General features: G+C 53.6%; 1 protein-coding gene across 1 annotated transcript; it reads left to right on the forward strand.

Annotated features, from left to right (window-relative positions):
• Nucleotides 1-422: 422 nt before the first annotated feature.
• Nucleotides 423-44504, forward strand: MN1 (MN1 proto-oncogene, transcriptional regulator; the record flags this gene model as incomplete). The annotated part of the gene is made up of 2 exons (XM_080821964.1): nt 423-4200; nt 43784-44504. The coding sequence occupies 2 exons, from the start codon at nt 423-425 to the stop codon at nt 43963-43965; spliced, it is 3960 nt and encodes a 1319-aa protein (XP_080678090.1). The 3' UTR covers nt 43966-44504.
• Nucleotides 44505-70455: the final 25951 nt, after the last annotated feature.

The following is a 70455-nucleotide window of genomic DNA, read 5'->3' on the forward strand; positions in this document are numbered from 1 at the left end:
CTGGGGCTTCCCACCCGACCCGATCGGACTTAAGAAGGTGATCGCTCTGCTCTCCCTTCCTCCTTCCCGCCTCCTTCCCCCCACTTAACTTTTTGTCTCCACTCGCCCGCAGCTCCGTCCCCTCCGCGCAAACCCACCCGCGGCTGTGCCAACCGCCGGGGCATGGGCCCCCCAACACGGCTCCCCGAGGCCCCGCGGCACCGCAAGATGTGAGAGGCCCGGGTCCGGCAGAGCCAGAGCTTCGGGAGAGGAGCTGATAGCCCCCAGCCCACACGCCAGGCGAGGTGGCGGTGCGCACTGCGCCCCCGCGGTGCTGAGCGTCCCGGAGCGCCCAACCCAGGGCCGGAACGTTTAGTTGGCCGGAGGCGCGCAGCGGAGAGCAGGCTGTCATGCCCTATTGATCCCCCCGCCCCCTGCCAAGTATGTTTGGGCTGGACCAATTCGAGCCCCAGATCAACAGCAGGAACGCTGGCCAGGGCGAAAGGAACTTTAACGAGGCCGGACTAAGCATGAATGCCCACTTTAAGGCCCCGGCTTTCCACGCGGGGGGACCCCCTGGCCCCGTGGACCCTGCCATGAGCGCGCTGGGCGAGCCCCCGATCTTGAGCATGAACATGGAGCCTTACGGCTTCCACGCGCGTGGCCACTCGGAGTTGCACGCGGGGGGGCTGCAGGCGCAGCCGGTGCACGGATTCTTTGGAGGCCAGCAGCCGCACCACGGCCACCCGGGAGGCCACCACCCCCACCAACATCACCCCCACTTTGGGGGCAACTTCGCTGGCCCGGACCCAGGGGCCTCATGCCTGCACGGGGGTCGTCTACTTGGCTACGGCGGCGCCGCCGGCGGCCTGGGCAGCCAGCCGCCCTTCGCGGAGGGTTATGACCACATGGCGGAGAGCCAGGGGCCCGAGAGCTTCGGCCCGCAGCGACCCGGGAACCTCCCGGACTTCCACAGTTCGGGCGCCTCGGGTCATGCGGTGCCTGCCCCATGCTTGCCGCTGGACCAGAGCCCTAACCGAGCTGCCTCCTTTCACGGCCTGCCCGCCTCCAGCGGCTCCGATTCCCACAGTCTGGAGCCTCGAAGGGTGGCGAACCAAGGTGCCGTCGACTCGCTGGAATACAATTACCCTGGCGAGGCGCCCTCGGGACATTTCGACTTGTTTTCGCCCTCCGATTCCGAGGGGCAGCTGCCTCATTATGCGGCGGGGCGCCAGGTTCCCGGGAGCTCTTTCCCGGGTGCCTCGGCCATGCCCAGAGCTGCAGGCATGGTGGGCTTATCCAAAATGCACGCCCAGCAGCAGCAGCAGCAGCAGCAGCAGCAGCAGCAGCAGCAGCAACAGCAGCAACAGCAGCAGCAGCAGCAGCAGCACGGCGTGTTTTTCGAGAGGTTCGGCGGAGCCCGCAAGATGCCTGTGGGGCTGGAGCCGGGAGTAGGCTCCAGGCACCCGTTGATGCAGCCTCCCCAGCAGGCCCCGCCGCCCCCTCCGCAGCAGCCCCCGCAGCCGCCTCAGCAACCCCAGCCGCAGCCGCCGCCGCCACCGCCACCCGGGCTTCTGGTCCGACAAAATTCGTGCCCGCCTGCGCTCCCGCGGCCCCAGCAGGGCGAGGCGGGCACGCCCAGCGGCGGCCTGCAGGACGGGGGCCCCATGCTGCCCAGTCAGCACGCACAGTTCGAGTACCCCATCCATCGGCTGGAGAACCGGAACATGCACCCGTATTCGGAGCCCGTGTTCAACATGCAGCACCCCCCTCCCCAGCAGGCGCCCAACCAGCGGCTGCAGCATTTTGACGCGCCCCCCTACATGAATGTGGCCAAGAGGCCGCGCTTTGACTTCCCGGGCAGCGCGGGAGTGGACCGCTGCGCTTCGTGGAACGGCAACATGCACAACGGCGCGCTGGACAACCACCTCTCGCCCTCCGCCTATTCGGGCCTACCCGGCGAGTTCACGCCGCCTGTGCCCGACAGCTTCCCCTCAGGGCCACCCCTGCAGCATCCTGCCCCGGACCACCAGTCCCTGCAGCAGCAGCAGCAGCAGCAACAGCAGCAGCAGCAACAGCAGCAGCAGCAGCAGCGCCAAAACGCGGCCCTCATGATTAAGCAGATGGCGTCGCGGAATCAGCAGCAGCGGCTGCGCCAGCCCAACCTGGCCCAGCTAGGCCACCCCGGGGACGTGGGCCAGGGCGGCCTGGTACACAGCGGCCCGGTGGGCGGCTTGGGCCAGCCGAACTTTGAGCGCGAAAGCGCGGGCGCAGGCGCGGGGCGCCTGGGCACTTTCGAGCAGCAGGCGCCTCACTTGGCTCAGGAGAGCGCGTGGTTCCCAGGGCCGCACCCGCCGCCGGGGGACCTGCTGCCCCGCAGGATGGGTGGCTCAGGCCTGCCGGCTGACTGCGGCCCGCACGACCCGGGCCTGGCGCCTCCCCCTCCCCCCGGTGGTTCCGGAGTGCTGTTCCGTGGCCCTCTGCAGGAGCCGCTGAGGATGCCCGGAGAGGGCCACGTGCCCGCGCTGCCCTCCCCCGGCCTGCAGTTCGGCGGCAGCCTGGCGGGTCTGGGCCAACTGCAGTCTCCAGGGGCTGGGGTGGGGCTGCCCAGCGCTCCCTCTGAGCGCCGACCCCCGCCGCCGGATTTCACCGCACCGGCGCTCGGGGGCCAGCCCGGCTTCCCGTTCAGCGCGGCGAACCGGCAGGCCACGCCGCACAGCGGCCCAGGCGTGAACTCGCCGCCGAGTGCGGGCGGGGGCGGCGGCAGCACTGGCGGTGGCAGCGGAGGGGGCGCCTACCCGCCGCAGCCTGATTTCCAGTCCAGCCAGCGCACCTCGGCCAGTAAGCTGGGCGCGCTGTCGCTGGGCTCCTTCAACAAGCCCAGCTCCAAGGACAACCTGTTCGGCCAGAGCTGCCTGGCTGCACTCTCCACCGCCTGCCAGAACATGATCGCCAGCCTCGGGGCCCCCAACCTCAACGTGACCTTCAACAAGAAGAACCCGCCCGAGGGCAAGAGGAAACTGAGCCAGAACGAGACCGACGGCGCGGCTGTGGCCGGCAACCCGGGCTCGGATTACTTCCCCGGAGGGACTGCCCCTGGGGCCCCAGGGCCTGGAGGCCCGTCGGGGACTAGTAACAGCGGCTCCAAAGCCCCAGGGCCGCCCAACCCGCCTGCCCAGGGGGATGGCACCAGCCTCTCCCCAAACTACACCCTGGAGTCCACGTCGGGGAACGACGGCAAGCCGGTTCCCGGGGGCGGCGGCCGGGGACGGGGTCGAAGAAAAAGGGACAGTGGTCACGTGAGCCCTGGGACCTTCTTCGACAAGTACTCGGCAGCGCCAGACAGTGGGGGCGCGCCTGGGGTGAGCCCAGGGCAGCAGCAGGCACCCAGCACAGCCGTCGGGGGAAGCTCCACGAGCGAGGCTCGCGGGGCTCCTACGCCTCACGAGAAAGCGCTCACGTCACCGTCGTGGGGGAAGGGGGCCGAGTTGCTTCTGGGGGACCAGCAGGACCTCATGGCTTCCCTGGACGGCGGGGCCAAGTCGGATGGTAGTTCGCCGCACGTGGGCGAGTTTGCCTCGGACGAGGTGAGCACCAGCTACGCCAACGAGGACGAGGTGTCATCCAGCTCCGACAACCCCCCAGCCCTGGCCAAAGCGAGTAGGAGCCCCCTGGTGACAGGCTCGCCCAAACTCCCTCCGCGTGGGGTGGGCGCTGGGGAGCACGGACCGAAGGCACCCCCGCCCCCCCTCGGCCTGGGCATCATGTCTACCTCTACCTCCACCCCTGACAGCTACGGGGGCGGTGGCACGGGCCACCCTGGCACGCCGGGCCTGGAGCAGGTCCGGACCCCCACGAGCAGCAGCGGTGCGCCACCCCCGGATGAGATCCACCCCCTGGAGATCCTCCAGGCGCAGATCCAGCTGCAGAGGCAGCAGTTCAGCATCTCTGAGGACCAGCCCCTGGGGCTCAAGGGTGGCAAGAAGGGTGAGTGCACCGTTGGGTCCTCCGGCGCGCAGAATGGTGACAGTGAGCTGGGCAGCTGCTGCTCTGAGGCAGTCAAGAGCGCCATGAGCACCATCGACCTGGACTCGCTAATGGCAGAGCACAGCGCCACCTGGTACATGCCTGCCGACAAGGCCTTGGTGGACGGCGCGGACGACGACAAGACGCTGGCGCCTTGGGAGAAGGCCAAACCCCAGAACCCCAACAGCAAAGAAGGTATATGCCCTTGTTCCCATCTCATCTCCCCCCGGAGGCCTCCTTCCCACTGCAGGCCTTAGCCTAGCCTTGAGTGGGCCATTGGAGGGGATGATCCCTTGGGGTTAGGAGGGGCCCCAGGCCCTCTTAATGCCCAGCTCAGAGCTGGACACCGTCCCTTTGGTTACAGCAAGGGCTCTGTGGGCAGATCTCCCTACTTCCACCCCCCACCCTTCCCCACCAGGCACTGCTATCAGGTGGATTCTAGTTCCACACCGAGGTTGGAACTTTGATGGCAGCCCTGTGGGGATTATTTCAGGGTCCCTTTACCAAGTTTCACCTGAGTTGCTGGGTGCTCAGAGGACAAGACCAGCGCCTTTCCTTTCACACCGAGACCACTCCTCACCCTTAACACTCGGGCTGGTTCTACTTTGTGGGAGTTGTGTGCCTGCCTCCCCCTCACCCACTCACTTTCCTGGCAGGACACCTGGGAAGTTGTGTTAATAACCTTCCCACCTTATCCTAGGCAGCCAACCTCCAGCTTGAGTTTCCTTCCATGTGCCAGCATCTTTAGAAAAAAAAAAAGTTACCAGGCGCTGGTGTCAGCAGCATCACTCCAAGGCAATGCCTAATTTGACACTTGTTCCTAATGAATAGCTGTTTTGTCTCTTCTTAACTATTAACGTTTCATTGGAAACCTGGAGACCTGTCTGGTTGTAGGAGGCAAGCAGGCTTTTCCTGGTTGTATTTCCTTGACATTTGGGTTGGGGGTTGCTGGGGCTGGGGTGGGGTCTCCGCTTGGCGGAGACCGGACGACTCAGCTGGGGCATCGTCTGTGTATGGGGTTATGGATATATAGTCTTAAGACACAAAGGACCCGCGTTTGTCAATATCTCGCCTGGCTTTGGTGACAGATGTCTGGTCCCAGCTCTTGTTTGCATTCTGAGCACTCCCTCCCCACCAGGCCTGGAGGCCTTTAAGGTGGGTGGGGTGGGGGTTAGTAAAGGGACCGCCATTGCAGTTCAAGTCATAACAATTTTGTTTTTACATCGTAAGAGGATGGGGCTGCAGTAGATAACCGTTTCATTTTAACGGGCCCTTCCCTTTTTCCACACATAATTGCTTCTTAAAATTAATATCATGCCCCTCCCCTCACCACCCACCCCCCGCCCCCACAATTCCCACCTTTTTCTTTTAAACCCTTGATGCCTTCCCTAGGTTTGGGAGGGGTTGCTGAATATTACCATGGAACCAGTGGCTGCCCATTGAACCCGTCTTTAAAAAAAAGACATCCTTTGATTCTTGCTCTCTCTTAGAGTTCTTCCTCTCTGTCTTCGTTGGCCTGGGCCTCCTGCCCCTGAGTTTAAGGTGCTGGTAGGTTTTAGGAGAATGGGCTGGAGGAGGAGGAAGAAAAAGGAGGGGGGAGGGGAAGCGCGGCCCCGGAGTTGGGTGGCTCAGAACTCCAGGCTTTCACCGCTGCCTGCCGTCCTGGGTAGCGTCGTCCCGGGTAGCTAGCGTTCCCGCTTAGGTTTTTCTAATTCATGAATGCGGCCTCCCCGCTTTTCTCTTTGTTCGCCTACTGCCCAGCCCGGGACGCTGCTCTCTCATTTGAAGCCTGCTGCTTAGCATGCACGGCAGACCCTGCGGCCAACATCAGCATTCTCCAGGCTTCTCCCAGGCAAGGCCATAAATTGGTTAGTTTGGGACCCTCCGCTTCTTCTCCCTGGTTTTTTCCCCCCCTTCCTTTTTAAAATGGACTTGGACACAGCATCCTGCTTGCCCAGCTCTCGGCCACCCTCCCCACCCCAGTCTCTTTTATTTTCTTGTACACAACATCTCGATCCTACGATCGATAGCTGGTTAGCAGAAATCCCAGCCCCTGTCACTTCTACCTGGCTTGGCCAGGCTGTCCCTCCCCCACCTCTCCACCCCTCCCCCTTCCCAGTAATTAAGAACATATTGGCCAAAATAGGGTGAGAAAAGTTTCTTAAAAGCCCCTGCTTTCGAGAATTAATATAGAAAAACCAGTAGCCCTCGGCCTGCGTGCCTTTGAAGGAACTTCGTAGATGAGGTCCAGAGGAATTGAGTGGTTTTAAGATTTTTTTAAAAGGTGTCACAGAGCCCTCTTGCCAGGGGTCCCCCTAACCTTCCTTCCCAGAAGGAAAAAAAAAAGATGCAGCCTGTGAATGAAGAGATGTCATAAAGATACGTTTTGTTTTGTTTTGTTTGTTTCATTTTCACAGTCAGAGGAGCAAAAATATTTTTTTGGGAACAGATGCTAGTCACTTGCGGGTTGATTCCCCCTGTAAGCTAAAGGCAGCCCTCCCTTGCACAGGGGGGAGGGCGGGGGTGGGGGCCAGGGACTTCTTTCGGGACAGGACGGACGGGGACAGGACGGGCTTCGGACTGGGACAGGCTGCGGCTGGCTGCGGGGCTGGCCTCCTTAGCAGCCTCACAGGGACACCCACTTGACCTCCTTTGTTTTCCATTCTGTGATGTGGGAAGGACAGTTTCCTAGATAAAGCCCCGAATTGAGGTCACTAACAGCTTCGGCAGCCTTGGGGCTGCTCGTTAAGGCTTTAGAAGGTATCTGCATCAGATTCCTGCTCCCTCACTGGTAGTAAATAAGGATGATTAAACTTTTCATTATGATAACACCGTGCAGTTCCATCTGTACGTGTTGTATAAATAGGTACACAGAGCCTTCAACAGCCCCCCGAGTCCCCTGGCTGAAAATCAGTGAAGTGTGCCACTTCAAAATAGAGGCGAAAAAAAATTTTAAAGTACAACGTTCTGCTTGTCCTTAAACACATGCCCCGTGGGCCCGTTGGCCAGGAAGCGGGGTGTCCAGCAGCTTTGAACATCCCTTCTGGAGGTCCCAGCCCCCAGCCAGCCCCTTCCCTCCCGCCCCCTTTCAGGCAAAGCCCGTTTTTATAATGATATTTTATTTTGTCACGCCGTAAAACATGCCAGTACTAATGTGATTAAATATTAACACCGTTTCTGAAATTCTTCGCTCCGATGACAAAGTACGAGTCGGTATTTAACAAAATGATCTGTGCTCGGATTGGTGAGAACGGATCAGTCTTCAGACCCGCACAAGCCGTGTAGTCGGTGGGACGTGCCCTGATTGTCTTATGGGGTTTAGATGTCCTTTGGAGGGGAGGGAACTCAAATGGCAAGTTGTAGTTCTGGCAAAGGCCAGGCTGGAATCACGTGTGATGATGATTTTTTTTTTTTTTTAAACCAGGTAAGCGGGCTTCTCCAAATTACGCTTCTCCTGATTTCTTACCCCACCCAACAACTTTTGTATAATGAAACTCCTCATCTCCTCTTGAGGTTCTGTTTGCACAAAGTTGGGGGCGGGGGCGGGAAAGGGTGAAGTTGTGCGGAGGGATGGGGAGGAAAGAAAAACCAGCCCGAGTTTGGCCCTCTCCAGACATCTGTTAGATCAGCGAGGACGACACGGATTTGAGAGGAGTTGGCAAAATCGTCCACTGATCTTGGTAATAGGTGTGTGGCTGTGGAGGAATTCCAAAACAGAGAAGGAGAGAAAATGAGGAATTGTAGATAAGAGGGTATTCAGTCTGAAAAAGGCCGTTTAGCCCCCTCCTGTCCCTGACGATTTTCAAAACTTGAATTAACTGTATTCCTTACTAAGTTGATCCTTGCCAAACTTCCACTCCGTGGCTTGCTCTCTGTCCTGAAATCCGGAGCGGTCCAGAAACGTTCCTTCGCACACATTGAAATAGAAGAGGGCTCCATGGACGCCGTGCATGCAATCCTGCCCTTTTTGGAAGTATGATATTTTTACAGTGATGCGGGAGAAATTTTTGGAATTTTATGCCTCTCGGAGTGTGCCGGTCGGAACTCAGTAAGCAGTACTGAGAAAGAGTGGGCAGGCAGCATTTGGACACTGAGTTTCCTTAAACGTGGGGGCAGGCTTGGGGGAGGAGGGAGGCCCCAGTGCTCTTTCCTGAGTAGTTTCCCCCACTCCCCACGGTGGCGTGGAGAAAATTTTTTTCAGCTCATTCAGGCTCGTTTCAGGAAGGCAAGGAGCCTTGCCTTTCCGTTTTCCTGCGAAATCACCCAGCGTGGGTTGCATGCCTTCCTGTGACTTTTGGCCCCCCCTCCCCCAAGATGTAACCCAAAACTTCACAGGTGTTAATCAGGGGCAATGTAAACAGATAGGAACCCCCTTTGTAGAGCTGACACTCTGGCCTGCTTGCTCCCTGGTTAGTTCTGGACGCGCTACTACTGTTCTTTGGTGCTTGTTTAATATTTCATGGTTGTAATAAACCCGTCTCTTTTGCCCGCCTCCCGTCATAAAACCCCAACCTAGCGTACATCTACAATTATACATTTCTACTAAATATTAATAAAGGACAGGGATTTTTGAGGGTTTGAAGCTTATCGGTGTTGAACTTGTTAATGGCTTCCACCACTGGATTTTTCTGGCTGTTTTGATTTTAAGTAGCTGCTGCCTACTGATATCTGTGTTGACCCGTGTTCGTTCATAGTTGCACGTATATATATGTAAATATATAAATAGATACAATTTTTGTAGATCGAAAGGCTTTCCTCAAGGATCGCTTTCTTTAATATCAATTCATTTGCATTTCTTCTGAGGCCCTTCAGACCGGAAGTAAGGGGCTGTTGAAATGTACTTCTGTTTTACTGAGGTTTCTAGGAAGGGAGTGAGGGCTGTTTAATCTAATAGCACTTTCTAGCAATGAAATTCTATGATTCCTGATACGATTTTGTTTGCCTGACAGAGGTATTTAAATTTCCACAAGAATCTTAATAGGGCCTGAAAATCTTAATAGGTCCTGAAAAATAGATCCTGCCTTTGCCAAGAAGTTACCCGATACTCTCTGCTGATATAAAATATACATCTTTAATAAATAGCCCGGGAGGACCAGGTGAAACTGGAGGAGGGAAATGCTTCCCGCTCTGGCGGGACAAACTTGAACGTATGTATGTATCCTTGGGATCTCACAGGATCTCCAGGACTCATTTCACGCTGGTGGGGAGAGCAAAATCATCTCTCTCGCCACTTGAGTGACAGTCACGTAGGGTCATGTTCTTTGCCCAGGGAGTGATCTGGTTTGCCAAAGGCACTTAGGAGATAAATATTCCTGCTAAGGAATACTGTATTTACCTCTGGTGAATTTTAGAGGATAAAAAGCTCTAGCTTTTATGTCATGGGATCAAATGTCTGGGCAATGTGCAAGGGCAACCAGGCTTCCCAGCAAATTACGGTATAAAACCCCAAACCTTCTGATGCCAGAGGGGACCTGGGTCAGTCTGGGGGCCTCCCTTTAACTGAGTGGGTGTACCTTATGCCCTTCCCTCTCTGTCCCCCTGTTTATTCCACCCAAATATTCAGTCTGGAGGGTCTGGAATAACCAGCTTCATCCTTTTGACTCAAGTTGGGATTTTTGACTTGCTGGGCGATGTGTTTGTTTTAGGACAATGCCTATTTTTAGGCCCAACTTGGGTGGACAGATTTGAGTGTGGGTTTTGATTGCTGGTGGCGGAGATGTTGGTATATACATGAGTGCGTGATTGAGAAGAGAGACATTTGGTGGAAATTTTTCAAGCTTCCTTACCTTCTCGAACCCACGGAAGCCAAAGGAAGTGGTCTGGGGGCTGGCTTGAAGGAGTGTGGCCGAGGTGGGTGTCGGCTCGGGGGTCTGCCCGTAGCCCACAAGAGGAAAGCAGGGCCCCTTGCAATTCAGCATGTGAAGGAGGCCCCCCTCCGTCCCCCACGCCCACCCCTGCACAAGAACATATACATATGCATGGCTAAGTGTATTTCCATCAAATCATCCAGCCACTCCTCCACTTTACCCTTAATCTGCTTTCCCAAGGCAAGTGGGGAAAGGAGCTAAACCTTCAGTTTCAATGGCGTTAGCTGACAGGTTCTGATTCTGTAAAGGACTGAATGAGCGCAAGTCCTAAAAATAGACGGAGGATTTTGAAGATCCTAATTGCGAAATCTCGGCCTCCTGGGCCTCCTGGGCTGTGGGTGACTTTGATCTGGAGTATTTTGGTAGCAGACGCGCATCTCCCCTTGCTGGGTTTTGTGCGTGAGCGTGTGCGTGGAGGTGTCTTGCTGGCTGAATTCAGCTGACACCACTCTCCAGCCAGGAGAGGAATCTTTGAATCGGTGCCCACCCCGCCCTCCCCCTGCTCCTCTCCCCCCCTCCCCCTCCCAGTTGTGGGAAACGGACGCTGCTTCTCATTTATGGAAATTCCTCTCCTTCATTGTAATCTTTTGGTACCAACATGGAGGAGACGATGCCGGGCTTTCGAATTAGTCACAGCCTTGCCTTCGGGGACCCTCTGTGTCCTGACACACTACAGCTCCACTGACGGTTCCCAACTCAGGGCCACGCGGGGCCCTGAGAAACTCTGAATGGGACCCGAAGGAAGAGATGGTTCTGGGACCCTGGTACCTTTTGCCCTATGGGTAGCCCAGCGAGGAGGGGGCCCTGAGCATTTTCTGATGTCTTGAAATGACGTGACAAGAGGCACCACGCCTCAGCAGGGTAGCTGTTACTGGAGAGCATGAGAGAGAAGGTGGCCTGAGTCACAGCATGTCTATCGGGGCAACAACTCCAGACTTACTCTGTGCCCAGGATGGAAAGGCAGAGTGCAGTTATGGTGATGTGAGTGCAGACGGCTGTTTGAGGGACAGCATACTCTCGGGGTGTAATTCTGATAGGACGCGAGGCCCGCTTTGTTTGCTGGTCTGCATTTTAATCAGCGGCCTCCAAGGTTTGGGAAGCAAAGGAAGGGTCTGCTCCAACATGGTGTTTACCCGGAAAGAACCCAGGAGAGGAGGCAGTGGAGAAACTTGTCAGGGGTTTCCCCGTGCCTTGAAATCCGAGGGGCTGTTTCGGGTTCTTCATAGCTTTGAGCTTTGGCCCGATGAGGCCACGTTGGACTGCCCGCCCCCCCCCCCCCCCCGACCCCGGTACCTACTGAGTGTGTGTGTTGGTTGTGGGGGAGGTCCATAGATCTACGGCATCATCCCAAATTCCTGTTCTCCCTCCTGACTGAGAAAACCTTTTCCTTGCGAAGCTGGATCAGAGAGAGAATTTTATAGCGATCGTGTGCGTCTCCTTCCATGGTTTACACATCATCTTATGGACCCAAATGCCCTTTTAAACATAAAGGCAATTGAATTGAACAGTTCGGAGGTCTGAGTGCATTCACAATAACCTACTGGCTCTCTCTGCATGTCCCAGAAGGAACATCTGACATGGAATAGATTTGTCCAAAAAATGGGAAAACCCACAGCAAACATCCTAATACACTCACCTTGTAAGAAAGAAGTCATTTAGTGTACTGATCTTTAAAGCTCAGGGGTCCAGCAAACTCAGCCTGCCCCCCTCTTCCCTAATTGTTGCTAGGATCCACCGTGTGACCCAAAGCCTCTGTCTTCCTTCCCACTTTCCACCTCTCCGTGGAAGATCTTGGGCTCCTCGTGAACTGTTTGGCCCTGGGATTCCGATCCCTCCAGCGGTCCCTGGTTTTCTGGGTTGCAGGCTTACTTACCTGTGCCAGGGTTTGGTTTGCATGAAGGAAATGTGCTGGACAGTGGTTTAGGGAAACAGGGAGACCCTTGGGCAAAGCCATAGTCGGGGCCCCTGGCTGTGGACATCTTTGGAAAGTCGAGGGCTTCGAAGACCGCCCCCCCGCCCCCCGCCTCCCCAGAGGGAACCAGGTCTTGCTTTTATCCGGCATGTCTCTAAAACTATCTCCACGGTTACTCAGCAATAGACAACGATTGTCATGCCTTTGGAGGAAGCGCGGACTGACTCTGGTGTTGAGGCACTTGGCCACCCCCGTGTTCCCCATTTCCCTCTTCCAGCAGCCTGTCTTGGGGGAACAAAGTGGCTGGTAGAGGCGTTTGATTCTGAGGATTTAAAATTAGGTTTTCCTTCTCGTTGCTGATAGTGATTTAAAAAGAGTTTGGGCACCACGATTTAATTTGATCTGAAAGCTCGGGTCCGAAGTGGCATTGGAACAAACCCTGGTCTCGGGCCGTTCTGAGCAGCTGGCTTAGCGTGGCGTGTCTGGGGGAAACCCGTCTGTCCCAAAGTTGAGGGCCCCAGTGTAGCATTCCTGGTTGTATTTGGGAGCTTCTGGAACGTGAGGTGACAGCTAATGAGTGAACCCCTCCATACACACTTGCATGCGCGTGCACACACACACACACACACACACGGGCGCGTGCACACACACAGGCACACACAAACACCCTGCTCCCTATCCATCCAATCATCCCGGGCAGGGTGGGATGTCAAAAAGAGATGACCCTTTTCAGTTACCGTGAAGCAGTGTTTTCAAACGCCCTTGGATCTTGGAACGCAAGTATTGTCGAATGATTGGCAACGACCACCAGGAATAAAATACTTCGGAGGGACCATCTCATGATCAGAGCGGGGGTGGGGAGTCCGAAGAAAACATAGCCTTCTTTGAAATCTCCCAAGCTCAGCCTTCCAGCGAAAGCGAGGGGTTGGTTGGGAACTCACTGAGAAGTGAGGGGGTTCTACCCCGGCCGCGTGGACTGTTTGAAAAGTCCTCGCGATCATCAGGGCCCCGAGGCCTCACGTGTATATTCCGCTGTCTTTTCCTGTGAGAAAAACACCCTTCTTTGGGAAGACTGAGATCCGGGTGCGGTGTATTTTCTCAGGGCCGGAGGGGGGCGGCTAGTAGAGGGGTGGGTGGAGCAGGGAAGAAGTGTGTCCATATGAATCAGAATGTTATTTACCAATACTTGGGGTTTCAGGAGTGGCAAATGATTTCTAAATGTGGAGGTCATTTATAGAACACTTACTGGGCGAGGCTGGGGTGAGCGAATTGCTTGGGGGCTGTCGTCGGCCATTGCAAAAGCACGCCAAGTTATGGTTTGAGCTTCCCTGTGACCGCAGAGTTTGGGGGTAACATAGACGTGGAGGACCCAGTGTGGACTGATGACCGAATGGTGGGTCTGTTAGCAATCAGAGCCCTATTTTGTTTAGATAGTGGCACGGGGTGTGGGGTGGGAGGGGGTGCGCGTGGAGGATGAAGACCCAGATGGGCCCTGGGTGCGTCAGGGCCTTGTAATGTGCCTGTGGCCACCTTCTCCTACAGAGGAGTTGGCCCCATGTGGCCTGTTGCAGATGCACCAAGTTTCCAAGATGAGCCTAGACCTTTCCATTAAAGAGGGATGATGAGAGTGGGAAAAAGGAGCGACCTTTCCCCTGGTGACCCCATAAGGTGACACTGAGGCTTCCCTCCCAGCACCCAGCCACTTTGGGGATAATCTTGCCTTTCACAGACCTCGCAGGCAGGTCCCACTGCTTTGAAACGCAAGCAGCGCCCTCCTACACAATGTATATTTTTTTTTCCTTTTTCTGAATGGTAGGCAAAAACGGAACGAAAGTCAGTGATGAATTCAGCAGCAGGAAGATTTCCCTGACTCGAGATAAGCCAAGTGTGGAAAGGAGCTGCAGACATTCAGGTCTCCTTTCTCTTCCTCTTCGGGAGACCCCCAGCCCAGCCATCGGCAGCCTGGAGTGCTTTTGTAGGGAGGCCTAATTGGCTCAAAACAAATTGACCATTTTCAACCCCTGCAATGTAACTTTTGGTGGTTGTTTAGTATTTGAGGGAAGAGAGGCGGTGGCCCAAAATTTGGCTTTTTTAAACAAGAGCAATTTCACGATCCTTATGCCGTGACTATTTCTAAATTGTCTGGGCATAAAGCTTTGGATGCCTTTTGCTGGATTCTGCTTGTGCGTGCTTGCACACACACACACACACACACACACACACAAGCCTGAGAAGTCTTCATAAGAAATGAAAAAATAAATGGGTTTCCTCCCCACCTGCCCTCCCCGCCCCCTGCCCCAAAAGAAGGCTCATACAAAGTTTTGGGTCCTTTCAGTTTTAAGTAGAAGCTTATTGATCTCCGTGTGGTCAATTTTTGGCGAATTTGTAATCCTGTTAGGCCTCCGGGAGAGGCATGATTAATTTACTTGTACATTTCACTATTTGGGGTCAGTGTAGTTAATAAGCATTTATTTTGTGCTCAGTGTGAGAAGCATTTTGCTGGGATTGTGATTGTGGGGGTGTGCGCGTGCATGTGTGCGTGTGCGTGTGCGTGTCCGTGAGGCTGAACATGTACGGTAAGAGCCCCAGCTCCCCCAAGGCTGAATAAAGACCCCCAGTGGCCATTCCCACCACCTCCCCAGGACAGGAATAGAGAGAGGCGAGTGGCCCCTTCAGCCATCACTTGTCGGGAAGGAGGGAGAAAAAGCCCAATTGTCCAGCAAACCCAGCCTCCCCAGACCCTTCGAGACAGCCAAAGAACGTGGGTTTCCTCCTGGTGCCTTGGTCCCTGGAAAGTTTTCGAGCATTACTTCTTAACTGACTGGGAGTTGAGCGCTGATGTGGAGAAGACTTAAGAATCGTAAACCTTTTTGGAGCACCCTCTGTGCTGCTGCTTTGACAAACAGTGGTGCCGGGATGTGCGCGTGCGGAACTTTTAGAAAAATGCATGGCTGGACTTCCAAAGAAGGAAGAAAAAGTATGTGTAAGTCTTGAAAACTGGGACAAGGGAAAACAGAGCCAAATAGCCCGCAGCTTTGGCCTCTCCCAACACTGAGTCTCAAAGGGGGACCGTGTGTCTTCTTGATGGTGCGGGCTCTTTGGCCCTGCGTCTGTGGGTACCCCCCCTTCCTCCCTGGGCTCCCCACAACCTTCCTGTCTCTTCACTTCCAGATGATGGGTTAAAATTCCACTTCCGTTATGATTGGTCTTTTTTTTTTTAAAAAAAGGTGGGTCTTGGCCATCATGGTTTTTGAGCAAATGATTTCCCGAGTACCCCCCCCCCCCACCCGCATTTGCTTAATTCCACACACATCAGTTTTCATGGAGTCCTTGCCTTTGTGGAGTGAGGGCAGGATGGAGTGTTTTCGGCGCCAAGCCAACCTGAAATGAACCTGAGTCACTGAGGAAACGGGCATTTGGAGAGATGAGGATACAATTTCTTTTTTTATGTGGGCCCGTTAAAGTCTAATGGACATTGGTGTCTGGCCTTAAATTTGGAGAGGGTCTTTATCTAACCCTTAAAACTAGAGTCGTTTCCTGTAATTACGACACCCCAGGCAAGATCACTAAATCTTCTAAAAGCTCATCTGGAAGACGGTGGCGGGAATGGGGGGGAGTGGGAGGGACAGAGGGGGCGCACACCTGTTACCTGTATCAGCTATAATTATGACATCTCTGGACTCCTGGTTTGAAAGGAAGAATTTATGGACCCAGCAGTGCCGGAAGAGAGCGGCCTGAGGCGTTCTGTCTCCTGGCAGCGAAATCGCAGCCACCTCCCCGCCTGCGTCCCCCTTCCCGCCCCCCCTACCAGCTCTGTGCCCATCACAGTCCCTGCATCTCTTTAATGAATTAATTTAGCTCCCCGACATTTGGTATTAAGTAAGTAGCTATTTTGGGAATTCAAGAGAGAAAGAACTAGAAGACTTTTTTTTTTTTTTAAACTCTTTGGAAAAAAGAAAAAGTGTTGCATTTTGAAGTTGGAGACGCCTGAGAATCCAGGCATGGCGTTGTGAAGGAGAACACGTTTGGTGGGACGTGGCAGAACGTGGCAAAGTGGGCTGGCCCCGTCCCCACTGTGTTTTTGCTTCACTGCGGAGTGTTTTTTTTCCAACTACCGCCCCCCCCCCCGCCCCGTTGTTAAGAACGGAGGAGGCCACAACCCCCAGACTCCATGCAGTTTGTTTGGAAGTATTGTTTGGATTACTCTCGCTTTTCAAATTGAGAGAAACTTAGTTTAATGGGAAAATAGCAGTATTACTATCTTGGTGTGTTTGCTTTAGTGTTTAAAAATAGTTTGTTTTCATATCCTGAATTTCATCCTTTCCTTGTTTGCTTGTCTGATGGGAACCCGTGAGAGTGTGTGCGTGTGCGTGTGTGTGATACCAGCACACACATCTGTCTGTACACACGCAGGCAGGCAAATGATTGCAGTCGTGCAACCAAAAATCAGTTGCAATTTCACAGCTGGCGCAAGAGACCCAGAGCATTTGCTTTTAACTTAAACCATCTTGTCCCCTTCTTCCCCACCAGCACCCCACTCCCAGCCTCCCCCTTCCGTCTCCCTCAGCAACGTTTATTCCTTCCTTAAAAAAGGAATGCCGGGCCTGTTTGCGGAGGTCCCCATTGGAATAGATTTTCAGGGGTTATGTATTAAATGTGTTTGAGGGTGATTTCAGCCCTCAGCCTGGTCGTCCCAGTACTAATGGTAGCAGGGCCTATTATAGGGAGGCAAAGAATATTGTAAATGGCTTATGCAGAAAAACCATTTAGATAAAAATGCAATTTTCCCTTCTGCATAGAGTGCTAAGAATTAATAGCACATTCTTTCTAAATGGGTATTTTTATATTATATTTTCCTCCTAATGAAATTCTTTTCCCAAACAGGGGTATGTTTCATTTTAAACTTTAGAGTAAAATTGATCTCTTTGTAAGCCTGCAAAAAAAAAAAAAGTGGGGGGTGTCCCAGTTTTGAGCAGGCCCCTTTCCTCCCCACCCTGCGCCCAGGATTTTTTGAAGTTCGATCATGCAGAGGTTGGATGGAAATGGTGAGTCTGCCGTAGGGAGAGGGGCTGGGTTTGTTCACATTGTTTTTTTCTTTTTTTTTTTCCTTTCTTCTTCCTGGGGTGGGCTTGGGGGCTGTTTGGTGGTTTCCACAAGTATAGAAACTGGTCTTGAGATTGGAGCTGTTTGTGCTCGGCTCCTCTCACCCCCTCACCTGCCCTCACCTCCGCAGGCAGGTTTCCCACCTTCCTCTCTCTCTGAGACCCAGATGCCCGCTCCCTGCTCCCCCTCACGGGGCAGCTGTGAGAGATGGTTGCTTTTAGCTCCTGTGCACCCAGTAAGGAGTGATTCTGTGGCCCGGCTCTCTGCCGGGGCCTCTGGGGCCATTGTGGGGGGCAGCGGAAATCAGAACTTCTTCGAAGGCCGGCTTTGTGCCTTCCAGCAGAAGCTTGCAGCAGCCTCATCGTGGAAAGGCTTTGAGAGCTTCTGGCTCTGGCTGCCATGGGTCAGGGTCTGCTGACCCCGATTTTCCAGCCCTGCCTGGGTGTGCACCTGTGGAGACACTGTGTAGACTTGTGTTGGTGACTTCGATCTGCAGACAGGACAGCAATCAGAGCTGTGGTGTTGCTCTAGGTCAAAGTCCTGGGGCATGTTCTCCTGGCTCTCACTCTCAAACTAGCATCAAGGTGAAAATTTAGGTAACGTTGTAGATGGGGAGAGAACGTCTCCTGGTTTTGTGCCCCTTCTCCATAGCCGTGCCCAGCTGAAATATCCAGGGCCCAGAGAGGGCAAGCAACCTGGCCATGGTCACACAGCATGGTTGCAGAACAAGGAGTGGACGGTAGCGGACCCTGGGCCTTGACCTCCCCTTACTACCTCTTGACCTCCTCATCTGTGAGCCAGGATCTGATTTTGCCTGGTTAAGCCTTGTGTGGACCAGGGCCGGGGCCATCGTAAACCAGAAGTCTCCAAATCTCCTGTAGAAATCACCCCGACATCCATTCCTGAGGACAGAGGCACTTACTCCCCAGCCTCTCAGGAGGTGGATGTTGTTTAAGAGACTGTTCTTGACCTTGGGGAAGACGCAGCACTGGATCCTGCCCGATGGGTGGGCTTGGGTTCAGGACTGGCCTTTCGACTCCTCTGAGCTCTGTGACCTTAAAGCCACTTCAGTGGTCTTAGCTTGGTTTCCTTATAACATCAAGAAAGTGGAAAAAAATAGTGTTTCCCCTCGTAGAAGTACTGTGAGGATTGAATGGGACGATTGTAGCTAAACAGGACTACACAGAGGGATGATAATGATGTGGTTAAGAGCATGGGCTCTGAAGCCAAACACGCTGGGGTCAAACTGCAGCAACTCCCATTTCCTGGCTGTGTGACCTTGGGTAGGCTACTTAACCTCTCTGTGCCTCCTTTTCCTCATTGGTGAAACGATCATCATTCTTACTTCATGGGGCCGGGAGGGTTCAGTGAGTTCATACACGCAGGAGCAACTACTCAGAAGGCTGCCTGTCACCAAGGAAGCACCATGCCAACGCAGCTTTTATTGAGCACCTGCCAGATGTTTCACAGGCATGACCCTTCGATGTGCAGGGTGGTGGGGCTGCTGTTGTTTGTCCCAGCAAGGGAGGCCGTGGGACTTGTCCTCTGCCATCCAGTGGTGCAGGCTGGAGGGGACCACTTGAGGCCGTGCATCAGGTGCTGAGACTGGGGCCGGGCACCAGGAGCTTGCTCAGTAGATGTTACTATGTCCTGGGTAGGGCAGGGCTGGGCTGCTACCCACTGCCCCTGCAGCAGCCACCTCTGGCCTCATTGTTGGTCCCTTTCCTTATGTGGGGTGGTCAGAACCCCCCCAATGGACGTGGTGGGCTGGCCCTAGCCTGGTGTGGCCAGCCACGGTCAGCCACAGCCAGCCACGGCCAGCCACACTTTCTGGCTGCAGGATGGCAGCGCTGTGATATTTTTCTTGCCCCTGACAGCTCTCCCTGTGCGCTGAAGGCACAGTTCCCTGATAGGCCTGAGTAATGGTCAGCCTTCTCATTGAAGGAATTCATGAGATGAGCTGGTCCCCAGCCTCTGAGCACTTTGCCAGGAGCCCACGCTGGCCATAAACAGTTTGAGAGCTGGCAATAAAATATTAACCCCCTGTGTCTGGCACCTCAGGTGGGGCCTCAGAAACCTGGCAGGCTTCGGCTAAACAGCGAGAGCACCAGTGAGCACATTCGAGAGGAAGAGAACATCCCTGCCACAGTGAGAGTGGGAGGGGCTGGCTGCCTAGGCCTGAGTTCGAATCCCAGCTCTGTTACTTGGGTGCTGTGTGACCTTGGGCAGGTGGTTCTCCTCTTTAAGCCTCCATTTCATGGGTGTGATCCTTCGGTCCTGTCTAAGATGGTTGCTGTGGGGGTCGATGAGCCTTGTGCCCTGGGGGCAGTGAGCAGCAAGGTAGGACTTTGGAATCAACTAGAGGGGAGTCATTTTCTCTTCCCACACTGGCCAAATCATAGTGCCTCCCCAGCCTCAGTGTCCTCTGCTATGTGCTTGGGAGAATAACACATCTCCCTCAGGAGCCTGGCCATGGTCCTCACCTGGGAGTGAGGACCCCACACCTCCACTCCCCACCCCCACCCTCCCCTGCACACCCTCACCCGCCGGGCATTTGGCAGTGTCTGGAGACATTCCTGGCTGTCACAGCTGCAGAGAGGGAAGTCGCTCCTGGCATTTAGTGGGTAGAGGCCAGAGCTGCTGTGAAACGTCCCACAGCACACAGGACCATTCCTGCCCCAGTCCTCCCCCACAAAGAATTCCCAAGCCCAGAAGGTCGAAAGCGCTGGTGTTGAGAATCCCTGAACCGTAGTGCGGGATCGGGGCTAGGGTTCAAAATATTCCAGACATGACAGCAGCGTCTACATTCAGCAAACGTGAATGAGGCTGTTAAGGCTGTTCTGGGTGCTGGGATGCGGTGAGGAAGCAGAGGGACAAAAGCCCGGCTGGCACAGAGTTTATATTCTAGGAGAGCAGACAGATGGACAGACAAGCAGCAAACCGAGAAGAATGATGCAGAGTGGGCAGGGTGGGGAATAGAGCCTTAGGAGAAGGGGACTGTCATGGGAGTTTCTCCACTGGGCCACTGGGGATGCCTCTGGGGGGTGGTGACAGGTGAACAAGAGGCTTGAATGATGAGAAGGGACCAGCCAGTGGTGTGCTGCTCGCCAGCAACAACCGGCTCTCTGGGGGAGGAGGAAACATACAGTTTCTGTTTCGTATCCCGGCCGATTCCCCTGGAGTAAATGCTCCCCAACGATTTTGGTCCTCAGCCGGCTTGAGGAATTCCCGTAGAGTGAACGGTCTATACCCCCTGGAGCCAGCAGAGTCAAGGTCTACAGGAATGGGCTTTCAGGAGGGGACGCAGTGGTAAGGGCAGGAGCCCCGGGCAGGACTGAGCAGGGAGGTGTTGGTGAGGAGGGAGAGACTGTCTGGGTGGGCAGGGGCTAGACTGCTGGGGGCTTATCATCACCGTCAAGTCAGGAGTGTGGATTTTATTCCAAGTGTGACGGTGGGCCAGGAGAGGGTGGTGAGCCCAGGAGGGATTGGATCTGATGGCCCATAGTAGATGAGCAATTAATAGCGATTGCATCTGAGCCCAGAGTCTCTGAGAAGATGTCTGTTTCCCTTTTCTTTCTTGGTGCCAGGCCCCTTCTAAGGAGGCAGAAACTCTCTTCCCCTAGTTTGGCAACATCTGGGCCACAAGTGAGGGCAGCGGGTGTACGCTTCTTCCCAGGAGCAAGGCACTCAGAGCCCAAGGGGACTGCTCAGCCTGCTGCAGGTGGAGGGTGTGGGGGATGTCCGTCCGCTCCCTGGTCTGGGCAGGCCACGATTTATGTCCCGGCCCAGGGAGACTCTGTTTCCTTCTTTTCCCAGGCATTGTTCTCCACGCCTGACAGAGGTCACCGGGACAGGAAGGCAACAGGCCCTGTGCAGAGGGCTGAGCCTCTGGGTGACCTGGGCCTGGCGTTCACCTTCTGGGAGCTTTTCTTTTACTTTCCTCCCTGACTCTCTGAGCTACAAAGCAATCATAACAAGCTGCAGGCATGGAGGGCCAGGCATACCCAGCCCCATATTACAGATGAGAAAGCTGAGACTCAGAGAGGCAAACTGACCTGCCCCAGGGCAGCTGGCTGGGAGTGAGGGCAGAGTGCACATTCATGCCTGGGCCCATGCCCAGGGTGGGAGCCCATGCTCAGGATCGCTAAGGACGAGACTGGAAGCTGATTTCTCACCAACAGATGCTCGAAATAAAAATCGACTCATGGTCTCGCCCCCTTCTGGCAAATAGCCGCATCATTGGCTACTGAGATCTTCACCATCCGTGTTCTCCACTGGTGAAGGTGCAGGGGGTAGGGTCCCCAGGCCTGGGGACGGGGAGGTGACCTGCTGTGACTGAGCCTCAGTCTGCTTATCTGTCAAATGGGTCCTTTCTGGTCTTTTCTAGGACCCCCCCCCCCATAGGGAGGGAGCATGTGCTCCTGTAGCTGTCACCTTTCTCTGGGCCCTTGCCCAGGCCAGAACCATAGCTGTGAACCAAACACACTCTGCCTGTTAGGGGCTTGAATATGCTTGAATATGCAGGAAGCATAAGTAAAAAGGACAGTTGCGTGAATGTTCCACAGGAAACTGGCCAGTGGAAGGAGAGTGGGACTGGGGTTGGCCTGCTGGCCAGGAAGGCTGGGAAACTCTGACATAGGGGTCGAGACCACAGTGAAGACAAAGCGGCAGCCATTCCCAGCACCTGGCCCTGGCTTGGCAGCTGTAGCCATCTGGTGATTGAACGACTGAAAGAAGGGGCTTTACTGGAGGTAGGGGTGCGTCCCTGCCTGGTCCCAGGGCTGGGGGTTGAGTGTCACCCCAACAGCCCTGAGACCTAGGAGGGCTGATGGGACTTTTCCTCCAGAGGGGCTGGGGTGCGGAGGGAGAGGAAGGGGGCCCCAGATATTAGCATCAGAATTCCTCATCCTGCCAGCCCTGCTGGCCTGCCTCAGGTCTCCATCCCCAACACCAATCCTCCCCAGCCCCTCCTTCCCATGGGTCCCGCTTGCCTGAGTCCCAGTGGCCCAGGACACAGCCTCTGTCCCAGCCGAGGCTTGTTCCAGATGCCAGGGCCTGCCTGACCTGAGTGGGTCATCACAGGGTGCCCGAAGTGGCCACTGGAGCTGGTATTTATGCCCCAGACCTCAGGGAAGAGGATGGTGCAGGAAGTCTGGGCCAGAGCTGCAACAGCGTGGCCGTGGCCTCGCCCTGGACTGATCCCTTCACCACCCTGGGCCTCCGTTTCCTCATCTGTTTTTTTGGGTTAAACAGGGTCTTAGTGAGGATTACAGGAAATAATGAACTAACCCAGTATCTAGCTCATCACAGAGGTTACTAAACTCTGACATTAATACAGGTGCCCCCCGGGGCACCCCCCCTCCCCCGCCCCAGGCCCCGCAGGAAGAACCCGGAGCCTTCGAGGGGAAGGCGGGAGTGGGGGGCCGCCTTATGGGGTCGCTCAGTTCCCAGCTCGCAGTGAGAAATGTGCCTGCAGAGTTTTGGACGGTGGTCTTCCATGCCGTGGAGGGGAGAGACAGTGCCCACAGCGGTTGACAGGAACTCCCCAGACGGCTTAGGTGTTCTAGAACACACGTTCGAGAGAACACAGATCTGAGGTAAAAATCAGACATTTTTCGGGAGCCCCTAAGGAGTTTTCTCTACCCTGGTCCTGCATACCCAGTTCTTAGACTCCCTGTCCGTGTAGGATTTACAAATTAGTCCCTTGCTAATGTTAGGAAACTTCTCTCAAAATCATGGCCAGAGTGCTAAGGAAGAACATAAAGAATATTACTCCCGATTCTACTCTGGATGTAGACAGGGACAGGCTCTCCGTGGGCTGTTAGGTGATACCGTGCGTGGTGCTTAAACATGGTGCCTGGCTGGCAGGAGGCCCCAGTGTCTACTACTTGCTACTTTTTCACCGTTCTGGGCCACCGACTGGGGACAGCAAGGATGCATATCCTGAGGGACCTTGCTTCTTGCTTGTGTTTCTCCCCAAATCCGTGGGGCTGTGAGTAAGCGTGTTTGCTGGAGATGTCTGCCTCGGACATTCATTTATGGTTTCAGCAAACAGCAGCGGGGCAGAGAAGCTAGTGGGCAGGAAGTTAAAACCTCTCTGTCCGGAGTGGGGTCGATCGATGTCCCCCTTGCGTTTTAAAGACTGGTACAAAGACTCTTTGCCTGCAAATCCCTGGGGGACAGAAAAACATCCCCAGCTGTGGTTCCCCAGGTGTTCGCTCTGTCTCCCGTACTGTACCCCCCCCCGCCCCCCCCCCGCCACCCCTCTCCCTTTCATTCCTGGAACAATGTCCCGGCCAGTTCCTTTGGGCTCCTCTACATTCCCTGCCAAAAACAAAAACCATTCTTAACCCCAGATGACCAGGCCTGTAGTCGTTTTGTCTGGTATGTGGCGTCCGCCTGGGGTTGGGGCGGGGTGGGGGGGGCACGCATGCTTCCAATTTATATTCCAGAATGCCAGCTTCAAGGGGAGCGAAGGCCGGAGGAGAGAAAAGGCCTCAAGGAGCAAGGAGTCCAGAATTGCCCAGATTTCAAGAGAGGAGAGAGAGAGGGGGTGAGGGAAGGGCCAGCTGGCTCAGGGGTCTGAGGCCAGCCCCTGGGGACGTGAGTGAGGGGATTGTGGGTCAGGCCGGCCCCGGCCCTTCACCCGCTCCCCTCTCCCTGCTCCCCCCACTTGTTAGCCACGTTGTGGACCTCGGATTCTGCTCTGTATTCTATTTGGTTATGATTATTTTTTAATGAGGTCAGACTGAAAATCCATCTGTCTGGGCCTGCCTGCCTAGGTTTGAAGGCAATTAAACTGGAGACTAACCTCTTAATTAGGGTTTCCCTGTGTAAATCTCGTTTGATAAATTCCTTATCATCTTTGGCTTTAACTACAGCGAGGCCTCGAGAGAGGATCGTCCCCCCCACCTCTGAGTGAATCCCCCCCAGAGAGGCTGCCTCCTCGACAAACGGGGCTCCACCAGCCAGAACCTCCCCCAGGAAGGGCTGGGAGAGAGGCCCCTTTCAGGGTTAATTAATCAGAAAATTTAGTGGTGCCCGGTGATTCTGGAGAATTTGTCTGCCACCTTTTTATTCTCCTGTTCCCCCTTCTGCCTCCCTCCTAGGTCTTTCTTTAAAAAAATTTTTTTGGGGGGGTGGGGGTGAAGTGGACTCTACAGAAGGAAATCAGCAGCCCCCCTCTTTCCTTGTCACCCCCCCCACTTCTCTCCAACCTGTTTGTCTCTGTGGATGGTTAAATTTTCTTCCTTCCCTTTTTTAAATGCAAGTGCGGCTGGGAGTGGAAATGTCAGGGGTCAGTCTTCAGGCAGCAGGGAGCAGGGCTGGCAGTCTTTGCCATTTGGGAGAAATCAGAGCTGAGCTTAACCCTTTGGAGCCCAGCCCTGGCCTGGGGGCTTGGGTGCTGCTTCCTACTCTGTTCATGAGAGTCAGGGGACTTTGTCACCTGGACTCGTTTTTTAGGGTTTTAGGCATGGGGGTGGGGCTGGCCCGGGGGAGAGGGGCAGCAGCAGGGGCCGTGCCAGCAGCAGCCCTTAGGAGAATGTCAGGTTGAATTTATGGTACTAAGCACCTGTGCTCTGTGCTAGGGACCGGGCTCCATTTGCTGTCCCTTTGGATGGGGCTGGTGGGTAGGCGTGGCCACATTCACTGCTTTAACCCTGTCAGCATCCCAGGGCATGCCCCCCTTTACAGATGGGGAAATCGAGGCCTGGGGGGCGGTGGCGCAGTGATGTGCTGAGTCTCCCAGTTGGTAACAGGCAGGGATGGGGCTGGGGTCTCTGTCCTGAACCCTTGAATCCAGAGCTTCCCAGGGCCCAGTAGGAGGACAGGTCTGACTCAAGCATGGCGTTTGGGCTCCTGGAGAGCCCAGCAGGAACCGGTACCTAGTCTGAGCCACGCCTGTGGCATCCTCACAGCCCTGTGAAGCAGCTGCTTTTGTGTACCCATTTTATAGATAACGTGAGTGAGGTGCAGAGGTGGGTGTGGCCGGCAGGGATAAAGCCCAGTCTGCACCCCCACCTTTCTGCCCCCCGGGCCAAGCTGCCCCTTGGCATGGTGACACCACCAGAACACAGAAACAGGAGAGACGGTACAGAGCTCACACCTTGTGACCAAAGGTCCCCATCACCTGTAGGGGGTCTCCAGGGGTAAAGGGGGGGATGCGTGGTCTGCGAACCTGGGGCTCACTGCACATGTGGCTGGGTGTTGTCAAGGTGATAAGGTGTTTAGTCTGTCGTGGCTTAGGTCAGCCCCTGGCAGAGGTGCCCCCAGCACGTGGGGCCCATAGGGTAGTTGTCATAAGTGTTCTGCCTCGGTTTCCTCATCAGTGAAGAGGGGATGATGGCAGCGTCCATCTCAGAGGGTTCTGTGGGAACTACCTTCGTTCCAGCACAAAAAGCCTTGTGATCAGTGGCTCACACCTGGCAAGCTTTAGTACAATTAATGTGGTGTTATCTATTACTAATCATGTCAGGGGCAGTGGGGGAGGGGGGATATAGGCAGCCACAGAGTCCCAAAGAGCAGCAGCCCCATGTTGTGGTGGCACGTCTGTGGGTAGCCAGGAGGGAGGGGGCTCCCAGTGGGAGCCAGTGAGAGCCAGGAGCCAGGGGGACTCTGCCAGGGGCTGACCTCAGAACCTAGGCTATGTGGCCCTAGGCAAGTCACCTCACCTCTCTGTGCTCTGGAGGTGGGAGGGAATGCCAGCTTCCTCTGTCAGCGGTGGCATGAGTCTAGACTTCGAATCTGCAGGGGGAGTAGAGGAAGATTTGCTTCATGGCTTTGCCCTTAACTGGGGTGTGGCTCTGGGATCTACTCTGCTGGCCGGGCATCAGTTTCCTTGTCTGGAATGTGTAAATCGGGGTGAAGCTTAGGGGAAGCGACATGCCCAGATGTGTTCTGTAGCCTCCAAGGAAGCTGTTCAGACATCAGAGATTATTATTAGAATGATAGAAAGTGGGATCGTTTCTCTGACGAGCGGAGGGATATCTGAGCACAGTGGAGCCACTGCACTTGGAAGCTCCAGGTCTGCCCCAGGACCTTTGCTTGGCATCTGCCTCCCAGAGGGCACCATAGGGGGAGGGAGAGAGAAAAGGAGCCCTTTTGCTCTGTGGCCTTGAATGAATCCTGTTGCTGCTCTGTGCCTCAGTTTTCTCATCTATAAAATGGGTGCGACAGAGTTGCTGCCTCTTAGGGTGGACGTGAGGACTAAGTGAACCGAGGTAGAGGTATTCAGGGTGCCAGTCTGGGCTCCCACGGATGCCATGCATTTGGTCACTGGTTACCGGTCACCGTGACAACGGCTCAGGCTGAGCTGAGCCTAGGAAGGTCTTTGGAGCTGCCTGAAGCGGAACTTGAATTCTCCCCTTGCTGGCCTGTGGCCTCCCTTCCTCCCGCCCTCTGAAACCGAAGCCCAGCATCTGCTTCCCCAGGAGCTGTTTAATATTCTGCTGGGGTAAAATGAACTCATTGGAGCCACCCGAAAACAGCTGAATGAACCCCCGGCGCCCGCGGCCTTTCAGAGCGGCTCCAGACCGCCCCCCCCCCGCCACCCTCCAGACCTCTGGGAGGCTGGCAACCACAGCAGCTGTGGGAGAGGGGCCCCCTTTTCTTCTTGGTGCCCCGGGGGAGCCTGTGCCCCCAAATGGGGCTCCTGGAGGGTGGGGAGCTGGAGCACGGGGAGGGGCTGCCTGGGTTTCTCGGCCTGTTTGGGGCCTCGTCTGTACTTCTTGGCTCAGAGGTTCTGTGTGTGGGGCCTCCTTGGGGAGGCTGAGAAAGCCAGGCCTTCCCCAAATTCTTCTGATCCTCCACGCCCGTGGTTCAAACTGGGTCCAGTGGAGGCACGAGGCCCCAGGCAGCAAATCTGTACTACTTGATGTCAGTGACCGATCGTCACGGTTGTACTTGTTGAGCACTCGCTCAATGCCGAACATGGGGCTTAGCATGTTGTTTGTGTTATCTTACTGACTCCCCAAAACCATGGTGGCAGTTTATTTCGTCTCCTTATTCCTGTTTGACAGATGAGGACACTGAGGCCCGAGAGGTGAGCTGGCTCGTTCAAGACCATGCCGCTGGGAAGTGGTCAAGCGGGAATCCATCCAGGGCCCAGGTTTCTCTTGGATGGCACATGGATGTCTGCCCGTGATCCTTTGGGACCTGGTGGCCTCTTCTGTAAAGTGGCGGTGGTGGGGTGTGTGGCTGATGTGCCCACCTGCAGGGCTGTCCTGAGGTTACATGACCGTCATGCCTGGGGGGCATTTCCCAGGAGCACACATTTGGGGCTCCCTTACGTCATTATCACCTGATTATTACTTTGCCCATTGCTCGTTCGGGGCAAATCTCAGCGCCCTTTCCCTTCTCCTGCCTGCCTGTCTTGCCTGCCTGCATTCTTTTTTCACCCCAGCAACCTGGGGGAGCGAACGGTAACAAAGTGCTTCCAGGTAGAAGCTGAATTAATTTCATAAAATTATCCCTGATAAAATTAAATATTACTTGCAATTAGTCTTGGGCAATTTCGCTCCCGAAGCAGTGGGATAAAAACAGGCTGAGTGGGTGCCCCCTGGGCCAGGCGCTGGGCCTGTTGGCGGGTAGGTGGGAGCTGCCCATGGGTGCCCCATAGCCAGGAGGAGCCTGAGCAAGTAGCACTGGGCTGGGTCCTCCCCGCAGGTTGTCCTGACGCACCTCTTTGGCACCTCTGACCTTTCTGGAAGGTCCCTGCAGTCCACCTCCGGGAAATGGAATCTAGACCTTCGTAGCTTCTGCCCAGCCGTGGCATTTGGGACAAAATATCTCCCTTCTCTGAGCCTCGGTTTTTCTCATCTGTGAAATGGGGGCAGTTTTGCCCATTTGGTGACTCAGTGGCAGAGGGGTCAGCAAACCTTTTCTGTAAAGGATCCGATCCTAAATATTGTGGGCTGCTCAGGCCATTTGGTCTGCATTATTTCTACCTAACCTTGCTCTTGTCATGCGGAAACAGCTAGGGTGTGTGGCCCAGCGGGACTGCCCAGTAAATGGAACCGGTTACTGTTACTGTTTCCTGGGCTCGAAATACCTTTCATGGTAGATTTCAGAGTGTCTCTTTTTACTGTTCACACAGCGTCTGTGCATTTTTTTAAATTCTTAGACCGAAGGAGGGACATAGTACCCCCACCTTGCAGGGAGACTAGGCCCAGAGAGGGCAACTGCCTTATCCAAGGTCACACAGTGGGGAGAAGGCAGAGGGGGGACCTGAGCGTGCCCCTGGTTCCCCACCTGGCTCAGGGCCTGCCTGGCAGGGCAGTCGTCAGTATCAGATTGTGCTCACCCCTTAGTGAAGATGTGACCTCAGGCAGGTCCCCTTGGGTCTCTGGGTTTCCAGATACCCATCATCTGGAAGATGGAGATAATCCTACATTGCAGGTTGTCACGAGAGTGAAGGAGGGGCTGGGGTAAAGGGACCCACGGGGTCGGCCACGCAGCAGGTGATCAAGGCAGAGGCCTCCCTGTTCGTACGTCTGAGGGCACTGCATTTATTTCCAGGCCCTTTCTGAGGATTGCGAACTCCCTCTCTCCAGATTCCTTAATGGTGAAGAGCTTTCCTCCTGGCCTGGCCTGGACTTGCCGCCTGACCTTGGGAAAGTCGCTTTATTTCCCTGGACCTCAGTTTCTTCATCTCTGCGAGAACAGGGCCTCCGTGTCTGCTGCAAATCTGGAGTGATTTCGTTCTGGCTGCCTTGAGCATTGGGTTGAGAAAGACTCTGAGGCTAAGTCCGGGCTCTGTGGGAGCCAGTGCTGTGGGCGGTCAGTGAGCGGTACTCTGTGTGGTCTCATGGGGAAATACGCTTTGGTGGGAGTCCTTGGTGGTGGATAATCTCAGAAGAGAGGACCCCTGTGGCTCCTTCCTGGCCCCTAATTTATCTCCGTCTATGGATACCCCCATTTGAAAAATGATGGAGTTTGCCTTTTGTAAGCAAAGCCGTGGACACGGCAGCCGCTGACACAGACGGGATTTGTAGATTATAATTCTAGATTGTCCGATAGAACTTTCTGCGATGACGGAGATATCCTCGGTCTGCACTGTCCAGTACATAGTGACCACCAGCCCCAGATGGTTGTCGAACCCTTGCAGTGCGGTTAGCTGTGAATGAGGCATTGATTTTTAAATTAAAAAAAAGCCACATGGGACTAGCGGCTGCCATGTTGGACAGCCCAGTTTTAGACTCACAGAGCCCCTGAGCTATGTTACAGGGGTCCCCGAGATCACAGACTTGTTATACCCCAAGCAGGTCACGAACTCTGGGTAGGTTGTTGGGTGCAAGCCTGTTGCTTAGTAACAGACACGCAGTAGAGCTCAGCCCCCAGGCAGCCGGAAACCAGCCGGAAACCAGCCGGAAACCACCCCTGCAAGAGAGTAAAGGCTTTTCCTTGTTGTCCCACTCCCTTCCTTGGGGTCCCGATTGCCCAGGGCTCAGACCCTGGAGGGGGTAAGGCCTGGCCTGAATCAGCTGCCCCCACCAGATGGTATGTACATTAGCTTCACCTCAACCCCTGGCACCCCAAGAAAGTGGCAGGTGCTTCCAGACGCAGAGTGGGTGGAACGGGAGGGAAGGCAGGGTGCCAGCCCTTTAAAAGAGACAGGAATGTTTTTTTTTCTTTTTTTTTCCCCCCCTTTTCCTTCTCTCCTCTTCTCTGCCTCTTCTCTCTCTTTCTGGTGTGCAGCAAAAGTAGAAAAGCCTTTGGAAACGGACTTGACCTCACCCTGCCTCGATTGCTTCCTAGCTGTGTGGTGTGGGGAGAGTCGCCCCACTGCTCTGAGCCTGTTTCTGCATCCTTTAAAGAGGAGTGACAGCCCCTCCCTGTGTGGGTTGCTGGGAGGTCCTGGTGCAATGGTATAGACGTAACTTTTAGAACAGTGTCTGGGATGTGGTCTCATTCCCTGAAGAAGAAGGAAAAACAGAGATGGTGTGAGGGCTATTTAACTGAGTTCTGTGCTTGCTGTCAACTTAAAACTCACAGGGTCATCTGAGTGGGTTTGGGGGCTCGAGGCCAGTAGGCAGAAGGGGTGGGCTGGGTGGGGGTATTGGTTGGGAAAGGGGCCTTCCTGAGTAGTCATTCTCGGGTGGAAATTTCTTGCATTTGTCAGCTAACCCCTGCCTCCCCCAAGTTTTCTTTCCTCGAAAAAGGCACCTGCATTTTGGGGCTTCCTCACATACCTGCAGGGTCTAAAATAATTTGGGAGAATTCTAGCTCCCAAACTTGGAAGGAAGGGTAAGTAAGTGGATATCATTCCTCCATTGCTGGATAATAGTCTGAGAGGGGGTGTGGTCCCTCTCAGTACATTTTGGGCAGGGGTCAGTGGGTAAGCCTCCTACGCAAGTCTTGTTTCATTGGCACCAGGAAGCCTTGAAGAGTTCCTATTCAGGTCTGTCTGGAGGCCCACGTGATATGGTTTGATCTTCCTTATTTTAGTGATTCTTTAGGGTCTGTTCCTGCCCATAGAAATTGACAGAGTCAGCATACACTGGTTGAGGGTCTACCAAGGGCCAGGTGCCAGGGCCACAGTAGTGAATAGGAGAGTCGGGGCTACGATTTCATGGAACTCCTATTCTAGGGTCTGTAGTAGAGAGTAGGACAATTAGAAGAGGTTGGGTTAGCACCAGGTATTAGAATACAGTGTGCACTTGAGTCCACTGAGGGGCTTGAAAAGACCTACTTGAGGAAGGAGGAGACAGACGAGTTATTTAGGTAAAGGGCAAAGTGACAGTAGTGGCAAAAAGAGGGGAGAGGGGGCGCCTGGGTGGCTCAGTGGGTTAAAGCCTCTGCCTTCGGCTCGGGTCATGATCCCAGAGTCCTGGGATCGAGCCCCGCATCGGGCTCTCTGCTTAGCGGGGAGCCTGCTTCCTCCTCTCGCTCTCTCTGCCTGCCTCTCTGCCTACTTGTGATCTCTGTTTGACAAATGAATAAATAAAATCATTTAAAAAAAAAAAAAGAGGGGAGAGCAGGCAGGAGTAGTGTTGCCACCACCTGGTGACAGCATACTGCAAACTCCATTGTCAAACCTTCTGAATGAGGAGAGGACTGAGTGCTGGCTTAGGCAAAACAGGCAAGAACTCTCTGCTTTATTCATAGTTCTGCCCCTGACTTACTCCTCTCTGGCCTCAGTTTCCCCAGTTTACAATACCAGCTAGCCTAGTCTTCCTAGGGTTCAGTTCTGCCTTCCTCAAAAAAACCACAGGGACAAGAAGGTGTGACCTCTGCCATGGATGGAGCATTGTGGCTCCTGCTTTTCCTTCAGAGCCCATATCCTACCTGGCATTGGAGGCCCCAGTAGGGACACAATGGGCCACATCCCCACTCCCAGGTATAGCTTAGCCTACAGTTCCTGTAAGTCCACAGCATAATTTGGGTTGGACAATATCTACCTGGGTGGCCTCTTTAGGTCACAGAGTGACAGGTCTGGCAGTAGGGACTCCTGCCACTTACAGAGGGCATGGCAGCCCAGAGAGAGTGAGTGATAGCCCTGGATTTGCACAGCTAGCTTCCACCACTGGGTCCTAGTTTCCCACAGGAGTAGAGGGAGAGCCCCACCTGGAAGGAAAGCAAGTTGGGGGTTGTTTGTGGCAGAGGCACCTCTCCCCAGAAGCCTAAGCCAGACCTTCCAGAACCCATGGAAGATGGGAGCTGAGGATGGGTGGGCCAGCCACCAGGCAATTCCAGGGGCTCCCTTTCCTGTCGTTTAGATGGGGAGTGACCACCCAGCTTCTTCTAGGCCTAGACCAGCTTCTACTGTTCCACCCATCTCTCTCCCCCAGGTCAGGCAGATGCCGCAGGTGGTTAAGGTCATACAAGGCTCTGGACTCCTGCAGATCTGGGTTCGAGTTCTGACTCTTCACTTTCTTGCTGTGTGACCTTGGCCCTGCTAGGCGGCTGATGGCATAAATGAGATCAGCCAGTGAGGAGGCCCCAGGGCCTGACCCAGGGCTGGTGCTCTGCGGCTTAGGGTCTACATAGGCCTGCTTGTGCTGCCTGTCACTGTCCCCTTTGCCCGTTGCTCTGTCCTTCCAAGCGGAGACTCACAGGTCACGCTCTGAGTCTGAACCAGAGGAGTGAGCTCTGGTTGGGGTTGGGGCACCCATCTCCCCTGGTCTGATGGGGCTGACTTGTTCTGCCTTGGAGAGACCCCCTTTCTCTTTTTGTTGCATTGTAGACACATTTTGGAACGATTTTTTAAAATAACAACCCCTATCCTCCCAACCCCCCCAAACCAACATTTTAATGTTTTATTGATTTTTAAAAAAGATTTTATTTATTTATATGAGATAGAGAGGGAGCATGAGCTGTGGGGAGGAACAGAGGGCGAGAGAGAAGCAGACTCCCTGCTGAGCAGGCAGCCAGGGTGGGGCTTGATCCCAAGACTCTGGGATCATAACCAGACCAAAGGCAGATGCTTAACCGACTGAGCCACCCAGGTGCCCTGCTTTATTCATTTTTAAATAGGAAGGCAGGGAGGTTTCCCCTGTAGGCTGAGAAGGAAGACCAGGTTGAATGGGAGGGACATTTCTGACACTCTAAGGGTCACTGTGTGGGTCTTCACCGTTCAGCAGTGTTGTTTACACATCAACATGTTCCTAGGGAACATGTGTGGAGCACCTACTGGGTGCCTGGTGGCTCCTTCCTACTTGTGTGAACTTAGACAAGTGATGTCACCTCTCTGAGCCTCAGGGTCAGGGGTCAGCAAACTTTCCTCATAAAGGGTCTGATAGTAAATATTTTAGGCTTGTGACTTATATAGTCCCTGTCACAACTACCCAACACTGTCGTTGTAGCATAAAACAGCCATAGACTAAATGTAAATCTACAAGCATGACTATGTACCAATAAAACTTTATTGATAAAAACAGATGGTGGGCCAGATTTGACCTGTGGGCTATAGGTTGCTGACCTTAGCAAGTCCTTTACCTATGAAAGGGGGCTGAGAGAATAGAAGCTGCCCTTTGGGGTTATGGTGAGGAAGTTTAAAGGAATGAATGCATGACAGGTATTAACCCCAACCATTTTGTTATTATTACTATTATTGTATTTGTTCTCCTGGCAGCCCTGCCCTGCAGGTGTTACGGTTTCATTTCACACATGGGGAAACTCAAGATGTGGAGAGATAAGAAACTTTCCCTCAACCCTTCCGCTCTCTGTTGGATAACCTGAGATGCGTACTTTGTGCCTTGGTTTTCCCACCCGTATTCTCAGTGAGGATCTGTTGATGTCAATGCACAGGGCCCGGTGGTCACGTCCGTTGTGTGGAGGGGAGGTGGAGGCATAGAGAGGTGGAATCCCTCGCAAGGGCCCTCGGCTGACACATGGCGAGGCCGTGCTGGGTTTCTTGAGGACCTGGGTTATAGGCGTGTGACTCAGAAGCTGCTGGGGAGGGATGGCCTGCCCCGTTAGACCAGAGCCGTCTCAGAGCACCATTCCCTCGGGGGTGGGATCGGATCCCCCCACTTGCTTAGGATGGTGGGACACGAAGGACCTTGTCCCCAGTGGAATGTGTTTCTGAGTCAGGTGTACTGTGCCAAGGCTGGAATGGATGAGGTACAAGCCTCTTATGCATGTTGACAGATTCCTGATGCCCCTCCCTTGCTCAGCAGCCTTCCTTGGCTCCCTTCTGCTCTCAGGAACAAAGCCAAACGCTTCCTGGGGCCTCCAGGGGCCTCTGTGACCGACTTCATTACGACTTTGCAGGCTCCTTTTCCTTCCTTTCTCCCAGGCCCCAAATCAGGGCTCCCGGGCTGGCCCCCAGTTCTCTCCAATCACAGTAGAGGCTTGGAGCTCACCTCCTGCTTCTTTCACTGCAAAGCTTTATATTGAACCTTAAGTCCCCCCCCCCCACCTCCCGTCCTCTCCTCTGCAATTTCTCCTCCCCCCACCCCACCGCTGCCCCATCCCCACCTATCCCCTGGGTCAGTGACACAGGGCAGACTATCTCTGTGGCAGTGACAGGCTCTGTTTGACACTAGGTGTTTACTAAATATCTCTCAGCCAGGCTGAGAACACTGGGGGGTGGGGGGGTAGGGGGCAGGCTGGGAGCTCTGTGATGGGATCCCCTCTCTGAGTCCCGCGCCCAGCACACAGTTGGGAACACCTGTTCAGTTGGGATGCTTTGGCTCATCGCCCTGCTGTTATTGCTATCTTAAGGCCCCCTCTTCTTTTTTTTTTAAGAGAAGGAAAGAGGGTAGGGGTGGGAGAGGCCAAGGGAGAGGGAGAGAGAATCTTAAGCAAGCTTCATGCCCATCGAAGAGCTGGATGTGGGGCTTGGTCTCATCACCCTGTGATCAAGACCTGAGCCCAAACCAAGTCAGCTGTTTCACCAACTGAGCCACCTGGAAGCCCCCCGAGGGCTCCCACTTACAAGCTGGCCCCAGGAAGGCTCAGGTTTGGAGAAGCAATTGTGGGAACAGGATATGGAGGGGCAGCTGGGTACCAGGCCCCTGGGAACTAGACCACGGCCCCTCTCTGCAAGGCAGGAATGGCTGAAGACATTTTCCAGGTTTGGAAATGGAGGCTCAGGGGGTCAGAGCAGCTGATGCAGGGTCCCGCAGCCTGGCAGTGACAAGGTTAGGACTGGATCCCTAGCTGCAAAGCACACGATTGTCCCACGATGGACTCCCACGCAGAGCCCTTCCTTGGGGATGCAGAAGTGCTATGGGAACCTGCATGGGTGAGCAGGTCCCCTGTAGCCCCACGGGCCCCCGTGGGAAGGTCCTAGAACTCCCGCAGACACTCGGATGGGTGAGCAGGACACATGTCCCCAAGAACCACCACCCAAGGCGTCAGCACTTTGGAAACTTATTTTGTGAAATCCTGAGTTGTCACTAAATTGACTCCTTCCTTCAGTGGGCTGAAAACAATGGTGGTCTACTTCAACAGAAGCGTATGTGTCTGTCTGTCTGTCTTCTTTTATAAAATAAGTGTTTAATGGCTGAATGCCCCCAGGCATTGTGCTGGGAGCTCAGGGAGGAGTCTGCCCTGGTTCTAGGTTGCCCCCAGGATAGAGGTGAGGAGGCGGGGGCTCAGAGAGGGGCAGAGACCTGTCCAGGGCCACCCAGCACCGGGCCCAACGCCATGGGGGCATGAGTTGTGAGCGAGAAGGGGAGAAAACAGGGCTAGAGTGGAGACCTGGGTCAAACAATCCTGCTAGCAATGCTGAGAGCGACTACTGTTTCCTGGCTTATCCTTGGTGCCTGGCGGGGGACTGACTCTGCCCGCTTTACCACAGGGGCCCTTCCGCGGTTCTGGCAGAATGATGGCGCCCCCGTTCCCATCTGGACCCCCTGGGAAGGGGTCTTCCTGCTCTGGGACCCTCGTTGCACCACAGTGGGGCCTGTCAGAAGGAAGGGGCAGGCTGAGGGGTCGGCCTGCAGCCCCCTCCCTACCCCCAACTGTCACGATTCGGTAGCGCACAGGCCAGGAGTGGCCCGGGGGGTGCACGGGGCTGCATCTGTCACAGGTCACTGGCCGTGGGTCCCGAGGCGCCAGGAGAAGGAGCCCAATTGGAGGCTCGGGCTGGGGTGAGGGGCCCCGATGTCTGTCCTGTGGGCTCTGGCACTCTTCCGCCACCCTGTCTCCTCCTCCAGGGCTGGGCAAGGTCCCCAGTGTCCAGCCCCTGCCCCCATCCCCAGCACTCGGCCGCCCAGTCCCCACGATGCCCTTGCTGCTTCGCCTCAGTGGAGCCCTGAGCCAGTTCTCAATCTAAATGACAGCTGCCCTCAGCCAAGTCAACTCCAATTAATTTCCGAAGGCTTCCAGGGGCCATCGGAGGCTCACACCAGACTCGGCTGCCCGGCGGCCTGCGTGCGCGTGAGACCCCTTCTTTACCCTCATGGGGCCTGGGTGGGTGGGACCGCACAGCGTCCCTCCAGATCCTTGGTGGGGGGGGCCTTTCTTCCTCCTAGGAGCCCCTGTGCTGGCTTTGGAAGGCCCCCATCAGGTTGGGCTGATGTGGAAACTCTCAGGCAGCGTGCATGGAGAAAGATTGAATGGCGGGCCTCAGATTTTTCCTTGGCTTCTCTGTCACTCTGGGGTCATTCTCATCCCATCTGTGAGCATCACGGCCCTTCCCCAAAATGTGAGGGTTGATTTCAGGGAAAGACAGGGAATCGGGGTCAGGGGGAGAGAACAGAGAGATTGAGAAAGAATTGGGGGGTGTTGTGTGAGAGAGAGACAAAGAGAAAGAAAGAATAGGGTCAGGCAGAGGGAGCGCCTACCACTTTCACTGGTAAATTTCACTTTTTCATGTGACTTTGATGGACCCACACACTTTGGCATCAGGCAGACCTGGGAGTGACCCCGGCTCCTCTACCGGCTGGCTGCATGACTGTGGGTCAGTGACGTCCCCTCTCTGAGCCTTAATGCCCCCCGCCCCCAGTGAAATGGACTGGTGTCAGACCCTCTCTCCCCGGGTTTTGGGGTCATCTGATGAGATAGGCCCATAGGGAACCTAAGGGTCAGTGCTCACTCTTATCGTTCTTGGAGCTGACAGCAGTGGGGATGGGCTCACTTTTCCTTTTTTCCTTTCCTCATTTGTCACAGTAATACCCCTGCTAGAAGTTGTCCTCGAAGGGAGGGGACAGAAAGGGTGGGGTGCGGGCAGAGGGCTGGGCTGAGGAGGGGCTGGTCCCTTGGCCTCTGTGAGATGCCTGATTGGAGTATCACTCAGGCTGCCAGCAGCCAGCCCTCTGTCCCTGATCCCCAGGGTTGTGCTCTTGGGGATTCCTTAGGCAAAGGTATCTTAATGTCCCTCACTTGGGGTGGGCTACCCTACATCGAATGTATAATCTGATTTCCCTGAAGGAATGAAAAGAGTCAGGGAGGTTGTATATCTACTCACCACCATTCATTTCAGAGAGGACCAAAGAGGCCCAGAGAGGGGGAGTGACTTGCCCAAGGTCACACAGCAAGCAGGTGAAGAGCTGGGATGAGAATGTGAATCGTTCTTTCAAATATTTAACAAATCTAGGGTTCCTGGCTGACTCAGTCGGTGGAGCATGCAACTCTGGGTCTCAGGGTTGTAAGTTTGAGCTCCAGGTTGGGTATAGAGATGACTTAAAAATAGAATTTTTTTAAGAAAAATAAAAAATAAATAAAATATTTAACAAATCCTTTTCACCAGCCTACTATGTGCCACGGACCAGAGAGACAGCTGGGATCCTCGTGAGTGTGTCTACCGTCAGGCCAGGCTCCTCTGAGGGGGGTTGGTCACTGGAGAGATTTTTAGCCCCCCTCTCCAGAGGGGGGAACAGGTCCAGCAAGTTGAGCTTGCCCAAGGTTATGGAGTGGGTGAGATTTAGACCGGGGTGGAATTTGAATCCAAGCTGCTGAGGGTAGGGGAAGAGAGCAGTGGGGGTGTGGGTGTGCCGTGTTCCTGCTTCGTTGTTGGCTCTGTAGACCCTCTGTATGCAGCCCCCCATCTGGCTTAGATTTGCTCTTCCCACCCTCAGACTGAAGTAAGTGAGTCCCCTAGACCCTGTGTGTCTCCCTGGAGGAGGAGACATGGGCCAGGGACCCAATATGGACAGGCAGCTGAGGAGGGCTTCTGCTTTGAGGTCATGGGGCCCTGCAGAAGGCTTCTAGTTGGGTGGCGGGGGTCAGTTCCTACTAAGGTTGTGTCCCCCACATTCCCAGTGGCAGGTTCTTAAAAATGTGCTGCCTTAAAAATCCTTGTGACTTTGCTTACCACCACTGGGCAAGGCTATCTTTTCCTGTGACTTTTGTCTGCTGTGACAGCTGGTGGCCATTGCGTAAGCACCTGCCGTGCGCCAGGCACCGGAGAACCTGGGGTAACCCAGCGAGGAGCTGGGTGCTATCCTTGTCCCATTTCACGGGGAAGGAAGCTGAGGCTTGGAGAGGGGCTGCGGTTTGCCCAAGGTCAACCCGCAGGGGGAGCGTCAGGGTCCCAGTTGCAGACTTTGGTCGTCTGGTTGCAAAGCGCCCCCCTCCCCCATGATGTTTTTCATCTTTGGCAGCTTGTTGTCAGGGCCCCCCTTCTGCCAGGGTGAGACGTGTCAGTGTATCCCATAGCCAGCTCGGGGGTAACTGAGGCATCATTGCTGGCTGGGGGCAGGGGTGTCATGTGCGAGCAGGGAGAGGTATTACCCACCTCAAGAGTAGGGGTGTTGGAGAAACTTTGCCACAAGGCTGACAGCCAGGTAGAAGGTGGGAGTCAGCAGGGGCGAGGGGTGGGGGGTGCTCAAGGCAGAGGAAACGGCAGGAGCAGGGCTGCGGAGGCGGGAAGGATCAGGGCTTCGTGGAGAGACCGTACAGCTGGCTCACGGAGAGGTGAGGCTGGAGGCCCACGAGGAGAGCAGGCCGGGTTATGTGAAGCTGGGAACTTTACCTTGGGAACACTGGGGAGCCATGGAAGATTTAAGCAGGAGAGGGGGCTGCCATAGTAGGTGCTTCGGGAAAGGTATCTGACTTACAGGGGAAAATGGGCTTGGGGGCCAGTGGGCAAGCAGGAAAGAGGCAGTGGGGGCCTGGCCCGGGGTGGAGGCAGTGGGGAGAGAAGTGTGTGGGTTTTGGAGGCAGCGTCCTCCTTCCCTGGTGCTTAGGCTCTGGGGCCTGGGCAAGAGTGAAGAGAGACGTTCAGTGCCCTGCATGCCATATCCCGCCTTTCTTGGAGATGGGGAACAGGAGCTGGGAGAGTCATGGAAGTATCTGGGGGCCTCCAGGCCTCCCAGGCTGCAGGACAGGGGCGCTGGTAGGATCTGGCCCAACCCTGTGGCTCCCAGGCCTGCTTCTGCTTCCGGTCTCAATGGCCCAGCCCCCCAGCTGAGTGGCAGCTGTCAGACACCAGCGTCTCCCCCTTCCAGGTCCAAATAAAGGAAAAACCAAAATACATTTCCCTTTGTCGGAATCCGGTGAGGGTGAGTCGGGCGGGAGTCATTCGCTATTGTGTTCTGGGGCCCACACTGCTCCTTACATAAGCTGGAAGTTAAAAATACGCACGGAATTCTAATTTGCCTGCTTTGCCTGGGATCGCACCCTGGTCCCCCTGCCCCACCCCACCTTGCGGGGCAGGGGTCAAGGCAGGCCCCCATCCTACCCCAACCCCCGGCACCCACGGAGAGAAAGAGACCATCCCCTGGCCAGTATCCCCTACTGGCATTTGGCAGGATTAGCTCCGACCGCCTCCGAGGTCCTGGGTAGTTAAAGCCCAGTGAGTGTAATAACCCTAAGAGCAGCTAACCATTTTGGGGGGCTCATCACGTGCTTAAAGTCTTTACCTGTGTTATCTCCATTAATCCTCCTAGATGTCTGTGAACTTGGTTCCCATTTTGCAGTACAGGTTAACACCTTGCCTAGGGCATGCTCTGGATGAGCAGCCAGAGAACCCTTGATCTGGGCCCTACTTGGAGGGCCCCCTGACCCCCATGACCCCCTCTTTCTGGCCTTCCCTATGGTGGGCGGTGGGCGGGCGGTGGACAGGAGGTGGACAGAAGTCCCCTCTCTGAAGGTTCAAGGACAGAGCCGTGTGGTGCTGCAGGTCCCACCAAGCCCTGCCTCGGGGAGGGGATGGGGGTCAGGGAGTTGGGGGGTGGTGGCTGTCCCCAGCTCAGGACCCCTGACCATGTGCCTCCCCCAAATTGGGACCCAGTCCTGGGGATCCTGAGTGCAGAGCAAAGTGGTGACAAGGCCTGTTTTGCCACCTTTAAAAAAGAAAGAACACCCAGCTCCCTCCGTGGGCGGCCTCTCCAGGAGGGAAAGGAGCCATGAGGTGTCCCCAGGTAAACAGACACTAGTCTGTCCCCTTCTCCCTTCTCCGTTTGCGCCTGCAGGCCGGTCAGCGGTGCTGCCGGGCGGGAGTCGGCTCTGTGCTGGGCAGCAGGCTAAGCCTTTTACATGGATCATTTCATTTAATCCTCGTCGCCGCCTCCATGAGGGCCAGTCCTATTATTTCCCCCATTTTCCAGGGCCGAGGTTCTGGGAGCTGAAGTGATGTTCGCAAAAGCCCTGTGCTCCGCAAGTGGTAGGCGCTGTCATGGTTGAACCCTGTAGGAGAAATGGCATTCCTCTTGTTATTCACTTTTTTGACACTGGCTCTAGGATCTCTCCTTCCGTTTGTGGCACTTACCGTCCCTGTTGGGGATCCATCCGACGCAGGCCCCAGGGTCACTGTGGGGTGGAGCAGGGGGTACCTCCACGCCATGGTAGCAAGTTGGTGGCAGAAATGACCGAGTGGCTCATGTGCTCTGTGGTGATGGGAGAGGGTGCTGGGGAAGGGCTGGATGGATCAGCTAGGACATGTTTGTACACATGAAGAAGGATGGGGAGGAAGAGTGGGCTTCCCCCGCTCCAGGGCCTGCCTTGCTGGGCGGGTGTGACATCGGGTCCCAATACCGGAAGCCCCTCACCTCGGCCCCTGGGCTCCCTGCGCGAGGTGTGGGTCATTTGGGGTGACAAATTTGAGTTGGTGACACCCCTGCCTCGAGGAATGATCCCCCCACACACACAGTGTCTCCTGTCGTTCTCTTGTATGATCCCCCTAAGCTGCTCGGAGATGGGTCTGCCAGGGATCACCATCCCCAAGTTGCAAATGGGGCCAGCTGCCCATGTATGGGGGGTTCAAGATCCCACCTCAGCCCAGTGATCGGGGAATCCCAGACTCAAAGGAGAGGGCTGGTCCAAGTCGCTGACCTGGCCATGGGTGACACCTGCGCAGTTCCCCCACCTCCCCCACCCAGGGCCTCAGTCTTCCCATCTGCCAAATAGGGATGAGAATCACTCCACAGCCCACAGGCCCCCAACAGAGCACCTGTGTGCAGGGTACTGCGATGCCACAGTCTGATGGGGAAGGCTGGTCGCTAACAAGTAGAAAATGTGAAGGTCTGCGTTGGTGTCTGTGCGCACTGAGTAACTCCTAGTCCTGGGAGCTCGGCGAGGGTGGTTTTTTCTCTGGGTCCTGGTGTGGGGGGCCGGCATGCCTGCCATCACCGAGGAGCGGGGACTGGGGACTTCTCTGGAGCAGGGGCAGGCCCTGACTTGAGGCGGCTTCCGTGGGACTGATTTATTTGCAGCCACTCAGCAGCCCTGGAGGGGTGGAGGGGAGCTGCGGTCCTAGGGCGTGTTGGGTCCCCCCAGCTGGAATAATTCTGGCGAGAGGATGAGTTTGGTCATGCTTGGGTTGTCAAGAACTGAAGAATAATATTCTCTCTTAAAAATATTCCCCGTGGATACCAGACTCTCTTGCTTGTCCCAGGCAGAGGCTGGGGAATCCTGCGCCTATGCCCTGTGACGTTGGGCAAGCCCCTCACCCTCTCTGAGCCCCAGGTGCCCCTTCTAATGTGGGGAGAAGAGGCGCCCAGCTGCTGGGCTTGCGGGGGGCGTGGGGTGGAATGAGATAGCACAGGGACATCTTCAGCTGTGTGCCTGGCATGTCCTCACTAAATCTTCTCCAAGTAAGAGGAGCAGCTGTCTCTAGGGTTGGCACACGGTATGCTTCGGAGTCATCCAGAACTGGGGAATATGGCATCTCGAGGACACGTGGCCATTTGGGTCAGCCTGGAAACATCACTCAGCAAATGCAGCTCCCAGAAGGGTCTGCAAGCCTCCTCCGTCTGAGCACAGAACTTGGGAAATGGCAACTTTCCTTCACCTTCCTAGCGTTGCAGTCCCAGAGCAAAGGAGCCAGGTGCCAGGTGCCTGGTTCTGGGGGTCTCGTCTTTCTTTAGCTGTGTGGACTTTGGCAAGGGGCATCGGTTTCCTACCTGTGCAACGAGCACAAGCCTTGCTGTGTCGGCTCCTTGAGATAATGGGTGCAAAGTGAAGTAAGGAATCCTTTTCAGAATCTTCTCTCTCTCCATGGCAGAGGCCCCCTTTCCCCAGTCCAGATCTCACAATGCTTGGAACAGGATTCCTTCTGAGGGGATTAGGGAGTGGGGCATCACTAGGAGCAAGGCAAAGCCTAGGCTCAAGAGCAGAGGTGTGGGGAGGGGGAAACTGAAGCTCCTAACTTCATGGGGTACCTTCTCCCCAGGAGACCCTGGGTGTGGCATTAACAGCGTTCCAGCACCACCGCTGCTAGCCAGCTTTGAAACCTGGAGCTCAGGGCCTCAGCTTCTCCTTCTGTGAAATGGGAGCATAGACTCCAGTCTCATGGGGAGGAATGTGCCCACCTGGTCAGTCCCAAGAAAGGGACGATGCTTGGGGGCCTCTAGATGGCTGCAAGGACCCCTCACCTCCTGAACTCCCAGAGACTATGCCAGCAGCTCTGTGTGGGGAGATCTCTCTGTATGCCAGACCATTACAAGGCCTGAGGGAGAGGACATGACCCCCACTTCTGCAATGAGGAACTAAGGCTCGGAGAGAGGGAGAGGGGCAGATCCCTTGCCACACGGTGGTGGGGCTGGGATTGGGATTCAAGCCCCATGGTGTCTGTGATGCTCTCTCCTGCCTTCACTGCCAGCTGCTGGAGGAGGAAGACAAAGATAGCGTCTGCCTTACTTCCGGCCGGATCCGCAGGGCTGGAGCCACGCCTGGCACATAGTAGGGACTCAGTAAGGCCTTATTAATTGGATGAATGAGGAAAAGAACAAGGGAGAGAATCTTCCCCCCGGCCCCAGCTGCTCCTGGCATGAAGGTCCTTAGCTGGGTGTCTCTGGGGCTCCAGGGTGGAAGCCTGGTTAGTCACAGCCTGGCCCATCCTCTGGGAGGATTTTCTCTGCAGGCTGTGGCTCAACTCCCAGGGGAGGCCTCCCCCTTAATCCCAGAGGGCGGGATGGGTGGGGTAGCTCCTGCCTGGCACAGGGCCCTGCTGGGAGGGCGGGCCGGTCATGGAGTTCAGTATCTGGGCGTGCTCCCTCAGCTGGAGTGGGGCCCCCACCCCCAATTCCAGCTTTGCTCACTTCTTTGGAGTCAAGAGATTGACCACAGGCTCACGCTCAAGCCCAGCTCTGCCCCTTCCCGGCTGTGTGACCTTGGGCAGGTCGCCTCTCCTATCTGAGAGTCAGGCTCTAAAAAGTGGGAATGATGAGGATACTCGTAAACATAGAGTAGATCTGAGAACAGAACCGTTGGCCACTTGGTTGCAGTAAACTAGCAGCCCCCCAAAATGACTGTTCCATTCCTTCCCTGCCTCTGAACCCCCAGTTCTTACTCTCTTTGAGTTTAATTCATACTAAGGAGTGAGTGGTTATCAAATTTCTTTCCCCGCAAGTTGGTCTAACTCAGGCATCGCTATGATCTGTGGTGTTTCTGATGCTGTGTGACTGTGTGAGAAGGAAATGGAAGGCCATTTTCACTGACTCCCTCATCCCCATCACCGGAAGTCCCTTCATAAAGCAGCTTGGGTTGGGCAAAGGGCACTGGTCTGGTTGGGGAGTCTGGACTCTTGATCATTACTGCTCTGAGCAGTGTGGTACTATTTCAGGAAGTTCCTAGCAAATGTTCAGAGGATGATAAGAGAAAGGGCTGTGTTCTAGGCGTAGACAACCCTCCCCTCTACCCCTTAACTGCATCTGGTGAACTCCTACATATGCCTCAACGCCCAGGTTAGATGCTCCTCCTCCAGGAAGCCTGCCCACCTTATTTTATGTCCAGTCAATCTTCTGGGAACTCTAGTCCATCAGAGATGGGCCAACCCTGTCCAATTCTACCATTTCCTGAGGGGGGAAAACCTGACATCGAGCCAGAGTCTTACCCTTTGCTAAGGTCTCACAGCCACATCAGAGGCAACAGCAGGGGGATTTGAACGAAACTTCTCTAGCTCTCCTCAGATGAGCCGCTCTCCTCAGATGAGCCGGTCTTCAGGCATGAAAAGAGGGCGTGGATGGTGCCTCTCTTCCCTTGCCTCTCCCACTCCCCCACCCCCCCTTAGGGCCTCCCGAAGAGCTGAATCTGCTGCTAACATGTCTTCCTTTTTTCTCCACAGCCCACGACCTCCCTGCAAATAAGGCCTCAGCAACCCAGCCGGGGAGCCACTTGCAGTGCCTGTCTGTCCACTGCACAGACGACGTGGGTGACGCCAAGGCCCGAGCCTCTGTGCCCACCTGGCGGTCCCTGCACTCCGACATTTCCAACAGATTTGGGACATTCGTGGCCGCCCTGACTTGAATTGACAAGAAATGCCCAACCCCCACCAGGCCCTTCACCCCCTCCCACCACCCCCTCCCCCTGACCCTGCCCCGAACTCCTTCCCTTGACCCCACCCTCCTATTAATTTGAAAGGGCCACTATTGCTGAGTGGATGATTTTTTTTTCTAGGTTGGTACCTGCTTAGTGGCATATGGACCGGAAAGGGTTAATTTAAAAGGGGGGGGAACCTCAAAAAATTTTTTTAAAAAAGAAAACTCGTCTGCCACAGTATGTTACCAGTGTTAACCCTTCTGCAGTTAGCAAACTTTTGCTTCAGCCTTTTTCCTGCTAGATAATTCCCGTTTTTCTGTAATCTTGGCATACGTTTTTTTAGATGACCTCTTTCCTTGTTTTATTTTCATGCTGCTGTATGTCCAAGCATTGTTATTTCGTAATAAGACAAGAGTTACTTTCTTTTTTATTCTCTTTTATTCTCATTCCCCTCCTCACCAATCCCCAGTCTTTTTTTTTCTCCCTTTTTGCTTTGTTCACTGCTTATTAAAATGGAAATCCTGGAGAATAGTAGTTCTGGAATATTGCCGGGCGAAAGTCAAATTGTCATCACGATATTATATATTGACACCCAACTGTCATCAGTCAGGCAGGAGCCAAACAATTAATGCCCCCCTTAGGTATTCCGCCTGGGATTTTGTTTTGTCTGTTCCCTAAGAAAATAGAGAGAGATGTATTTTCGTTCCTACAAACACACGCTCAGCCCTCAGCTCCATTCTGTCTTCTGCTGGAAGCTGTCCTCTCTGCAACGGAGGTGATGACGTGTCCAGCCCGCTCAGTGGGAAGGAGTCGGAATGTTCGACAGTGGTGTTTTCTCTCCTTTTCTGGGCCTCTGTGCAAACGCCCAGGCTCTGAATGTTCACGCTATGCTAAGCAGTCCTGGTGTGCACGAGGGATGGTGTCCTTCCAGCTTGCAGAGTCTCTGGGGGCTCCCGGCTTCCACCCTGTTGTAGCGGGTCTGGCCGGGTCTTGGGTGCCCAAGTTGGGGGAGGATCCATTCTCAGCCCTTGGCCTTTTGCCCATACAGCTGATGCCAGCCAGGCCTTTCGGGGAGGAAGGATGTGGGACTGCATGTATCTTCCCGACCACTCCCATTCTGTCCTTGCTGCCCATCTATTTCCCCCCCTCCAACCTAGGTAGCCCCCATCCCTGGGAGGGTCGAGGCTTTTGCCAGCACTTTTCTGGGGGCTCAGGGAAGGAGCCCCCAGGCTCAGCCTGCCCAGCCCCCCTTCTCTGAACCTGGGTGTATTTCTTTGCAGAGGTTGGGAGGTTCCCGGGGGCTGTCGAAGGAAACAATGACTTTGATGCCTAGGCCTTTTTCTTTAACCCCAGAATACCCCCTTCTCCCCACCTTTTGATTTAATCTCACCCTATTGCAGAACTAGAGCCCTGTTCCAGGCGCCTCACCAAGGAATCATCTCTTTGAGCAAAGACGGGGGCGGCTAGGTGAGCAGGCAGTAGTGAGCAGGGCTCTTGGACATCCGCCCTCCCACTTCGAGGACCCAGAGCAGCAGACATTGCTGGCCCTGTGCTGGCGGGGCGGGCACCTTTGGGTGCTGTGGAGGCCTATAAAAGGCTCATATGATTCAGGGGTGGGGGATCGTGAGGGGCACGCAGACTCCAGGGTGGGTCACACAAGAAGTGACTGATAGCCCTTCACCCAAACCAGTAACTCCACCATTTTCCTTCTACTTTTGCTAAAGAGCAAGTCTTACTAAATGCTCTATTTTGAGCCTGGCGCCCCCTCCCCTCTGTCCCCAGGTCCCCAGAGTTTCTAGACCTGGCTTTTTGTTGTTGTTGTTTTTGATGTAAGTGACCTGAAGGCTTTGGGTTCACCATACAACACCCACATTGTTTATTTCAAAGAACTTTGCAGCAAAGGGAGAAGAGTGTCCAGAAAAATCTCGCTCTTTCTCCTCCCTCTTCTTTCCTGCTGGGGCCCTTTTGGCTCAGGTCCCCGTCTGGATTGCCCTTGCTGGGCCCATCAACCAGGGGCCCGGGGCCGGCCCCTGGAGGCTGGCAGCAGGCAGGCAGAAGAGCAGGTGGTGTGAATTGATCAGCAGTGATAAGGTGTGAACTGACTCAGTCCCCGAGTTCTGTCACCAGAGGAAAGAGAAAGAGAATGTCGCTCCTGCCAGGGGCCGCAGGAGAAATCAGCCATAGTCTGAGCAAAACTCCACGCCCCCTCTGATTCCGCAATGTACAGCTGTTTGAGAGCTTTATCACTTTATTTTTAAAACAGGAATGATTTCTCCTTCATTGCTTAAGGCCGGGGAGCCAAGAGTCTCGACTTCCGTCTTTGACTTTCCCTGGGTTGAGTTCATTAGCACCTGGCCATCAGCTCCGTAGTCCTCGCAGCGTCGGAAACCCCTGAAGTTTTAAACTTTCTCGCTCCCCACGACCCCAGAATGGAACAGCTTTAAAAATAGCCTTAAGCAAAAGGATGTTATTTCATTAAATTTGGTTTAATGGAAAGAATAAAAGCAAATTAAAAACACACCCAACCCACGAGACTCCAAACACTGGTAATCGGTACTGCATAGCAAACTTTTTTTGGGAAAGAAAACGAAAACGTTATTGCACATGTAAAATATAAAATCTTAACTCTGCTGTGTGTTAGGCAATCCTGTAATCTTTTTTGACTCTTAAAAGAAATTCATTTCTGAAATGCTTGGTTGGAAGACTGTGACAATAGCTCATGAAATTGAGTGTTATTTTTTTCTTTCTTTTTTAAAAAAATATGTAAAGTGCAGTCTTCTGTATTCATGCATATTGTATATACCTGTATATGTTTTCCTGAGCAGCTAAATAACAATAAATATGACGTTAATGGTGACTGTGGTACATTTGTGGGTGGGGCTTGCTTCATTATTTTCCCCCCACCCCTTTTTTCCCATAGGTCTATTCAGAATCCCATGGGGGCTGGGTGCGCAGGTCTGGACGCTGCAGTGCGCATATGTGCGAGTGCGCCTGTGTGCGTCAATGCTGTTTTACGCTGGGTCGTCTTAGAGTTTCTCAGCCTGGACACTGTGCATTCGGGCTGAATAGTGCTTTGTGGAGGGGTCTGTCTTCTGTCCTATAAGATGTTGAGCAGGATCCCGAGTCTCTACCCACCAGGTGCGAGGGGCACCTCTCCCCTCTCTCCCAGCCCCGTGACAACCCATGTGCCTTGGGAGGCATGACCCTTCTGAGACTGAGAACCGTTGGTGTCCGATTGGTGTGGGAGGAACGGGGCAAGGAGAGACCACCCAGGTGGCCATATGGTGAGGCTTCTTTCGGGTCGCAGGTTGAGTTCGCATCCCAGTAAACTTTGTAATCGCCTACAAGTTATGTGTGTAGCCTCTCGCTTCCTCCTTTCCCTCATCTGTGAAATGGGTAGAACTTGTGAAGTTACAGGAGACAACGTGGGTGGACCCAGCAGGTAGAAGGGCTCCACCTGCATTAATTGGATCATGGCACAGCAGACAGTGTTTTGGGGTCCGGCTGTCCTGGATTGGACAGGTTGGATTGCTTACAACCATGGGTTCTGGGCAAGTGGTTTAAACCTGGTCTCCATTTTCTTGTCTCAAAAATGGAGCAAATAGGGGCACCTGGGTGGCTCAGTTGTTTAAGCTCCCGGCTCTTGCTTTGGGCTCAGGGCTGTGGGATCTGGTCCAGCATGGGGCTTCCAGCTCAGGAGGGAGCTGGCTTGTGATTCTTTCTCTGCCCCTCCTCCACCCTCTCTCAAATAAATAAGTAAATAACATCTAGCTTTCAGGTTACTATGAGCACCAGCCCTGTTGCAGGCCCTATAAAAGCTCTGGCACTCTTTGGCATCAGCTTCGTTCTGGTACCTGCAGCCTCAGATTCAAGGTCATGCAGGACATTGGCTTATAGAAGGGGTTTTGGGGGTGAAGAGATAGACAAGTAAATTGACAGTTAAAAGTGAGGGGGGACAATGCCCAATAACCTATGGCAGTACAGAAGACAAATGTCACTCTGAGATTTGTGAATCCCATATAGGGGGTTTAGGGCCGGTTTCCTTTAGCAGGTTTTGTCCATTTGGGGTTTTGAAGGATGAGTAGGAGTTCATCTTATTCATTCCAGCATATAAATTGACCCTGATTTGGCAGAAATTATGTTGTATTTCTTGCCTTCAGCGTTTAAAGGTTTCTTCATATATGCAAAGGGGTATTTGTCAGAATATAAAGTTTTAAGGACAAGGCCTGTATATCTGCTTTAATTTGGAGAAGCTTAAAAATCTCTCTAACCTTTAAAGGTCTCCTGCTCAAAGTGACGGTGGTATATGATCCCATTCAGTACGCAGGGAAGAGAAATGACAGAATGATGAGCACTGGGTGCGGGCATTGGAGAGACTTCAGGTCAGTGTGAAATGAATGAGGGAGTGTTGCAGAGGGCCCAAGAACCAGAGAGCCATGGACTGGCATGTCCTTAGGGATAGGTGGGAACCTGTGACTTGGGAGCTTCCCCATTTGGGGTGCATGTTGGCCCCAGGGAGGGTCCCTCTTAGGGCTCCAGGGTAGGGCACATGTTGCAGGGTGAACTTTCCGAATTGACAGAGAAACGTCATCTTACCCGAATGTTCCAGCACATACCTCCTCCACCCAGCTCTGATGAGGGGATGGAGGAGGAGTTGGGTGGACCCTCTGTTCTTCCAGAGCTAGGATGAAGTGCAAAGAAGGACATCCCATCCCCCTTTCCCTTTAAAAAAAAAAATTAGAAAATGATTCTAAGAGCACAGAGGACCATGGGTTTCCCTCCCTGACAAGAGGACGGGCAGGAAGGACCCCACCCAGAGCACCGCAGTGGAGTTGTAGCAGACATAGAGAGTGTAGGAAGTGCCAAGCTTTGGCCCCCAAACTGCGCTGGCCTGAGGTGGACGTGTTTGTGGGTGAGTACCAAATTCTGCATTTATCACATGGTCTAATGAGGTGCCCCAGGAACCTTGGAGTAAAGTTTTTTTCTTGAGATAAAATTTACTCACGTAAAACTCACCATTTAAATGATTTTAAAGCATAGAATCCAGTGGCTTTCTGTGTATTTACAATGCTGTGCGACCATCCTTGCCATCCATTTCTAGAACATTCTTATCACCCAAAAAAGAAACCCTGTACTCATGATCATTAAATTCCAATTACCCGCTTCTTCCAGCCCCTGGCAACCGCTAATTTACTTGCTGTCTCTTTGGCTTTGCCTATTCTGGACATTTCATATAAATAGAATCATACAATCTGTGGTCTTTTGTGGCTGGCTTCCTTCACTTAGCCTGAAGTTTTCAGGTTCGCTCCTTTTTAATGACTAAATACTATTCTGCTCTATGAATATACCCCATTTTTACCTAGTTGCCAGTGGACGCGCATGAAGGCTATTCACACTTTTGGGCTATTATACATAATACTGCTGTGAACATTGAAGGTGCCAGTTTCTCTGTGAACATATGTTTTCAAACCTCTGGGTGTATACCTAGGAGCAGAATCACCGGGCCCCGTGGTAACCCTTCATTTTAACTTTTTGAGGGAACACCAGACTGATTCCTGAGCAGCTGTATCCTTGTACGTCTTGGAAAGGGACTTTTGTTTATTTAACCCATTGTTCCCCACTCTCCTTTATCATATTTACAAGATTGAGGCATGATCTACACACAAGGAAACCCATGGATCTTAAGTGTTCAGGGCGGTGCATTTTCAGCTATGTCTACACCTGTGTAACTCAAACCAAGATCCTACGACAGGACAAACTTCCCAAAAGGTTCCCTCTTGCCCTTTCCAGCCAACAGCCCACCCCTCAAGCAACAACCCATCGGACTTCTAGTACCATCGATTAGCTTTGCCCGTTCTCGCATCTTGATATCCTATAAATGAAGCATGAGTCAGGAGTCCCTCCCTCCGTATTGCTGAATAGCATTTCCTCCTGCAGACATTCCACCATCTGTTTACTCCTTTACCTTTTCATAGACATTTATTTCCAGTTTTGGTTACTAGGAAAAAAAGTACACGAACCCCTGTGTACACACTTTTATGTGGACATAGGCTTTCATTTTTTTGGAATGTATGGGTCGTATAGCAGGTGCATGTGTCTTTAAGAAACTGCCTGGGGGCGCCTGGGTGGCTCAGTCAGTGAAGCCTCTGAGTTGATTTCAGCTCAGGTCGTGACCCAGGGCTGTGAGATGGAGCCCTGCATTGATCTCCATGCTGGGCACGGAGCCTGTTTGAGATTCTTTCTCCCTCTCCCTCTGCCCTTTCCCCTCCCTCTCTTGCTCCATCTCTAAAGTAAAAAAAGGGGGAAAAAAAAAGAAACTGCCAAACCATTTCTCAAAATTGTACTATTTTGCATTCCCAATGGCAATGTACGGGATTTCGAGTTCTGCCTAATATCTTTGCTTACACTCGATATTATCTTTTTTTTTTTAAGATTTTTATTTATGACAGAAAGAGAGAGAGAGCACAAGCAAGGGGAGCAGCTGGCAGAGGGAGAGGAAGAAACAGACTCCCCGCTGAGCAGGGAGCCCGATGCGGGGCCCGATCCCAGGACCCCGGGATCATGACCTGAGCTGAAGGCAGACACTTAACTGACTGAGCCACCCAGGTACCCCAATATTATCTGTCTTTTTAACTCTAGCCATTCTAGAGAGGGTGTATTGACATCTCACTGTAGTGGTCATGTTTATTTCCCTAATGATGTTGAGTATATCTTCATGTATTTATTTGCTATCTGTATGTTTTCTCTAGTGAAGTGTCTGTTAAAATCTTTTGCCCAATTCTTTGTTGTTGTTGTTTGTCTTTTTTATCATTGCCTAATACAAGCCCCTTCTCTGTGTGTATCAAATACTTTCTCCCAGACATGGCTTTTGTCATGATCTTTTGAAATGCAAAGGTTTTAAAATTTCACAAACTTCATATGGTCCATTTTATCAGGTTTCTTTGATGGCAAGAGCTGCGTCCTCCCTAGGGTCATGCTTGCCCCTAGTAGCTTGATTGTTTTATGTTTAGCTTTTGATGGTACATTTTGGTTTAGGTTTGAGGCGAAGGTAAGAGTTCCTTGTTTCCAGAACGTCCGGGTGTCCAGTACCATTGATTCAAGACATTTTCCATTCTTTTGTTAAATGGGAGATGGCTTAGCCATCCTTGGTGGAAATCATTTGCCTGTGCACATAAGGGTCTAGTTTTGCATTCTCTTTTGCCCCTAGGATGCATTTTAAGCTGGGGTCACATGAAAATTTTGGTGTATTCCCTCTGAGAATGGAATAGGATAGAGGGAGTCCAGTGAAAAGGTTCTGATGTGTCCTACCCTAATCCTAAGATAAATCTTTTGAAAACATGGCCGTGTTGCGGTTGCCTGATGAAAACTCCCAGTCCAAGACCTTCCGTTTGTTGGAAAACGAGGTTGACACGGTTGAGAGAAGCGTTAAAAACCTAGCAGCTCTGAGCAGACACTTTCTCCTTGTAGCAGTACAAAGCTTTACAGGGTTGGAAAAGGAGTGCCTTCATTGCTGGGAGATCGGGAATTGCTCAAGGCTGTCTTTGCACACCTCATGTGTCACCGTGCCTCAGACTTCCCAGAAATGTTGCTCAATCTCTCCATTTTACATGTGAAGAAACAGACACTCAGAACGTCCAGTGTCTGGCTCAAGGTCACGCAGCAGTCAGCAATGGAACTGAAACCAAATGCCCTGCCTCCTTGCCATCTCCCATTGTCCCTTGTCCTGGCTCCAGGACAGGAGGGAGGTAGGGAAGGAGGGAGGGCAGCTCCTCGCAGGGTGAGGTGTATTCTGTGTCCACAGTAGAAGCCGGCACAGGGCTTCAGACAACAGGTCAGGAGTGAACCCTGGTATGAAAGCTAATGGAAATAAAAGGGTAAAAGAGACTGCCCAGAGATGCTTCCTCAGACAGGGCCTGGAGTAGAGACTGAGAAAGTGGGGGAGTGAGCCAAGCAGGTGTATGGAGAGCAAAAACAGCATGTGCAAAGGCCCTGTGGTAGGAGCATCCTCAGCATGTTGGAGGAATTAGTGAGGTGGCTGTGGTAACCCAGCACTGGGCCCAGGGCTTATAGAGAAGCATAACAGCAAGGGGCTTCCAATGGGAATCCAGTCCCCATCCTCTGAACCTCTGACTCTGGCGCATTTAAAGATAAAAACCAAAGTAAGTTCCCAGCATCCTCTCTGTCTCATGACTCTCTCCTGGGATCCCACAGTGTTTTCTTAAGTTTCTCTGTTTTGATTCTGATCCACCTGCTACCTTGTTCCCTGGGCCTGGCCTGTCTCCCGGGTTTCTGCATCTCTGCCTCCCACTGAAACTCACTGGGTGTTAGTTATTCATCTCACTTTATCTTGCTGAAGGAGGTGACCCAAGGAGCTCTGAGTGTGCTGAGGCTGCCAGGCCGGAGGTGACAGCATCAGGATCTGGGGATGCAGGGAGACCCGGGGGGACCAAGGAATAGCTGTGATGCTCCCCTACTTGAGCTAGAAACTCAACTTCTGTCTCTTGGTGGTTTGGGGTTCCCAGTCCCATTTCTGGCTTTCTGGGGGCAGGAAGGAGATTGGGAATAAAGCTGTTGCTGCTGGTACCGCTTCCCTCTCATGGTGCACGTGCCCAGGGACTTCCCATGCACCGACCGTAAGCTCAGGCTTCTTCCTTCTGAGTCCTTCTACAGGATTCGAACTCTGGCCCGCCTGAATCCACATCCAAGAGTCTGCCTGTGCTCTGTGGCCCCCAGGAAGTCCCAGGCCAGCAGGGTCGGGCACATGGTAGGGTTTGAACAGGTGGTGTGAGGGGGCCAGTGCCAAGTCCCCACTGACCAGCCAAGAGTCCCTGTTCTGGGCTTAATTTTCCCATCTGAAAAATGGGTTTAAACCAGTATCAGCCTTGGATACCTCCCAGGGCAAGACTTCTCTGAAAGATAAGAGGGGGAAGTTGAAAATGGTGAATTCCTCTGGGCTTTGAGGGGGACACCCCTTGCCTGTTATCAAAGCCCATCCAGCCAAAGGTTACTGATCACCTCCTATACCCCAAATGCTGCCAGGCACTCACCCTGCCCACTCAGTGTTCGGACAGCCATGGGGGGTGAGGGCCTCAGAATCCTTCCTCCTTTATAGATGAGGGAAGCGAGACTCAGGGATGTGTCATCTGTGGGCCAAGGTCACTCAGGAGGTGAGTGGCAGGCTGGATGCCCATTTGGGGAGATCTGAGCTCCCAGCTTGTGGGCTGGCAAGGGGTCATCTTCTTCTACTTGTACTTTTTATAGAGATTGGAGACAACAGGAGTCCACTCACCCCTCCCGCGGCCACCTTGTTTTTCTAGGGATGGTGGGGCCCCGGAAGGCACCAGAACAGAGGCAGAGAGGTAAAGCCACTTGGCTGAGGTCACCCAGCCTGCCAGTTTCAACGGGGCAGGTTCCTTTTGTTTTTCCTGCTCAGCTCTCTGTCTCGCATAGTGTAATCACTGGATAAATGCTCTGTGGCCCACCCAGGGCGGGACCTGGCCAAATCTTCTCTCTTCCTGACTGTTGTTCACCAAGCAGGTGGGGAGGAGAAGCTGGGAGGAAGAGGCCCCTGACTTTGGTGCCCCCCCCACCCCCGCTCCTGGCGGGGCAGGGTATGGGCTCCAGGCTGCCGGTCATCCAGGGGGAGGTAGGAACTCCTGCTTCTCTGCCCCTTCTCTCTTGCTTGGAGCTACGGTCCTGCAGGTCTGGCCAGTTGCAGGAGGCCTGGAGTGAGGGGCGGGGGTGGGGCTGTGGGGACCTCCCGGACAGTGTGCCTTGTGGCTGGAACCTTTGTCCCCACCATTCTAGTCCTTTCCCAAGGATGGGAGGAGACTGACCCCATGGGAATCTCACTGTAGGAGCACATTCTTCCCGACCCTGCCTCCGGAGCCCCCCCTCCACCCCAAGCAGCCTCTACTCCTCTAGCCTTTGTCCCAAGGAGGAACCCTCAGGAGTTCTGAGCCCCTTGGAGGACAAAGGGCTCATTGAGGCGCCAAGGCCAAGCGGAGGGGGAGGGGAAGCATATAGGAAGGAGCAACTGACAAGAGTCTGCAAGGCTGCTTCTGCCCCACACACCCCGTATGACTCTGAAGACTTGCCTCTGAGGTCCTCCATTTACCCATCTGTGAGATGGGGCGATGGGGGGTGGGGGGATGTGAGTGTTCCCAGTGGCTGAAGATTGCCTGTAGCTGTTATGTGTATCATGTATGGAGGTGAATATTGTACTTAGATATGGAGACCACCGTCTTGCCTGGAACCCCTGTGGCCAGATGGTTTGCAAATCCAGGCTTTGGGAGAACTTAAAAAGGTGAGCAAGGTAGGATGCATCCTATGGGCTCAGTGACACCTCTGGGGGCTTGTAAGCAAATATAAGAAAGCTTTCATTAGGATAAGAGATGAGGGGCACCTGGGTGGCTCAGTGGGTTAAGCCTCTGCCTTCAGCTCAGGTCATGGTCTCAGGGTCCCGGGATCGAGCCCCGCATCAGGCTCTCTGCTCAGCAGGGAGCCTGCTTCCCTCTCTCTCTGCCTGCCTCTCTGCCTGCTTGTGACCTCTCTGTCAAATAAATAAATAAAATCTTAAAAAAAAAAAAAGGATATGACATGAATAAAGACTTCCAGGCATACGAAACGAAGAACTTGCTGTTTTTAGGACCTTTTTGGATGTCAGGATTGCACACGACAGAGTACCATCCTTTATGGCTAGAATTCATGAAGTCATTCATTCATTCCCTCAACAAATATTTATTGGGTCCCTGCTATGTGCCAGATGCTGCTTCAGGCTCAGGGGACCCAATGGGGAACAGAGCAGAGCTCCCATCTAAGGGAGCACACACTGGGCTGGGCGTGGCCTAACATCTATACCCGTATCTCCAGATGCCTGGGTTTGTGGAGTCATCAAACCTCATGGAAGGATGAGGTAGTCAGGGTCTTCTACCCTGAACCCTCAGGTTTTCTGAGAACCTCTCCCCTGTATTGTGTTAAAGGCAGGGTGGGGATGGAACAGTGATGGGCTTCTGAAATGGACATCATGGTCATGACCAGCTTGAAGATAAGACAATAAACCTGGGCCCTAAGTGACTTGCAGCTGGTGCCTGCAGTGGGCAAGGCAGCGCCTGAGTCATTTATGGTGCCCAGAGCCTGGCTGCACTGGGAGCTGGAGGCAGATAGTGGGGGATGCTGAAGGTTGTTGGGTTGGCCTGAGTTCAAGTCCTGTTGGCCCTCCTGCTGTCCCTGTGACCTGAGGCCAGCCAGGTTGCCCTGGCCCTCAATGTTCTCATCTGCCAAATGGGCTCAAGGGGTCCTTTGGAAGGCTTCTGGGAGGACTGAATGACTGATCTACTAGATATAAAACACTTAGAGCTGATCCAGCTCCAAAACAAAGCAGCTTTTCTCTCTGGGGTTCGCAGCAGCTTTCCCCCTCTTGGTGAGCAGTTGTACCACTTAGGGCAGGGGGGCAGGGGAATGGTTAAAAGGTTAGAGGTGCAGGTCCCCATTCAGACTCTCTGAGCTGGTCCTCTGGGTGTGGGGTCTAGAATTCTGACTTCTGGCCAGGTGGTAGACTTCAGGTTGAGATCCAACACACCCAGCTGTCCCATCCTGATGACTGCTGACCCCTTATAGCAGGGAGGCCAGGACAGCTTGGTCTGGGGATGGGGAACCAAGGGCTGTGGGTCATGTGCTCAGACTTGGCTGGGCTGGCCTTCTTCCCAGTTCAGGGGAGGGCAGCTACATAATTTATAGGGCCCAGTGCAAGATGAAAACATGGGCCCCTGGTTCAAAAAGCAGCAAAAAAGGGACTCTGGGTGGCTCAGTTGGTTGAGCATTGGACTCTTGATTTAGGCTCAGGTCATGATCTTGGGGCTGTGAGATCGAGCTCTGGGTGCAGCTCCCCACTTACTGTGGAGCGTGCTTGGGCTTCTCTCTCTCTCCCTCTCCTTCTGTCCCTCCTCCTGCTCATGTACTCTCTTTCTCTCAAATAAATAAATCTGTAAAAAAATAAAGGCAGAAGAAAGGTGCTAAAATAAAAGTTTTCTATTTCTTCTGTAGTCTCTCCTCGACCTGCCATGATGTTTTTTACTGGCTATATAATGTAGTTCTAAGCAAAGAAAAATCACACTTTTAAATTATTAGCACGAATTTTACCACTCATCTTTCTACAGTGCAATGCCACTTTTAAGCAACAAATATAAGAGCGTTTAGTGCATGAGCCGAGTCACTAAAATTACACTGTTCGTATTCGTAGCGCGTGCACACATATGCATTCTGTTTTACCTGGAACAGTGGAGATGTTACTCAAAACGAGCTCGGCTGTTTTTATTTCACTTCTTGAGACCTGAGCATTTGCCAACACTCTGCCTTCGGCTTATTGCCGAGTGAGGGAAGGCTGGAAGGAGGGAGGAATGATGGGTCATTTGACGAGCTCGCTTCTTTTCGTCTGTGTCATTTTCAGCATCCGAAGACACGAATCAGAAAGACTACCATAACGTGCTCTGGCTGGCTGTCCGTGTTTCTTCAAGTGCCTTCGTTCTGCCTTCGAAGGAAGTTCGGGTGGAAAGTGGGGCCTCTCCGGGCTGGCAGCACCCCCACTTACTCGATCTTAGACGCAGACTGCTTACCTTCTCGATGTGCCTTTCACCGAACACGCATGCGCAGCGGACCGCGAGAACGTTAACAGGGGGAGCCGGGCAGCTAGGCCCAGCAGCGGGCATGTGCATTACACGTGTCTCTTCTGCTCATTGGCTCATTGGGTCTCTGCGGGACTTCACTCACAAAACACGAGTTAAAAGATAAAACTATTACAGGTTTTCAGGGAGGGACAGCAAAACCTGAAACCAAGCCTGGCGTCCTGAAAGTATGGGGGTCCTGTGGACTGTGTAAGTCATAGGCTCAGGAGGCTGGCCCTGTCCGGGGACACAGCTTCCTTTACAGGTGGGAAAACCAAGGCCCTAAAGAGGTGCAGGGACCCGGTTGAGATTGAGACGGCCAACCCCCCACCTCGGTCCTCCGATTCTCACGTTTGGTTTGAAGATCAGGTTTGCCTCACGGGGAACAGGGTACTGGTAAGCGACAGAAGTGAAAATGAGTCTACAGAAGCCAATCATTTCCCCGCCTCCTGTAGTTCAAACATTTGCTGATTTACTCATTCAACAAATGTTACTTGTCTGTCTACTATGTGCCTGGCAAGACTGACCGGATCCCAGTCCCGGAGGAACTCCCCATCTGGTGGACAGGGCCCTCTCTTCCAAGCCTAGATACACTGTCTAGAAACTTCCAAACCCTGAGACCAAAGGCCGTGACTACTGATCATCCCTTGATAAGTGGCCAGAGGTTGGGACACATCTCACTGAGGGGCCACTGTTGAGCGTTCCAATAGCTAGAAAAAGGGCATTTAAGAGGAGGGCACAGGCTAGGGAGAGATCCAGCTGTTAGCAAGGGGAAAACTGCCCAAGCCTAGGACCTGGAGGAGCGGAGGTGAAGGCGTGCGTGGAGGTTTGAGCCAGAGGCCCCGAAGGAGATACTCAGGGGTCATATGACTCCAAACCCCATCCCCAAAGTGGTCAGTTCTTGGGAGACGTCCCTAGCGAATATTTTTCCTTGGAACCCGGCTCTCTGGCTGAACTGGAATTGCTCTCAGATAGCACTGCCTAATGGCCTAGATGTGTCAGGTTTTCCCTCCCTCTCTCTCTGTCTCCCTCCTTTGCAAGCCCTCCCTTCCCCCCTCCCTCTTCGTCTCCCTCCCTCCCTTCCTCAGCTGAGTCTCTGCGTGAAAATCTCAGCTGCTTTGTTTATCCAGCTGACTGCGGGTCCAGCACCGTGCCAAGCCTGTGGATCTTCTCCCTGAAGCCTCACCCAACCCTATTGACTTGGAGAGGAGAAAACTGAGTACAGATAGTTGAAGTGACTCCCCCCCAACCAAGGTGTTGTGAAAGGGAGAACTGGCTCTAAACCAGGCCATTTGAAGATCCCTGGTGGGCCCTGAACTGCCAGGCCACCCTGCCACAGGCCTGCACACTCATGTCTCTCTGCTCTTTATAATTCCATTACCTCTGACCTTCCTACCTGGTGAGCTCTTACTCATCCTTCAAAACCCTATTCTTTCTTTGAGTCCCCAGACAAGGAACATTCCATTTCTCTACCTAACAAATATTTGAGTAACTCTGTGTTCTTGGCCTGCTAGGTCCTGGTAAAACACTGATGAACAAATGAACCTGACTCTACCGGTTAACAAGCAAACACAAATCAGTGTGTTGTTACTAGTTGTGAAAAAAGAGTTGTGAAGGACACGAATGGTGGACTCTAATAAAGATGAACCAGTTGGGATTATTATATATTGGAGAATCAGAACGGTTCTTTTGAAGAGGTGAGATTTAACATGGCCTCCAGGCAGGGAACTGGCCAGTGCAAAGGCCCTGGGGCAAGAAGGGTTTGCTCTGTGCACAGAACAGCAAGGAGGCCAGAATGGCCAGAGTGCAAGGAGAGCAGAAAGGGTGGTGGGAATGGGAATGAGTCAGTGAGGTAAACAAACCTCACTTCGAGTTGTCTTTCTTTTTTTATAAGATTTTATTTATTTATTTGACAGACAGAGATCACAGGTAGGCAGAGAGGCAGGCAGAGAGAGAGGGGGAAGCAGGCTCCCTGCTGAGCAGAGAGCCCGATGCGGGGCTCGATCCCAGGACCCTGGGATAATGACCTGAGCCGAAGGCAGAGCCTTTAACCCACTGAGCCACCCAGATGCCCCACTTCGAGTTGCCTTTTAAGGCACTGAGGTTTTAGAGCCCTCCTGGAGCAGAGGAATCAGATCAGATTCTCACGGCGTCTCTAGAGCAGGGCCTGACTCCTAGGAGTCAGCAGGTCAATGCCAGGCCTCTTCGTCCCTTCCATTCTTTCTTCTGGGCTTTCCCTAATCAGCTGGCTCCTGCAGAACATGGTCCTAAGGGACACAGTGGGTCAAATGGGTTTCAGGGGGCAGGAAACATGAGGGGTGCTAACGTGGGATCCAGGAGGGGACCAGGATGGCACTCTTTTGAGAGTTGGGCACCCTCTGCAGCTCATTTTCATGTTTCATTTGCATTTTCTCTGAAATTATTTAAGGTTCCAGCCAAGCGCTCTGTCACATAGGTTGCCCCTTATAAGAGCATCACGGGAGTGGGTGGGCATCAGGTTTGGCCTCTGCAGGCTTACGGCCTCCCTGGGTCCCTATCTCCCACCCCCTCTCCAGGCGAGGGGACTCTTGAAGAAGAATGGGGAAGAATGGGGAAGAGTCAAGAGTCATGTCCAGCTAGTGTATGTGGAGGCCCCCTCGCCATGCCTGGCCCCAGGCGCTCAGAAACCTCAGAAAGCACCATCCAGGCGCCACAAGAGCCCCGTGCAAGGAGCAGGGCATGATCCACTCAGAGCTCCAAGTCTTACAGCAAGCAGAGATGGAGAGGAAGCTTCTAGCCAGCTTGCTGGGGAGCTCCCGTTCTTGCATTAAGGGTGGGCGGCTGTGCCAGATGGAGTACAGGTCTGCCAGCTTCACAGCCTGGGTCTCCCTGCTTTGAGCAGGAAGGGTTCCCTGAGGTCCTTTCCTGCAACCAGTCATAGCTGGGGAAACTGCATCCCAACAGGCAAGAAAGGATGAGGTTGGGATTTGAACTGGGAATGTCTGCTTCAGAGAAGGATAAATGATGTAACCTCAGTCATTAGAAGGTGAGCCCCCAGTAGGTGAGGTGAGAAGGTGAGGTTGGCTCTGCTCGGGGAGGGAGACTCCTACATGAAGTACCCCACCTGGCCTGTCCTGAAGGGTGGGGCGCACCCCTCTCCCTCAGTGGGAAGTGAGACAGATAATTTCAAATTCCCTAGTGAGCCACCTCCTTTCCAGTTTCTCTCATGACATCAGGGAGAGACGCCTGTTGGTGCGAGCTTCCCTCCAGCTCTTGCTCGACTCCCTTTTCCACAAAGAAGCCCAGAACCTTCTGCAGACAGTGCTGTCTAGCTGGAATTTAGTGGCAGCTTTGTCGAGAAGGAGCCATTCGAGCTGAGCTGGGGAATGTCGGTGGGAGTTTGACAGGGAATGGGGAGGAATGTTCTGCGTGGAGGGAGCGGTGGGTGCTGGGTCCTGCCCAGAGGCATGGGGGAGCAAAGCTGAACTGGGAGAGAGGAAAGCCGTTTAATGCAACTGGGACTGTGGGGTATGGGTGACGAAGTGGGAGGGGGTCTGAGTGGCAAGGACTCTAGTGCTAGATGAAAGGGCTTGGGGCTTATTCTGTGGGTGGTGGGAGTCATGGAAGAAATTTGAGCAGGGGCAGGGGGTTTGGAGGTAGTGAGACTAGAGGCAGGGAGGCCATTAAGAGAGTCTACCAGAGCTCTTGGTTAAAAGATGACGGCGACCCGGAGGAGGACAGTGGCTTTGGGGATGGGGCCCTCCATGCTGGCTTAACAACTAGGCTTTGCCCAGTGGTATGGGTGCTGGTGACAGTGGTGATGGTAGTGACGTGTGCCCCAGAAATAATACCATCAACTAACATTCACTTCCACACTCCTCATCTCACTGTTATTGAATCACTATCTCATGGGATTGATCCCATTTTTATATCCATTTTTCAGATGTGGGAACTGAGGTTTGCCCCTGGCCACCCAGCTATAGAATGGCAGAGTAGGGATGGGGAGCCGGGCTGGTCCCACTCCCGAGCACCAAGTTCTGGACTCCCTGCCTCCTGCTTGCAGGCCGCCGTGGGAGAGCCGGTGCCCCAGCCTTCCCCCTGGCCCAGGGCGCAGAGATAGTGCGTCCCTCTTGTCCCCAGGCTTTGTCCTGCTCTGATCCTATGTGGTGGGGGGGGGTTAGGTTTGAAGGCACTGCTTGCACCTTTGGCTGGGGGCTTGTCATTCCCTTGGCATTGGTGGCTGTGCTCCAGCCCCCAGGGAAGGTAGAGAAGCCTTTCCACAGAGCTTGGCCCTTTTGTGCCAAACCCCGGCCCTGTGTGAGAGGAGCATGGAGGAATTTGGTCCATATGGATCCAATTTCTTTTGGAATATACAGCAAACAATGCTGGACCATGGCAGGCTGCCTTGGCCAGACCTAAAATATGTGGGCAATTGCTTCTAAGATATTTGACAACTCCCAGACTCAGCAGAATGGACCAGCAGCACTGGGCTGCAGCCGCCGGTCCAGGAGTGAACAACCGAATGCCATGGCTCATCCTAAGAGTGTGCCAGGGACACGTGGACAGGGACCAAGATTCAGGGGAATTTAGCCAGGCTGGGCGAGGTGCTGCGCAAGGCTGCCCGGGCGCTGGAGCCTCTTCCCTCCAGGAGACATGATATCACATCGTGTGGGGAATGAGATTTTATTTTCTTGCTGTGTAACCTCAATGAGTCTCTTGACCTTGCTTAAATTTAGGGGACTCTACCCGTCCAGTGGGGCAAGTAGTCTGGAGAGTAGGTCTGAGCAGAGCCAAAGGAGGCCTTTTGGTTTTCTGCAAACCTCCCTTCCCTTTCAGGCACCTGTTCTTCCTTTTCTTAACATGGGGCTGCCAGTCTTACTGTCCCACCCCCTGATGGCAGTAACTGGTCTAAAGATGGGCATGTGACCCACACTGGGCCAATCAGGTCCCTGCCCTGGGATTTCTGCTCTTGGATCCGATGAAGACAGCTCCATTTCCTCCACAGAGGTGAGAACTGGGTTGGCAAGGAGGGCGACCCTTGCTTTGAAGGGAAGCTGGTCTGAGAGAAAGAAGGTGACCAGTAATGAGAGAAGCAGATAGAGACGAAGGAAATGTCCAAGTGAGGTTGGCATCCCCAAGCCTATCCCCCTCGCAGAATTTTTGGTGTTGAGAGCCAAGAACACATCTCCTGTTCTGCTGAAGCTAATTAGACTTGTCTTTCTGTCTTATATGACTAAAACAGGTTTGATAAATGCAAGTCTTTCCTGGCTTCCAAGGCACCTCTATGGTTCATTAACCCCATTGTTTCTTAGAGCTGCTCTCTAGATGGGTATTAATATTCCTATTTACAGATATTAATAATCATAATCAGCCTCACTTCTGAAGAGCTCAATGCCGTGCCAGGCACTAAGCTAAGCCTCTTGGAGGAATTATTTTATCGCACCCTACAATGTCCTTGGAGGCAGTGGTTATTATTATACCCATTTTACAGATAAGGACAATGGAGGTGCAGAGGGGTCAAGGGACTCACTCCAGATCCCACAGCTGGCAAATGGGAGAAGCCAGAATGTCTGCTCTCTTCCAAGGCAAGTGCCCATAAATTCTATGCTTTGGGGCTGATGGCATTAGGGTGAATGGAAACGCCTCAGTTCCTCCCCTGATGCTTTCCTCCCCATCTATGATGTGGCTTTGCAGCTCCTTCCGGAGAGAGGTGAGTCTCTATCCCAAGCCTTGAGCCTGGCCTCTACCGTGTGACTTGGGTTGGCCAATAGAATGTGGTAGAAACCACACTCTGGCCGTTCCCAGCTGGGCTTTCAAGAGGGTTTGCTCTCTCCACTCTGTCTTGAATCCTTGCCTGGCTGCCAGGAGAAGAAGCCAGGGCAAGCCTGCTGGAGCATGGGAGGCACGTGGACCTGACCTGAGTGGATGAGGCCAGCGTATCAGCAAACAGTCAGCTGAGCCCCAGGTAGGAGAGCGAGTCCGGCCAAGATGAGCAGAGCTACCTGACCAGCTGCTCTAGAAGTGGGAGGAGTCGATGCTTGGCCCTGGATGCCACCAAGGGTAGGTCATTATTTGTCATGCAGATGTATTGGGACAGAGAACAGGCAATGACAGTGGGGGAGAAAGGGAGAGTGTCTTCCTTAAGTCATGTCTGGCTGCGTCTGCTTTGCTGGATGCCATAATGAAGGACCATGAGACACCATCTTTGTCCACCCCCCGCCCCAACACCCATCCTTTCAGCAGCCAAGGTATGACAGGGGTTTCTAGAACTGGGCTTAAGTGCCTGTAATTAATAGCAGGCCTGACTCCGAAGGCCGGTCCTGCCTGCTCCCCCCGCCTGCCCGCCCCACTCCGAGTGGAGTTTGCAGGGGTTGAGTAATTGTATTGTTTATTGCACTAAATGGAACATTCATCAAGGAGCTTGAAGGCACTCAGGCTGTCCCCACAGGCCATGCTCCCTGCCGAGAGCAGAGATGGGAAGCGGCCACCTGCTGGACTGGCATGAGGACATGGGGGAGGCCAGCTCTGGCCTTCTAGAAGCTTCCCTCCAGTACCTCCCTGGTCTCCCTGGGTTATGGGCCCCATTTTACAGATGTGGAAACTGAGGCCCAGAGAGGTTACATCAATTGCTTGAGATCACCCTGCCAGGAAAGGAGAGGGAGAAGACACTAGGCGTACTGGTGTGGAGGGCCAGGCTTTGAGCACTACCCTGGCAGGCTCCCCTGGGGGGCCCCCTGATGGCTGTAAAGATGTTTTTCTCACTCTTGCTGAGCCATCAGAGGAGAGAGAACGAAGCTGGCAGATGTCACCGAACGCCGGGATGATCTGCCTAACACCGCAGAAGACTCCCAAGCACCGGGCGTCTGCCAGTCTGCACGAAGTTGCCCTGATTGGGCTCAGCACCCACGGGTGCAACTCTGCCAAGTGCCCGTGACTTTCCACCTCTCACCCGTGGGTGGGGAGGGGGGTCTCTCTCTTCCCTACAGCTCATGAAAAGGTGGTTATTTTTAAACTCCTTTACTTAAGGTTGAAACAGGTTCCTGTCAAAGCCACTGCGTAAGGAACACCTCAGGCATCCTGGGAAGTGACGTTCAGGTGGGGACAGGGCCAGGGAGAAGCCTTGGGTTGACGTCGGAGCCGCCAGGCTGGCAGACTGGGGTGGGGCTCCAATGAGTCACCCCCTCTTCCTCACGTCTATCTGATGTTCCTCTGTTCCTGATGGCTGTTTTGTTGGGAGCTTCCTAGAGACAGGAACAGTGGCCCAGCTAGATTTGACCATCCGCTCTGTCCCCCATTGTCCGTAAGAGAAATTCCCTCCTTCCTCCCTCCTCCCCTGCATGCCCGGACCCTGCCCTTCCTGCCAGCTTCAGCTTATGCCACTTCCTGCTCACACTTTGTGCCCCAGTTACTGATGGTGTCCTCTGGGTCTTTGTGCATGCTGATCCCTCCACCTAGACCGCTCTTCCTCTGACCTCCTTTACCTGGCTGACTGCTATTTGTTTTAAACATCACCTCCAACAAGAACCAGGAGATGGGGTGGGGAGATGGGACAAGGAAAAGCAACTCTTCTCTCTAAGATTATCTTGGAGGAGACTCAGAGGTGCACGAAGCCCATGAAACAAGACAATGGGACTGGGGACAAAGAACAGGTAGACCAGCTAGATGATGCAGGGAGGTTTGGACTACATCTTGGGAAGTTGAGTTCCTGAGATCACGGAGGCCACAGCAGAGCCCTCACTCACTGTGTTCCCTCTACCCCGTCTTTCACAGACCTTCCCCAGAAGGTTTTATTAGAAAGAAACATTTTACAGCTTAAAAAAAAATGTTTGAAAGCCCTAAGTTTTGAAGTCAGACTGCATTTGTCCAAATCTCTGCTCGGCCACTTAGCTGTGTGACTTGGAGCAGATTATTTAACCTCTCTGAACCTTATTTTCCTAATTTATGAAATGGGCATAATGATAGTACCTACGTCGCAGTTGTTTTGAAGAAGGCGACAGACTGTATTTTCCAAAGATGGTCATAACAATATCTCCCACGCCTTGTGCCCTAGTAGAACCTTAGCTCTCCCTCATCAAAAAGTGGGCTCTAAATCCACTCACATTGAAGCTGGGTGGGCACTGCTGACAGCCTTGACCAACAGAGTACAGTAGAGGTGATGCTACGACTTCCAAGGCTAGGTCGTTGTGCCTGGTTCTCTTGCAACACTCATTCTCGGAACCCAGCCTCCATGTTGTAAGGAACCTCAGGGAGCCTGTGGACAGGAACGGGGACCCAGACAGAGTTCACAGCCAGGACCGGTCTGCCAGCTCGGTGACTAAACAAAGTCAATCCTCTACTCCATAGCGGGTCTGCCTCAGCTGATGTTGGGGGATGCAGAGGTGAGTTGTCTCTGCTGAGTCCCCACTAAAATTATAGATCGGCAAGCCAACAAAATAGTCACAAAAGTGACTATTATTGCTTTGAGACACTAAGTTTTGGGGTGATCTGTAATGTAGTAAAAGTTTGCCAGAACAAGGAGTAGGTGAGATAAGGCACAAAAGCGGCTTAGCAAGGACTGCATGCAACATAAGCTCCTTTTACACAAGAAGAATTGGGCACAGAGATGGTGGCGGGTTGGCCCAAGGTCACACAGCTACTGGGCACGTTTTCCATCTACTTTTTCTGCTGCTTCTCGGCATGGAGGTGGTCAGAACACAACTGTTGGCGTCTGAGCCCAGCCTAGGGCTCTTCCCAAAAGACTTGTACCCAGCGCTCAGAATAGGGTTCATCAATCAGTCTTAGTTAGGTACCTGCACATGGGGTTCACTGCCAGCCATTGCCTCCCTGACTCTTCCGTCATGGGCCTTCCACGGCTGCCCCAGGGGAGGTGGGGCCAAGTGGTCCAGCTGGGCATTGGCAAGTGAAGGGCCCTGGAGGTGGGAGGGGGCAGCTCCTGGCACCAGCCCCTGCTTCCTGTCTGCCTGCGGCGCATACTCCCAAGCGTGAGTTGCTATGAGAAAGGCTCTGGGCGAGTCTTGCCTCTCAGCATTAATAATACTGTTAATTAAGCGGCCAAGAGAAGAACACGGCTGGCGCCAACGAGAGGACAATGGTCTGAAAAGGGAACAGAGAGACACATCAACAGCTTCCCATGCGGGGCTTTCAAAAGAGCAGCTGTAGGGAGCAGGCGGGTGGAGAACAGAGGGGACGTGGCCAGAGCAGTGATCACGGTGTGGAGGGGCTGGGGAAGCACGGCGATGAGCCCATGCCAGCTGCCCAGCTGTGCTCCTCTCTGGCACCCCCTCCCTGCCCAGCTGGATGAGGGCTGCCGTGAAGCTTCTGGAGCGGCTGGGTGAAGCAGGCAGCCAGAGGGTACCAGCTGGTTCACAGACTCCTCATGAGACCTCTTGCTTCCATTTCCGCAGCCACAAGATAGGTTGGTTGAACTGAATCCCATTTCTTCTTAGTTGTGGCTGGAGGATTGGAGGTGGCTGCTGGGGATGCTGACTTGAGAATTTAGAACCTGACTCACTGCTCTCTGGAAGAATACGCTGGGATCGATTAGTGATGTCTGCCATGGGAATGGGATTGGCAATTGGGGCCATGGGTATCATCGACGGGTTGGATCTCTGAGTCCCATTCCTTCATCCAATAAGCAGTAAACAAAACACCCCCTAAGTGCAAGTCTTCCTCTTCTTCTGTGCTGGTTTCCTCATGTATAAAATGGGTGTTCAGGGGACAAGATGTTCTTTGCCTCTGGGCTATGGAGATACAGAAAATGAGAAGAGCCTTCTTTCTGTAGGAAGAGCTCCGACAGGATATGTCAGGGGTGATAAGAAAGTCTTGGTGTCTGCTTATCACTTCACACCAGGAGTCTGCCAGCCCCAACCCATGGGCCAAGAAATAAGGTTTTCCTGGAAAACAGCCACACGCCCGTTCATTTATGTTTCATCCATGGGGGCTTTTGTTCTCCGAGCGACGGACACCCTGTGTTCCATTGCACTTGGTTTTCATGCCCACCCCCTGAGTCTGGCAGGGAAGATATTATTCAACTCCCTTTTCCAGAGAAGGAACCTACGACCTGGCTGCAGGAGGCAAGACCTTGAGCTTGAGATCCTCATCCTGGGCCTCCTGTCCCACCTGGCCTCTGATCTGGCTCCCACTGCTACTTCTGCTCCTGGAATCTCTTGCATAGTTCTGTCCCCAGGATCACTCACTTGCAGGACTCTAACTGCCTCCAGGATTTCTCCTTCTGTGTTATCCTACAGTGACGGGAGAGGTTTCTCTTGAACCCAAATATGGTCAGGTCAGCCCTACCTCAAAGCCCTTCCACGGTTCCCTAGTGCCCCAGTTCAAGACCTGAACTCCTGAGCGAGGTCTGTGAGTCCCTGCTGCACTTGGAGTCTCCCTATTCCCAGCCTGCTCCGGGGTACTACAGTGCTTTCCTCCTTCTACCTGGAACGTCTCTCCGCCCCCTCAAGCACAGTTTCTCATCTGTGAAGGCTCGACTTCAGTTCACAAACAACCCCAAGGAAGCCTTCTCTGTTCCCTCCCTGTGTCCAGCTAGGTCAGACCTTCCCCCCAACCCTGGCTCCCCTAGATCCATCCCCCAGCCCATTGCTGTTCACATGGGGCTGGAACTGTCTGCTGACTTCCCTGTCTTTTCTTTTAGCCTCAGCACTGAGTGAAGGCAGGGCTGTGTGCTATTTACCACTGTAACCTCAGCACAGGCCTGCATCCAGCAGGTGTCCATTAAATGCTCTCACAACCTGACTACCCTGATGACTGGGACTTGGCCTCAGCTCGCAAACCCTAGCACCTGTGTTGGCCCAATGGAGAGGTGCCCAGCACCAGAATATGCCTGAGGTCCCCTACTCCTCTTCTCCCTCTGGCTGTCCCAGGGCCTAAATATCTGGCAACTGTGAATTTGCCAGGCAGAGATCATGGTAACCCTGGGCCTCATTATTTTTGGCATCTGTCTGGTCCCCTGAGTGTCTTCAGTGAAGAAGGAAAACAGCTTGATGGGAAAATGCTCTGACAGACGTTCCATCATTAAGACATTTCGCTCATACCCTACATGGGGCACCACAATCCATTTTGAAGCATTTATAATAGAGGGATAGCAGTCATACTAAAATGTTTTGGGGGGCATGGGAGTGAGGGAAGAAAGGAACTAATATTGCCAAGCAAGCACCTACTGTATAACAGACTCTACCATTTGTATAACACTTACTATGTACTAGGCACCAAAAAGCTCAATACTGCCTTCAGGCATAGCTGGATCCAGGTGCTCAAATAATATCAGGACTTGGTTTCTGCTGGTTCTGTTTTCCTCTTCAGGTAGGCTCTACTTACAGGACTCTGGGCAATTCCAGAACTATATTATTCTTTCAGAACTATAGCAGAACTATAACATTCTTTCAGAAAATCACTGCCCCCCCCCCCCCCCGCCAAAGCACACATATACACACACAAATAACCCCAATGAGCAAACCAAAATAACCCTTCCCAATGGCTCAAACACAAGTTCCAGAGGTCATTATCACTGATTTCCCTTGAGTCACATGCATGTTCCTGAATCAATCACAAGACCAGGGGGTAGAGTGCTTCGCTTGGCCATGCCTGGGTGATATGCCCTTGGGAGAGCTGGGGAAAGGGATCTTTCTCAAACTTCACAGACTGAGAGACGTGGGAGGATGAGAATCAGTGTGCTGATCCCGTAAGAGAGGATGGGTGGTAGGCAACCAGGTGTCCAACACAGAGGTCTGCGAATCTCATATTCATGTTACTAATGAGGAAACTGAGTCACAAAGAATAAATGACCTGCCCAGGCTCACACAGCTGATAAATGCAGAACCATGGTCAGAGCTTGGGGCTCGAGGACTGACTTAGAAAAGTCTTATGGGGCAATAAAGTCTGTGTCTTCCCCCCACATTTACAGAGCACCCTACTATGAGCTAGGCTCTGGAGATTACAAAGGTGAATAATGCAGATATGGTATCTGCATAGACAGAGCTTAAATTTGAGCAGATCAGGGTTTCTTGACTCCCAGATCTCCCCCATGGTGTACTGACACCTGTCACAACCCTTTGTCCCAGCACCCCTCCCCAACCCTTTTCTGTCTCCATTGGCCTGGTGACTGTCCTTCCTGTCTTTCTGGGTCTAGTTGAGGGAAAGGGACGCCCTCCTCTGCAAGCCCACCCTGCTGGCTGCAGCCAGATGTCTCCCCCCAACCCCCCGCTCCCTGCCTGGAACCTTTACTCCCTTTCCTGCATCAGAGCACTGACTCTCTGAGGGTTGGGCTAGGGGACTCCTAGCATTTGGCTCCTGGTGCCCCACACAGAGCCTGGCCCATCGCAGGAATTTGGGAAAAGCTGGCTAAGTTGCCCCCAACCCCGAGAGAGACCCGAGTGTCCTGCTTGGCTCTGTTAGGCTGCCTCACAAGGAATTCAAGCTGGACTCAATCCTCGTAGGGGAGAATAACATGGCGCGCCTGGGTGGCTCAGTCGGTTGAGCGTCCAACTCTTGCTTTCCGCTCAGGTCATGATCTCGGGGTCGTGGGATCAAGCCCCACATTGGACTCCATGCTTGTTGGAGAGTGTGCTTGGGATTCTTACCCCCCTGCTCCTTGCCCCTGCTTGCACACACACTCTTTCTCATTCTCATAAACAAACAAATAAACAGATAAAATCTTTTTAAAAATAAGGGAGAATAACACAGATGGTCTCTCTGTTCAGCCTTGAATGGAGGGGTTCACTCATGGCCAGTCACTCCCAGAGGCCTGAGCACCCTGCCTGCCCCCGAGATGGGCAGAAAAGATGGAGAGGCTGCTCATTCACCAATTCATTCATTCATTCACAAGCATTTAGTATGTGCTTACTGTATGCCAGGCAGTGCTCATATTAGGCACGGTGGATGTACTCAGCAGTGAATGAGAACAGGTCCTGTCCCTTCCTACTCCCTACTTCCCAACCAGGAACTCACAGTCTACCAAGAGAGACCAAGTTCATGCAGTAAGTATATACGGTGCTTCAAAAAAGACACATGTGGAGTGTTGAGAGTGTGTATCAGGGAGGGCTTTCCCGAGGAAGTGGCAGCTGAGATCAGAACTAGGGGGAGAGCATAACGGACAAGCATTCTGGGAGGGGGAATAGCATGTGAAAAGGGTCTGAGGGGAGAGGGGGGTAGAAGCCTCCTGACGGGTTGAACGGAGGCCAGTGTGGCAGGAACTCTATGCCATAAGGCTGAGGGTGACTTAGCCAAAGGAGGGAGGGAAATGGGGCCATGAGAAACCAGTGAGGGGTTTTAAGCGAAGGAGTGACAGGGTCCAAGATTTGGGTTTAGAAAGATGGCTGTTTAGAGAGAAGTCCCGAGTGTGAGGGCGGTCAGACAGGGAGGCAGCTGTGCCCTCCAGATGGAGATGAGGGTGGCTGGGAGGAGGGAGGAGGCAGCAGGACGGGGAAGAGGAGCTGAGAGGTTCAAGAGAAGTTTCGGAGGTAAAGAGAGAGGAGTGCAGGTGTCGCTGGCTCTGGTGTGGCCAGTGGGAGGGTGCCGACCATGACCCCTGAACTGACTGACTTGGGCGCCTGGGTACAGAGCAGACACCCCGTGGGAGGGGGGATGTCCCTTGTATGCCCTCAATTCCTCCCTCACGACCTCCTCTCTCACAGTCATCCTGCCCCGCTCACACTCTTGCTCACACCTGGATTCTCCCGCATCCCTTTATTCTGAAGGACACAGAGTCCCGCATCAGTCAGCTTGTGCCAGGTCATGCTGCCGTAACAGACATCCCCACCACCCCCACCGCCCAGCCAGAGAGGCTCCACTCACACACACACACTGTCCCGCCCACTCCCTC

The sequence above is a fragment of the Martes martes genome (genome assembly GCF_963455335.1).
Source record: "Martes martes genome assembly, chromosome: 13".
Taxonomy (NCBI): domain Eukaryota; kingdom Metazoa; phylum Chordata; class Mammalia; order Carnivora; family Mustelidae; genus Martes; species Martes martes.